General features: G+C 45.8%; 1 protein-coding gene across 1 annotated transcript; it reads left to right on the forward strand.

Annotated features, from left to right (window-relative positions):
- The first annotated feature begins 11790 nt into the window (after nucleotides 1-11790).
- On the forward strand, nucleotides 11791-46139 carry LOC137561656 (uncharacterized). The gene is made up of 8 exons (XM_068272970.1): nucleotides 11791-11953; nucleotides 14757-14996; nucleotides 15173-15469; nucleotides 31072-31389; nucleotides 34595-34714; nucleotides 37813-37899; nucleotides 39994-40031; nucleotides 45867-46139. Exons 2-8 carry the CDS (start codon nucleotides 14762-14764, stop codon nucleotides 45924-45926), a joined length of 1155 nt encoding a protein of 384 aa, XP_068129071.1. The 5' UTR covers nucleotides 11791-11953; nucleotides 14757-14761; the 3' UTR covers nucleotides 45927-46139.
- Nucleotides 46140-72089: the final 25950 nt, after the last annotated feature.

Raw genomic sequence — 72089 nt, forward strand, 5'->3', positions numbered from 1 at the left:
GGGAGGGTTAGTAGTTGGGGCCCTCCCACAGCTCTCAGCACCCCCTGCAATTGCAGGTACTGCTCCCCTCTATTCACTCATGGATTAGCTGAGACTGCCCCCAGTTTTAGCCCAAAAATATTGTATAAAACGGTTGGATTATATGTAGTGATATATAGTAGTCCTATGTAGTAGTCTACATACTTTAGCTATACTTTATAAATGGGCATTTTTGTTCTTCTCTTCTCTGTTACTTAGTCTTTTGCTTTCTTTTGACCTTGTTGTTTTTTCAAAGGCCCCATCTGGAAAGTCACAAACATTTAAAGCTGCATTGAAGTGTATCTTAGACCAGGGCCCTCAACATTACGGTAGCATGAGCACCATTATAGGTTCATACTCAAACTGAAAACTAACAAGATAATACAAGATACTACAAGATAATTACCGAATATCACCGAATATCATCATGGATAATCAGACTTTTGAAGTTCCAAATTTTGGTGTAATGTGGATGATATACCCACAGTGGGGCCTGTGACGGATGGATTCACTGGCAGAAATGCGCCATCCACGCAATCATGCAAAAATGAATGTTGGAGTGTGCCGAACTGCCGATGAATGCATATATCTACCTGTCCTCGCTCCAGCTTGCATCCATGCGTCTGCCGAGCTCCGGTCACATGACAGTGAGCTTGGAGCTCTAGTTTGCCAGTTCAGAGACATGGGGACCGGAGGTTGAGCCAGGAGAGGTAGATATGCTTCCATCGGTAAGCTAAAATGTGCTCTCTGCATGTGTGTGTGTGTGTGTGGGGGGGGGAGGGCAGGGGACCACCCCCTCGGTCACATGGGGGGGGAGGGGTCAGCTAAATTATGGGTTGCAGGTTTGGTGCTATTATTTAAATCAAAAGGGGAGGGGCAAGCTTATGCACTGGGCAGATTATGTGCTGGGATAAACAGTCAGTGTCGGACTGAGACATGTAGGGAAAGCAGCAGTAGTCAGGTGTTGCTGCTCACAGTGAAAACTTGCTACAGGTGTCTATTGGGAGCAATAACACATGGCTTCTGCTGCTTGGCCAGCAGGTGGATTCCCTCAGCTTTACAACCTCCCACTCCGACACTGTATACAGTAATTGTAACCAGGCACGTGCAGAGGGGGGTGCTCTGGGTGCCCAGGCACCCCCCCTTTTTAAAAATAGCAAAAAAGTCCCCTCTGATCGCGCAAAATAAGCCCCGCCCCCTACCGCGGTAAGCCCCGCCCACCCGCGAGAAGCTCCGCCTCCGCCGGGGGCACTTTCAGGTGAAGAGGCCTGGATAGGAATCCTAGTGTGGCATACTGACCTCACCCTCCACCTAGGACCCATACTGACCTCTACCTCCCCAAGCACCCATAGTGACTTCTCCCTCACCCACAGGGACCTCCCCATCCACCTAGCACCCACAGTGACTTCTCCCTCCCCAGCACCCACAGTGACCTCTCCATCCACCTAGCACCCACAGTGACCTCTCCCTCCACCTAGCACCCACAGTGACCTCTCCCTCCTCCCAACACCCACATTGACCTCTCCCTCCACCTAGCACCCACAGTGACCTCTCCCTCCCCCAGCACCCACAGTGACCTCTCCCTCCCCCAGCACCCACAGTGACCTCTCCCTCCACCTAGCACCCACAGTGACCTCTCCCTCCACCTAGCACCCACAGTGACCTCTCCCTCCCCCAGCACCCACAGTGACCTCTCCCTCCCACAGTGACCTCTCTCCACCTAGCACCCACAGTGACCTCTCCCTCCACCTAGCACCCACAGTGACCTCTCCCTCCCCCAGCACCCACAGTGACCTCTCCCTCCCACAGTGACCTCTCCCTCCAACTAGCACCCAAAGTGACCTCTCCCTCCACCTAGCACCCACAGTGACCTCTCCCTCCACCAGCACCCACAGTGACCTCTCCCTCCACCCAGCACCCACAGTGACCTCTCCCTCCACCTAGCACCCACAGTGACCTCTCCCTCCACCTAGCACCCACAGTGACCTCTCCCTCCCCCAGCACCCACAGTGACCTCTCCCTCCACCTAGCACCCACAATGACCTCTCCCTCCACCTAGCATCCACAGTGACCTCTCCCTCCACCTAGCACCCACAGTGACCTCTCCCTTACCCAGCACCCACAGTGATCTCTCCCTCCACCTAGCACCCACAGTGACCTCTCCCTCCACCTAGCACCCACAGTCAGGCACGTGCAGAGGGGGGTGCTCTGGGTGCCCAGGCACCCCCCCTTTTTAAAAATAGCAAAAAAGTCCCCTCTGATCGTGCAAAATAAGCCCCGCCCCCTACCGCGGTAAGCCCCGCCCACCCGCGAGAAGCTCCGCCTCCGCCGGGGACACTTTCAGGTGAAGAGGCCTGGATAGGAATCCTAGTGTGGCATACTGACCTCACCCTCCACCTAGGACCCATACTGACCTCTACCTCCCCAAGCATCCATAGTGACTTCTCCCTCACCCACAGGGACCTCCCCATCCACCTAGCACCCACAGTGACTTCTCCCTCCCCAGCACCCACAGTGACCTCTCCATCCACCTAGCACCCACAGTGACCTCTCCCTCCACCTAGCACCCACAGTGACCTCTCCCTCCTCCCAACACCCACAGTGACCTCTCCCTCCACCTAGCACCCACAGTGACCTCTCCCTCCCCCAGCACCCACAGTGACCTCTCCCTCCCCCAGCACCCACAGTGACCTCTCCCTCCACCTAGCACCCACAGTGACCTCTCCCTCCACCTAGCACCCACAGTGACCTCTCCCTCCCCCAGCACCCACAGTGACCTCTCCCTCCCACAGTGACCTCTCTCCACCTAGCACCCACAGTGACCTCTCCCTCCACCTAGCACCCACAGTGACCTCTCCCTCCCCCAGCACCCACAGTGACCTCTCCCTCCCACAATGACCTCTCCCTCCAACTAGCACCCACAGTGACCTCTCCCTCCACCTAGCACCCACAGTGACCTCTCCCTCCACCAGCACCCACAGTGACCTCTCCCTCCACCCAGCACCCACAGTGACCTCTCCCTCCACCTAGCACCCACAGTGACCTCTCCCTCCACCTAGCACCCACAGTGACCTCTCCCTCCCCCAGCACCCACAGTGACCTCTCCCTCCACCTAGCACCCACAATGACCTCTCCCTCCACCTAGCACCCACAGTGACCTCTCCCTCCACCTAGCACCCACAGTGACCTCTCCCTTACCCAGCACCCACAGTGATCTCTCCCTCCACCTAGCACCCACAGTGACCTCTCCCTCCACCTAGCACCCACAGTGACCTCTCCCTCCCACAGTGACCTCTCCCTCCACCTAGCACCCACAGTGACCTCTCCCTCCATCAGCACCCACAGTGACCTCTCCCTCCACCTAGCACCCACAGTGACCTCTCCCTCCACCTAGCACCCACAGTGACCTCTCCCTCCCCCAGCACCCACAGTGACCTCTCCCTCCCCCAGCACCCACAGTGACCTCTCCCTTCACCTAGCACCCACAGTGACCTCTCCCTCCACCTAGCACCCACAGTGACCTCTCCCTCCCCCAGCACCCACAGTGACCTCTCCCTCCCACAGTGACCTCTCCCTCCACCTAGCACCCACAGTGACCTCTCCCTCCCCCAGCACCCACAGTGACCTCTCCCTCCCACAGTGACCTCTCCCTCCACCTAGCACCCACAGTGACCTCTCCCTCCACCTAGCACCCACAGTGACCTCTCCCTCCACCTAGCACCCACAGTGACCTTTCCCTCCCCCAGCACCCACAATGACCTCTCCCTCCCCAGCACCCACAGTGACCTCTCCCTCCACCCAGCACCCACAGTGACCTCTCCCTCCACCTAGCACCCACAGTGACCTCTCCCTCCCCCAGCACCCACAGTGACCTCTCCCTCCACCTAGCACCCACAATGACCTCTCCCTCCACCTAGCACCCACAGTGACCTCTCCCTCCACCTAGCACCCACAGTGACCTCTCCCTCCACCAGCACCCACAGTGACCTCTCCCTCCACCTAGCACCCACAGTGACCTCTCCCTCCACCTAGCACCCACAGTGACCTCTCCCTCCCCTAGCACCCACAGTGACCTCTCCCTCCACTTAGCACCCACAGTGACCTCTCCCTCCCCCAGCACCCACAGTGACCTCTCCCTCCCACAGTGACCTCTCCCTCCACCTACCACCCACAGTGACCTCTCCCTCCACCAGCACCCACAGTGACATCTCCCTCCACCTAGCACCCACAGTGACATCTCCTTTCCCAGCACCCACAGTGACCTCTCCCTCCACCTAGCACCCACAGTGACATCTCCTTCCCCAGCACCCACAGTGACCTCTCCCTCCCACAGTGACCTCTCCCTTCACCTACCACCCACAATCACCTCTCCTTTCCCAAATCTAGCAGTGATCCTGCCTACCCCAGCACCCACACTGACCTATCCTTCCCCCAGCACCCACAGTGATCTTTCTCTCCCCCAGCGGCTACCCTCCTGTCCCCTGCAGCACTTACAGGGACCTCCCATCCCAAAAGCAGCACCCACACTGATCTCTCCCAACACACAGCATCCACAACTACTCCCTCCTCCAATAACTACAATGACCTCTCCCAGCACCCACAGTGACCTCCTCTTCCTCCAGCACTCATACTGACCTCTTCCTTCCACAGAACCCACAGTGACCTACCCTTCCACCAGCACCCACACTGACCTCTACCTCCCCTAGCAGCAATTATGCCATTCATAGCAGTACCCACAGTGACCTCCCACTCCCTGCACCCACCGCAATCCTACCAATATTCAGCACCCACATTACACTCAACCAGTAACCCCCACTATAGCAAGCACCCAGTACTTGCACCAAGCACCCTGCACCCAATACTTATATCCAACCTCCATATGGCACTTAGTACTTGCATCATTCACCTTATAGCTGGCTCCCAGTACTCACACCCACTTGGCACAGTTCTTGCACATTATCTGAACTCACATAAACCAGTACTAACACAAAAAGTACCTGCACTCAGAATCCACATGGCACACAATGCCCACCCACAGCTAGCACCTAGTGCAGGCAATGCACCAAGTATGCGCACCAATGTACCTGCACCCAACACCCACATGTTTCATCTGCAGTACTTCCAGTTGCACTAAGCCTCCACTTGGTGCCCAGCACAAACACCAAACACTCACATATGACATCTAGTACTTGCACCCAGAACTCACAAGGGCTTGAGTACCTGCAATCAACACCTACATGATGCTTGACACCAACCCATACAGCCAGAATGCACATGACACCCTGTGCCAGCACCCAGAACCCACATGGCACCCAGCATCTGCCTTTAGCACTCACATGACAACAAATACCCCACTAGCCAGCACCCATCACCCATATGTTACCATGTACTCGCTCCCAGTACCCACTTGGCACTCAGTATTTGCACCTAAGACCCACATGACACCCTATAACCCCCATAATCAACACCCACATGGCATAGTACTCACACAGCACAAAGTTCCAAAGCCATTATATGCACCTAGTACCCATCCATGGCCAGCACCCATATAGCACCCAGTACCCATCCTTGGTCCGAACCCATATGAGACTCAGTACTCTCCCATGGCACACATCCAGATCACACATGGCACTCCCTACTCACTCATGTCCAACACTCACATGGCTCCCTGTACCAATTAGCAGTTACATGGCACCCACTATTGTTTATCGCCATCTGCTACTCATTTAGCACTCAATACTGCATAGCACCCACTGCAAATAAACACCCAAACACTGGACCTTGGTACCCACAGCAGCTTGACACGGACTGTACTTTGGCTCATCGGCACCCACTGCAACTTAGCACAAACTGGACCTTTGCGTCTTACCACCCAGTGCATCTGGGCACCCACTGCACCTTGGCACTTACTGCAGTTTTGCATCTACTAATGCTTAGCAACCACTGCATATTGGCAACCACTGCTTCTTTGCCTGAAAAGAAGCTTGGGTGCTGATCTAGAGGGACAGAGGTCCCAGTAATGAAAGGTGAATCCATGCCTACATCAGGCTCCACTGTGCCCACTCTAATAGTGCGCACCTATGACTGCTGATTTGAGGGTGGTGGCACCAAAGAAGTTGGTTGGAAGAAGACACAAAGTCTGCCTGATACTTCTATAAAGGTGTGTGTGTGTGTGTGTGTGTATGTGTGGTGGTGGTGGGGGGTTAAGACTGCCTAGTGCTTTCTGGAGAAGGGGTATTACATACACAATTTAGCACGATTTATCGATTAGGGCCCCTTTTTCAAATTTGAGCACCCCCCCTTGAGAATCCTCTGCACGGCCCTGATTGTAACTGCAGTACTAATAGTAAATTAACTAACAACAAAAATAAGCAACTCCAGGAAAGTTCCAAGGGCTGTGTTTCTTAGGCTGTTTAAGAAGGCACATGGAATACTATTCCATTCAATTATATATTTTTAAAGTGTACCTGAAAGGGAAAAAGTTCTCCATATGGAGACTTACCTCTGCAGAGGAAAGCTTCTGAATAATCCAGGGACTTCCTCTGTCCCCCTCGCCTCCACCGATTCAGCACTTGGACCTCCGAACCTCTCTGACAAGGACTTATCTGAGAGTTCAGTGCTCCCTTCCCTGAACAAGCGAGGTCGTACTGTGCAGGCTGCCTACTGAGGGCTATACTGAGGGCAAATAAAAGGCTATCTATACTGGAGACACCAATACCTGGCTACCTATACTGGGGCAACTATACTTGGCTACCTATACTGGGGGCACCTATCCTTGGTTACCTATATTGGGGGCACCTATATCTACACTGGGGGCATCTATATCTGGCTACCTGTACTGGGGATGCCTATACGTGGCTAACCTATACTAGGGGAACCTAAACCTGGCTACCTATACTGGGGGCAACTATATCTGGTTATCTATACTGGGGGCATCTACACTTGGCTACCTATACTAGGGGCACCTATACTTGCCTACCTATGCTGGGGGCACCTAACCTGGCTTGGTGCAACAGTAGTACTGATAGGTTAGCTATACCTCACCAGAGGAGCTGGTGGGCACTAACAGTACAGAGCCTATCACCAGAGACAAGGGCCCTCTGGTGAGAGTAGAGTAGTCAGACTAACCGAGTTGGCAACAGACAGACTGATACAGTACAGAATCGGAAGGCAAAGGCAGGAAGGTATAAACAAGCAGAGTTAGCAACAAGATCAGATGGGCAGAAGTACAGAATCACAGATCAGAGGAGTGGTCAGAACAAGCAGGAGTCATACACAGATAATAACAGTATATAAGTTATAATTATACCTATCAACAATCCTAGCTCTGTGTGAAATCCCGGGTTTCCTCCCGGATCAAAGCACACCGGAACTAACTAAGGTCTGAGCGCTAACACGAAGTATTCGCAATGGCAGACAAGTTGCAAGTGACACTGCGAGGCTTAAGAAGCAGAGGAGAATCCTCTGGCACGCCCGCCTCTCATCAGCCAATGAGGAGCGGTGGACGTCTCCTCTGACGTCAGCCGACCGGCCGGTCAGCTGACGCGCCTCCTCCCTGCATAAAGGATCTCTCTGTGCGCGCGCGAGCGCGACAATTCGACCTTATGTGCTGCTGACAAACCCGTCCTCGGCGTGCTAGACGCCCGAGACACGGATAGATTACTAGGCAGGGAGATGGAGGCAGCTGCGGTGGTATCGCTGTTCACCGCAGCTGTCTCTTCTACGTTTATTACAATCCTGTATAGTTTCTGTTACAGCAGAGGAGGCTCGGTCAGAGAGGATGTGGCTTTATTTCCTGAGGTTTCAGCTCATTTTCTGCATGTCATCTGTACTACCTAAGCGTGCTGCGTGTTCTTGAAGCTTACATCTGTAGTTGTGAGTTGACCACCAGTAGAGGCAAGCTGTGGAAAATGATGAGGCATCTAACTGGATTGACTATCTGCATTATGCTTGTATACATGGACGTTGCTTTTCTCTCTGGTGAGTGTGCTTATGCTGCTTGATGCATTTAAAGCGGAATATAACCCTGCATTTCAACTTTGCTCTAAAACATTATTTACAGTATATTATATGCAACCAGCATTTTTTTTTTTACTAGACCAGCATTGAAAGGGTTACACAGAGCTTTAAATTTCCTGGAGAGAACTGCAGACGCATCCGAAGCTTACATAGATACATTTTGTTTACATAAATGTATCTAAGTGTGGAATGTGACTCACTCTCTCTGACTGAGAAGGAGCTGGAGGACAGCCAAAGAGTGTGTAACATTTATCACTTGTTACATTCTATTTAGTTAAATTAAATGTATCTATTTGAACTTCTGCATATCTCTCCACGGAACTTTAAACCTCTGTGTTTAACCCTTCCAATGCTGGTCTAGTAAAAAAAAATGCTGGTTGCATATAATATGCTGTAAATAATGTTTTAGAGCAAAGTTGAAATGCAGGGTTATATTCCGCTTTAAGGGGATGTTATTTTCCATAATGATAATTAGGTTGTAATTTTAGTAAAGTGTATATATGCTGAGCTACTGTTTGAAAGATAACAAGTTAGGATAAATACGTATCGTATAGTAGCATAGAGTTTGCTCATGATATCATGCTATCTATCTATCTATCTATCTATCTATCTATCTATCTATCTATCTATCTATCTATCTACCCATTAGAGAATAAAGAATTTAACTTAAGCCTTGTGCATACCTACTAGAACTGTCACCTGGCATGGCTGAGTTTGTACAGATCTGTTGCTATTCGCTAAATGCATTAATTTTCACTATGTATTCCCTCTACTCTCTCCCCCTCAAAGCAAACTTACATAGTGGAACCATTCTCAGGGCTCACTGTGCATGTCACAGGCCAGAGGAAGCCCATCATCCCGGGCCATCCACAGGGGCAGTACAACTGCCTGCTCATCCACCCTAATGCTCTCACTCTCCCTTCAAAGCACATTGAATGTAGAGTCAGATTCTGTGCCACCTCTATTGACTGCTCACTTGGTCTGCAAGAAAGGTGCCCTAGGTCATGGCCTATGTGGCCTTGGCTTAAATCCAGCCCTGCCCAAATGTGCATTATCTAACAAGTGCCACCATTATCCTCCCTCGCTAACAAGTGCTGCCATAATGTCTCCCGACAAAAAATGACACAATTATGTCCTTCATATAACAAGAGCCACCATAAGGCCATCCCATAACAAGCTGATATCTTTATGTCACAATCATAAGTACAACTCATCCCTCTTATAATGCAAAACAGGAAAGAAAAGCGAAATCTGAAATCGATATCTGATCATCGTTTGGTATGTGCAATGTTCCTGCTGCAACATCTGTGCTCCTCTCTCGTCACACATTATGTAGTATTACATGATGCGTGATGAAGCAGGATGGGCGTAGCAGAAGAAGAATTATAGTATCCTGCGGATGATCAGGTGCCAGTACCAATTTTGCTTCCTTCTGCTACTGTATTATAAAGGGAGTGATCAGCAGTGGGTGGGCCAGTGAGCAGGCAAATAAGAAGACAATGAACTGACCTAGCTGACAGTGTTGTCTGTCCAGCCAAAACAGCAGTGCACTAACTCGCCTCTACATGTATGACCTGAAACAGCTCTAGTAGGACAAAGGCATAACTAGAATGTACAGGGTCCCTCAACTTCCATATCCCCCCCCCCCTCCCCCCCCCCCGGCCACAAGCACAGTTAGCCAATAAATCTGGCCGACAGCCAGTGGTGTAACTACAAATCATGGGGTCCCCTAGCAAATCTTGGATGGGGTGCCCAATTTTTGTCCCCGTTCCCTTGCCTAACCCTAGTGACCCTCACAGCCTGGGGGCCCATCTTGCAAGGGTCACAAAAAACATCATGTGGACATCATAATCCTCATACCCATAACAAGTGTAGTCACAAAACACCTGATCTGAAGGATGAACCCCTTTATCAGAGGGAGTGAAGTAGTTGGGGCCTCTTTACAGCTTTGGTTCCCCCCCTGTGGTCACAGGGACTGCTTCCCTATAGTTACGCCCCTGTGGTACGGGTGGAGCAGGTAGAGGAAAAGAGTGAAAGCTAGTACTATATTAGAATTTGCTAAACGGTGAAGATATGGGTTAGGAAGTTATCTTTAGATCTTCTCTGACCTCTGCTCTTTTCTCGATATTTTTGGCTCAACTCTCCAGTAAATGATGGCTTTTTAATCTCTGATCCTTTCTGCATTCTCTCATTTATATGTGCCCCCCACTCCAGTGAACAATTGCCATGTGAACTTTTCTGATCCCTTTTGTCTTCTATCAGTCATGCTTGGCTCAACTCTCTAGTGAATGTCTGTGATCTTCCTGCCTGCCCTATTTACTAATCCATACTTAGATCAGCTCTCCTGCGAATGATGCCTCTGTGGTCTTCTCTAATCCTTGCTCTCTTCTTCCATCCATACTTGGCTCATCTCACCTGCCAATAATGCGTTTGTGACCTTCCCTGACCCCTGCTCAATTCTCTCATATATTCTTGCCTCTCCCGTGAATGATGGCTCTATGCAGCCATGAGCCAAATTTTACAATGGACCCCTTCTGAACACTATATATATATATATATATATATATATATATATATATATAGATATAGATATATATATATATATATATATATATATATATAGATATAGATATAGATATATATATAATCGCACACATAGAACACCAAGACTGGCTTTCCAAGGACAGCAACCATGTGATTTATAAGTCAAGGAAAGGTATAGTTTGCTAATGATTGCCACAATTCCAAGAACATATATAGGTGTTCATTACTACTACAGCACCAATTAAGAGCTAATTCAGTGACTAGAGGAAGGCCCCACATGCAGCTCTTAAAGAGACTCCGTAACAAAAATTGCATCCTGTTTTTTATCATCCTACAAGTTCCAAAAGCTATTCTAATGTGTTCTGGCTTACTGCAGCATGTTCTACTATCACCATCTCTGTAATAAATCAGCTTATCTCTCTCTTGTCAGACTTGTCAGCCTGTGTCTGGAAGGCTGCCAAGTTCTTCAGTGTTGTGGTTCTGCTATGAACTCCCCCATCCAGGCCCCTCTCTGCACACTGCCTGTGTGATATTTAGATTAGTGCAGCTTCTCTCTGTTCTATTATCTTTTACAAGCTGCATAAATCCTCCTCTGAGCTGGCTGGGCTTTCACATACTGAGGAATTACATACAGGCACAGCTGTCTGCACTCTGCAGGAAGAAATAGCCTGACACTTCAGTGGAAGATAGCTGCAGGGGGAAAGAAACACACAAATGATCTCTTGAGATTCAAAAGGATGGCTGTATACAGCCTGCTTGTGTATGGATGTATTTTCTATGTGTGGACATACTGTACATCAATCTACTTCCTGTTTTGGTGGCCATTTTGTTTGTTTATAAACAAACTTTTTAAAACTGTTTTTAACCACTTTTAATGCGGCGAGGAACGGCGAAATTGTGACAGAGGGTAATAGGAGATGTCCCCTAACGCACTGGTATGTTTACTTTTGTGCGATTTTAACAATACAGATTCTCTTTAAAAGTAAAGCTCGATCAATTCAAAGTCGGTTGGCACACCAATTCAAGTTCCCAAGCACATTTATTGAATGCACAGCATGATTGGCCGCGACAGCTGTCAGGTTGTTAGCAGGGCCACGCCCACCGCTTCGTTCCAGCGCGATGTTACAGCTCTGCCGTGCAGAGCTGTAACCACTCCCAGCCGCGCATCTGATTGGCCATGGCGGCCTGCTTGTCAGGTTGCCATGGACACTTCCGGGTATGGTATTATCAGCCTAACGGCTGATTTGTACTATGGATTTTGAGTTGCAAACTGTCACCACGCAGTCTGCAATATTAATACCATGTATTTGCTGAGGATTGTGGACACGATGGGGCAGATGTACACTCTGATCTGAAGCTACTAATCATACAGGTCAGTTATGGGGTAAAGATTGTTGATTTTACTGTGGTATTTATGCATTGTAATTAGATTATGTATGGTAATTGAGGGGGAGGTCCTTTTCTCTTCTGATGCCTGGTGATTGATCACTGTTGGTTTATATATAAATGTGCTTGTATTTTGTATCACTCATATGTCTGCACTTATCTGATGAAGGGGACCCTCCGTGGCCCTGAAACAATTGTCAAATGCTGTGCATTCAATAAATGTGCTTGGGAACTTGAATTGGTGTGCCAACCGACTTTGAATTGATCGTACTGAACTGATGTTGCTTCTACATCAAGGTTGTGCACCCAACTACTCACGGCAAGGTGTGCCTTTCCTAAATCTGTTACCGCATTAAAAGTAAAGCTGAGACAAAAGTTTTATACATACCTAGGGTTTCCTCCAGCCCCCTCCATGCAAGTCCCTGCCTTGCCGCCATCCAAAGCCTCTTGGATGCTACGGTAGCAGCCCCATTGTCTTCGGTCACTCGGGACCAGTCGGGCGTACGAGAGGAACCACCGCCGGGAGACTTGGGCGCGGGATACAGCCAGTATGGTTTATCCTGCTCCTGCACAAGTTCCTGGCGACGTTAAATACTATTCCCCCTCCAGGCTGCCATGGATGGTGGGGAATGAAATAATTTGGCTTCCAGCAATTGCTGGAGGTCGAATTATAGTGTTTTATAAGTTACTTTAGCTCCGCTATAGCCGTAATTCCTATTACGGCCTATGGGGGCGCCTGCTCCACCCAAATCTCCTGCGCTGGAATGAAAGTTTTTGCCAGTCAGTGCAGTTAAGCCAAGTGCACTCCCCCCGTCTTGCTCTTAAGGCTGGGATCATTCTGCGCCTGCGGTGCAGAACGCTACCAGCGTTGAAAGAACAGTGGGGCATGTGCGTGCAGTTGAGGAAAACTGGGCTGCTCCAGGAGGCTCCAGGAGGCTTTAGACTCCTGTCAGGGAGTGATCTGCATGGAGGTGGCTGGAGGAAGCACCAGGTATGTATACAACTTTTGCCTCCTTTTGTCTCAGCTTTACTGTAAGTCCAGGCCCCTGATGTGGCTTCATCCTTTACTACTACACTACTGGCTCTATCATGTTCTCTAATCCCTGCTCTCTTCTCTTATTTATCCATACCTGATGCAACTGTGAATGATGGCTCTGATCTTCTCTAAGTCCTTGCGCTCTTCTTTCATCTATTACTGGCTCAGTTCTCTAGTGAATGGTGACTTTCTTACCTTTTCTTTTTTATCCCTGCTGCCCTCTCTCATCCATACCCAGCTCACCTCTCCTGTAAATGAATGCTCTTCATGATCTTCAGTTCTCTAATCTCTGCTCTCTTCTCTCATCCATACCTGGTGCAGCTGTAAATGATAACTATTATCTCTTTGTATTTATTTTAGAAATGTAACATATTTTATATATTTGTATTATTTTTTTATTTATCCCTGCTCTCTTCTCTCATCCATACTTGGCTGAGCTCTCCTGTAAATGGCTGCTCTGTTATCTTCTCAGATCCCTGCTCTCTTCTCATCCATATATGTCTCTGCTCTCTAGTAAACGGCTCCTCTGGGATCTTCTCTGATCCCTGCTCTCTTCTCTCATCCACATACTGTATGCCTCAGGTCTCTATTAAATGGCTGCTCTGTGATCTTCTCTGTCCCTGCTCTCTTCTCATCCATATATGTCTCTGCTCTCTAGTAAATGGCTGCTCTGGGATCTTCTCTGATCCCTGCTCCCTTTGCTCATCCATACTGAATATGACTCAGGTCTCTAGTAAATGGCTGCTCTGAGATCTTCTCTGATCCCTGCTCTCTTCTCTCATCCATATATGACTCAGCTCTCTAGTAAATGGCTGTTCTGTGATCTTCTCTGTCCCTGCTCCTTTATCTCATCCATATATGACTCAGCTCTCTAGTAAATGGCTGCTCTGGGATCTTCTCTGATCTCTGCTCCCTTTGCTCATCCATATATGGCTCAGCTCTCTAGTAAATGGCTGCTCTGGGATCTTCTCTGATCCCTGCTCCCTTTTTTCATCCATATATGACTCAGCTCTCTAGTAAATGGCTGCTCTGGGATATTCTCTGATTCCTGATCTCTTCTCATCCATATATGACCCAGCTCTCTAGTAAATGGCTACTCTGTGATCTTCTCTGTCCCTGCTCTCTTCTCTCATCAATATATATCTCAGCTCTCTAGTAACTGGCTGCTCTGTGATCTCTGATCCCTGTTCTCTTCTCATCCATATATGACTCAGCTCTCTAGTAACTGGCTGCTCTGTGATCTCTGATCCCTGCTCTCTTCTCTCATCCATATATGACTCAGCTCTCTAGTAAATGGCTGCTCTGGGATCTTCTCTGATCCCTGCTCTATTCTCTCATACATATATGACTCAGCTCTCTAATAAATGGCTGCTCTGGGATCTTCTCTGTCCCTGCTCCTTTCTCACATCCATATATGACGCAGCTCTCTAGTAAATGGCTGCTCTGGGATCTTCTCTGATCCCTGCTATTTTTTCTCATCCATACTTGTCTCAGCCCTTCAGTAAATTATGGCTCTGTGATCTCTGCTCTCTTCTCTCATATTTTTCTGTTTCTCTGTTGAATGATGGTGTTGTGATCTTATCGGCAATCTTCTGTCATCCATACATGACTCTGCTTTTCAGTGAATAACTGGTCATTGATCTTCTCTGATCCCCATTCCCCACTCGCTTCTCTCATCCATACTTGGTGCTTAATTTCATGAAATATTCTTTGGAAATTGATATCTACTATGAAACAAACATTATTCTTCTAGGTCCCATGGAAAGGATGGAGTTACTTCTGGGCAGTGATGTTACTGTGAAATGCCCGTGTCCAAAATCTTGTGGATCAGATTGCTCTGTTATAATTCCTGCAAAAAACAGCAGTAAAGAAATATGCTATGAAGATTCTCTTTATGTGTTTATTTCAAATGTTGGTGAAAAAAACAAAGGAAACTATCGCTGTATTAAAGATGGTATGGCTACCTCTTCAACAATACTGGAAATTAAAGAATGTAAGTAGGACTGCACTACAACATATTTTGTAGTAACCCACATGTCCAGAATAGATGCTGCCCCATCCACACACTGCCATGGGCCTCCATGTGGCTAAATAGCTTGTTCCTCCAGTATTTACACCTATGTATATTATTTGGGTCATTAAAATGTTTCTGATACTGTTTTGTTCTAGCCAACATACAAGGTGAAAAGACAGTGTTCCGGACTCCAGGGGAGGACCTCCTCCTTCTCTGTAGTGATCTGAGAAATATTACCCATCTTACCTGGGAATGGACATCATCTGATACAGGAAAGAGAAAAACTATAGAGGTGAATGTAAAAAGTGAGAATGCAAGCTGTGGCCAATTCTACAGGAAACAAAACTATCATGGAGTGAAATTGACTGTGAGTTTTAATCATTCTGGCCAGTATAAGTGTAACCTACGGAACAACACGCCTGGGATTATAATAAATCTTGTAACTGTTGAAGGTACATCAGCCTCACTACTTATATACATACTGATCTGAATTAGATTATGTTTTTAATATTTGTTAAAGGACAACTGTAATGAGATGGATAAGGAGGCTGCCATATTTATTTCCTTTTAAAGTGGACCTGAACTCTTGCACAGGACAAAAGGAAAACATAGATAAATGCATCCTGTATGTATTTAGAGAGTTTAGCCTGTTTAACCCCCCCCCCTCATCTGTGACTAATCACAAGTGTAATTTGATCTCTCCCCTGTGTCACCTGACTGCCCCGGCAGATAGGGCAGATGAGCTCATTTGAAAGCACAGGGTGTTAACAATATGTCTGCTTCCATGAATTAGGAAGTAGAAACAGTGCAAATGTATTGCAGGATTTGCATCAGCTGTAACTAAGAAATGTTTTTCTTTAAAGGTTAACATGCTGTTGCGTATCTTTTAGACCAGAGAGGAAGTTATGAATTCTGGTCCGTTTTAAACAATACCAGTTGCCTGGCTAGCCTGTTGATTCTCTTCCTCTATTACTTTTAGCCATAGACCATGAACAAGCATATGCAGATCAGGTGTTTTTACATTATTGTCAGATCTGACAAGATTAGCTGCATGCTTGTTTCAGGTGTGTTATTCAGACAGAACTGCAGCCAAATAGATCAGCAGGGCTGCATGCCAGGCAACTGGTATTGTTTAAAAGGAAATACATATAGCAGCCTCCATATTCTTCTCACTTCAGTTGTTCTTTAACCTGTAAGCTTTTAGTAAATAAGGCAAGGTGCAATTTCCGTGTAATATATGAACACCCACAATTAATATTGCATTTTGGATAAGTGTATAGATGTGTTATCTGATGTGGATTAGCTGTGGCCGGACCTCAACATTTTCTAGGATCCAGGCATTGGTAAACATAGCTGGGCTGACTGGCCTAGCTTGCTGCTGTGCTGTGCTGGTTGGCTGGCCTGATGCTATGCTGGCTGGTGGTCACCTCAACCCCACCCAGTATTTCCTGCTAATTCACAGTAAATTCAATTCAAAATCCAAAAAGCTTTATTGACAGGACCAAATACATTTAGCATTGCCAAAGCAAAACAAAGTATTAACATGGGTGGAGGGCGGGGAGATTGTGGGAATAAGGGAAGGGTATAGGGGGTTGGGTTATATAGTCCACAGGGTGTGGAGGATGTAAGTATTTCCTGGTAGTCTAGTGGTCCCCCTTAGTATTCCCTGGTACTATACTCCTCCCCCATTCCCGCACAGCATTTACCCAGTTGTGTAGTGCTCACCCTCCAATAGTATTCCCTAGTAGTCGCGTGGTACCACCATAGCCCCCAGAGTATGCCCTGATCATCTAGTGGTCTTCCCATCCCCCCACCTGGTAGTCTAGTGGCTACCCCACCCCCCAGAGTATTCCCTGGTAGCCTTGAGGTCCCTCCTTCCCCACACAGTATTCCCTGGTAGTCTACTGCTCCCCTCCATCCCCCCACAGCATTACCTGATACTCTAGTGCCCCCTCCCATGCTATTCCCTGGTAGTCTAAATAGTTGTCATTATATATAAATAGGCAGCGTGTACCCCTAAAAAAATATCTAGGCAGAGTTCCCTCAACTAGCTTTTGTGCTCTACTCCCACACTAGTAGTCCCTGATAGTCTAGTTGTCTCTCCCCATCTCCCCACAGTATTCCCTTGTAGTCTAGTGCCCCCTCCAGCATTCCCTGATAGTCTGGTGGCCCAACTCCCTCTTACATATAGTTCTCTTGTAGTCTAGTTCCACTGCTCCCTCCAGAAAAGGATTAAGATGAAATGGGGCCCTAGGCAAATAGCAGTTTTGCCCATCACTGATGGTCACCTATCTTTTTTTTAGTAGAATCTGGTATGGGGTAACTTTCACTAGGCCCCTAGATATTCTCCAGGCCCTAGGCAACTTGTGGATGATCTGGCTCTGCCTCCCTCCCGCATACAGCATTACCTAGTAGTCTAATGGCCACCATTACTCTCCCATACAGTTCACTAACAGTTTAGTGCCTCCCTCCCACCATACAGTTCGCTGGTAGTTTGGTGATCCCCTTCCTCTCCTATACAGTTCCCTGGTAGTTTAGTGCCTCCATACAGTGTTCCCTGTTGCTCTCCCTCCTACATACAAAGTTCCTTGGTAGTCTAGTGCCGCCCCCTTATTCATAAAGCATTGGCTTGGTAGTCTAAGTCTAGTGGCCCCACTCCCTCTCTCATACAGTTCCCTGGTAGTTTAGTGCCCCTCCTCCTCCTCTATACTGTGTTCCCTCCCTTACAATTCCCTGGAAATCTAGTGCCTTCCTCCCTTACAGTTCCGCAACAGTCTAGTGGACCCACTCTGGTACATCCTTCACATCCATCACCTACTTTCACGCCCCTCTGATTCCTATGCATGGCGACATGCAGGTGAACCAGAGAGCAGAGAGAAGGGCAACAGCTAAGGAGGATGTGAGGGGCATTAACCACTTAAGGACCACGGGCTTAAATCCCCCTAGTGTCAAGGCCATTTTTTACAAAATAGGCCACTACAGCTTTAAGGCCTCGCTGTAGGGCCGTACAAGTCAGCACACAAGTGACCCCCCTTTTCTTTCTGCTCACCAACAGAGCTCTCTGTTGGTGGGCTGTGATGGCTCCCAGGATGTTTTTTTTTTTTTTGCAAATATTTTTATTACAAGTAAAAATGGTCCACAGCGCTTATAAAGAATTATGATCTTTATTAGTATAAAAAATGATGCCTTGACCCTAGGCTAATAAAATAGCACCTTCCCCTTTAAACACAAATGACATGCAACTCTCCACTCACACAGTGCACACAGTTTCACTGCAGTGAGCATTCATGCAAAAAATGTAAAAATTGGGATCCCAGTAAAAGGTCAAAAAACAGGTTAATACCTCCAGTTCATGCATAGAGCCTCACAATGTGAGTATAGTCCATATCTTTCATGCAAATTTTTCCTCTATATTTGATTAGTTGCACAATAATAAAGGATGCTTCCTTGTCACTGCTGTTAATATTAGTTCAAGCACATATATGTAGTGATTCAGTATATGTTAGTATAGATGTAATCTGTATACTGCACCAGTCACTCCTTCCGTGAGCGGATCCCCTCGTTGCTGCCTTCCTTCTGCTTCCAAACTCACTGGCCTTGTGGTATATAGCGGAGGAGTCAGCTGGTAGTGTTTCAATATGGATAACAAGTCCGTATGTGCACCGCTGCCGTCCTCTGCAGACGAACGGTCTTACAAGCGGTGATCTCGTTCCACGCTGGTCTAGGCAATCCCACAGTGACGTCACTGAATGCGTAGTTACGTTAGGACACTGAAGAAGGGAGGCGTTACCTCCCGAAACGTCAGAGCTGTCCATCAAATGCCTCCTCCAGCTTATGAACGATCCTCCTACCCTTAGGATCCGCCCACTCCTCCTTTATAGCGGCTTACTCTACGAAGCTCATATAGATCCTTTCAAAGATTAAGCATAGTGAGCCTCTTCCACTTTTAATCAATCACAGTGTACAGAGCATCCCACTTTTGCATTCAAGTGGGACAGAAACACGAATCTTCTCCACATTAAAAGAAGGGGAAAACTTTTCCATAGATTATATTTCTTCTATTTTAAAAAAGCATAAAATTCAAAGTCACAGTTTAACCCTTTCGGAGTCATAGTATCCAATGAATAAATCCACAGGGATTCTGTACGTGATAGTCTTTTTATATAGTCCCCACCTCTCCAATCTCTCTCCACTTTCTGTAATCCACAAAAAGTCGTGTCTTGTATCGAGCAGTTATGAAATTTCTGATAGTGTGCAGATAAGGGGTGTTTCTCATTCCCCTTCTCTATATTATAAAGATGTTCTCCTAATCTTTTTTTCAGGGCTCTTTTAGTCCTCCCTACGTATTGTTTTTGGCAGGGGCAACATATCATATATACAACTCCTTTTGTGGAGCAGGAAAAATTTCCCTTAATAGGGAATGTGTCGCCACTGGAGGATGAAGATATTTCCTGTACTACTCTCACACCACAAGTGGCCACACACATACCACACTCTCCACATCTTCTGAATCTATTTCCTCCATTGCTTGATTGTGGATTTGTAACAGTAGGAGCTATTATTTGACCAATATTAGAACTTTTCCTGAAAATAACCTTTGGATGCTGTTCAAGATATCCATTCAAATACTCATCTTCTCTCAAAACATCCCAATATTTGTTCACTATTGTCTTGATTTTATACGCCTGTTCACAATAGTCAAATAGAAATGCTGGGGAATCTACAGACCAGTTCTCTCTACATTTACTCCCTGTTATCAATTCTCCTCTATTCACACTCATTGTCTCATTTATAGCCTTTTGCAAGGCCTCATCATCATAGCCTTTTTCTTTAAAGCGATTACTGAGAATTTCTATTTGGTTATCTAAATTCTCAGGTTTAGAACAATTACGTTTTAAACGTAAAAATTGTCCTTTTGGCACATTGACCAGCCATCTAGCCAGATGGCAACTATTAATGTCAATGAAACTATTACAGTCTACCGGCTTAAAAAAAGTTTTTGTATGTAATACAGCACCATCCAGAAACACTGTAAGATCCAAAAAATTCACATTGTTCATACTATTTTCCATTGTAAATTTAAGGTTATACTCATTTAGATTAATACCCTGAAAAAAGCCTTCTAAAGAGGTAGAATTCCCCCGCCATATAAAAAATGCATCGTCAATGAAACGGCGCCAGAACACGAGGCCCGCGCCGGGGCACATGGACCACTGGTTGAGGACATGTTCCTCCCAGTGGGCCATGTATAAATTAGCAAACGCCGGCGCGAACCTCGTGCCCATCGCCGTTCCCGTGCACTGTAAATAGTAATTACCATCATAATAAAAATAGTTATGTTTCAATATAAAATTCATAGCTTCCAATATAAATCCTATCTGTTCTTCATTCAAATTTTCATCCTGCAGTAGAAAGTGCTTGGCCGCCTGTAGACCTTTTTCATGTTCAATTACTGTATATAATGAACTAACATCAATCGTACAAAGTATATCTCCTGATTGCCACTTAAATTGTTCCAATTCTCTCAGAAAATGTCCAGTGTCTTTTAAATATGCTGGTGTCCTGACAACCTGCTTCTGCAAAAATCCATCAACATATTTGGATAGGTTAGCACTTAAAGACCCTATCCCCGATATTATGGGGCGACCTGGGGGGTTCTCTAAGTCTTTGTGCACTTTGGGGAGGTGGTAGTACACTGGTATAATCTAAAAACTGTGGTTTAGATTTATGCCCAAAATGCCCAAATTGAATACACCTAAATCCCATAAATCTAAACCACAGTTTTTAGATTATAGAACAGCCATGATGTTGGGGGGTAGAAACCATGACCCCAGTGAAAAGAAAGTAATGGGTTCACATAGAGATAGGAATAAGACTAAAGAGAAAGAATGTCCAAATCAGTCAACTCTAATTCCTTTTTTAGGGAAGGGGAAAAGACATCGAAACACATTAGAGGAAGGAGAGGAGGAAAGCACTCCAAAAAAACCCAAAGATTGACACGACAAATTATACCTGTACTTCCAAAAGGGATTTTTAATCTACGTAAGAAAGTCTTGACAGAATCAGAAATATTGATATTAAATAGAGGTTTAAAATTTGCACCTTCATCTAGGGCTAATAAATTTAATATGTTTGTGGATCTGAAAAGATTCATGAGAAAATTGTGTTTGAAAAAGCATTTTGCTAAGAATACTTATATGGAAAAGCAGGACATAATGGAATCAAAATATTGCCACACTGATTTGAAGCCAAAATCACAATTTTTCCCAACATACGAATATAGTAAAGCAATGACTACATTTGAAATAATGGTCACTCAAGAAATTAAAAGAACTAACTTCGATAGTAAATATAGAGATAATTTAACATGTGGGGAACGAAAAGCCATGAGGGCCCTAAAAGATGACAACACAATAACCATTAGACCAGCTGATAAGGGGGTAGGGGTAGTACTACAAGATTCGGAAGATTACATAAAGGAAGCATACAGACAATTAACAGATGTCAAAACCTACAGAAGATTGAGGGGGGATCCAACCGTTATGTATACAAAGAAACTAAAAGATTTCCTGGATGAAGGAAAAAGTATGGGGATAATTACCAGGAAGGAGTATGAATTTTTATTGGTAGTTAAACCTAGACTACCAGTGTACTACCACCTCCCCAAAGTGCACAAAGACTTAGAGAACCCCCCAGGTCGCCCCATAATATCGGGGATAGGGTCTTTAAGTGCTAACCTATCCAAATATGTTGATGGATTTTTGCAGAAGCAGGTTGTCAAGACACCAGCATATTTAAAAGACACTGGACATTTTCTGAGAGAATTGGAACAATTTAAGTGGCAATCAGGAGATATACTTTGTACGATTGATGTTAGTTCATTATATACAGTAATTGAACATGAAAAAGGTCTACAGGCAGCCAAGCACTTTCTACTGCAGGATGAAAATTTGAATGAAGAACAGATAGGATTTATATTGGAAGCTATGAATTTTATATTGAAACATAACTATTTTTATTATGATGGTAATTACTATTTACAGTGCACGGGAACGGCGATGGGCACGAGGTTCGCGCCGGCGTTTGCTAATTTATACATGGCCCACTGAGAGGAACATGTCCTCAACCAGTGGTCCATGTGCCCCGGCGCGGGCCTCGTGTTCTGGCGCCGTTTCATTGACGATGCATTTTTTATATGGTGGGGGAATTCTACCTCTTTAGAAGGCTTTTTTCAGGGTATTAATCTAAATGAGTATAACCTTACATTTACAATGGAAAATAGTATGAACAATGTGAATTTTTTGGATCTTACAGTGTTTCTGGATGGTGCTGTATTACATACAAAAACTTTTTTTAAGCCGGTAGACTGTAATAGTTTCATTGACATTAACCACTTGCCGACCGCCTACTTCATATTGGCGGCGGCAAAGTGGCAGCCCCAGGACCACGTAACGCAGATTGGCGTCAGGTCCTGGGGCACTCTCTGGCCGGGGATCGCGCGCTGGGATGCGCGCGCATCCACCGGCAATAGGCTCCGCCCACCCGCGACGTCAACCCGCCGGCCAATCGGAAGCGCCGGCGGGTTGTTAACCCCGCGATCGCCGCTACAAAGTGTATAATACACTTTGTAATGTATACAAAGTGTATTATACAGGCTGCCTCCTGCCCTGGTGGTCCCAGTGTCCGAGGGACCACCAGGGCAGGCTGCAGCCACCCTAGTCTGCACCCAAACACACTGATCTGCCCCCCCCTGCCCCCTGATCGCCCACAGTACCCCTCAGACCCCCCCCTGCCCACCCCCCAGACCACCATTTGCACACAATCACCCCCCTAATCACCCATCAATCACTCCCTGTCACTATCTGTCAACGCTATTTTTTTTTTTAGTCCCTAAACTGCCCCCTGCTCCCTCCTGATCACCCCCCCCACCCCTCAGATTCTCCCCAGACCCCCCAGACCCTCCCCCCCCCCTGCGTACTGTATGCATCTATCCCCCCTGATCAACTGTCAATCACCTGTCAATCACCTGTCAATCACCTGTCAATCACCCGTCAATCACCCCCTGTCACTGCCACCCATCAATCAGCCCCTAACCTGCCCCTTGCGGGCAATCTGATCACCCACCCACACCAATAGATCGCCCGCAGATCCGACATCAGATCACCTCCCAAATCCATCGTTTACATCTATTCTCTCCTCTAAACACCCACTAATTACCCATCAATCACCCATCAATCACCCCCTATCACCACCTGTCACTGTTACCCATCAGATTAGACCCTTGCGGGCACCCAATCGCCCGTCCACACACTCAGATTGCCCTCAACCCCCCCCCCTTATCGATTCGCCAGTGCATTATTTACATCCGTTCTTCCCTGTAATAACCCACTGATCACCTGTCAATCACCCCCTGTCACTGCCACCCATCAATCACCCCCTGTCACTTCCACCCATCAATCAGCCCCTAACCTGCCCCTTGCGGGCAATCTGATCACCCACCCACTCCAATAGATCGCCCGCAGATCCGACATCAGATCACCTCCCAAATCCATCGTTTACATCTATTCTCTCCTCTAAACACCCACTAATTACCCATCAATCACCCCCTATCACCACCTGTCACTGTTACCCATCAGATTAGACCCTAATCTGCCCCTTGCGGGCACCCAATCACCCGCCCACACGCTCAGATTGCCCTCAGACCCCCCCCTTATCAATTCGCCAGTGCAATATTTACATCTGTTATTCCCTGTAATAACCCACTGATCACCTGTCAATCACCCATCAATCACCCCCTGTCACTGCCACCCATCAATCACCCCCTGTCACTGCCACCCATCAATCAGCCCCTAACCTGCCCCTTGCGGGCAATCTAATCACCCACCCACACCAATAGATCGCCCGCAGATCCGACATCAGATCACCTCCCAAGTGCAGTGTTTACATCTCTTCTCTCCTCTAAACACCCACTAATTACCCATCAATCACCCCCTATCACCACCTGTCACTGTTACCCATCAGATTAGACCCTAATCTGCCCCTTGCGGGCACCCAATCACCCGCCCACACCTCAGAACGCCCTCAGACCCCAGCCCTGATCACCTCGCTAGTGCATTGCTTGCATCTATTTCCCCCCTCTAATCACACCTTGAGACACCCATAAATCACCTCCTGTCACCCCCTAGCACACCTACCCATCAGATCAGGCCCTAATTTGCCCCGTGTGGGCTCCTGATCACTCGGCCAAACCCTCAGATCCCCCTCAGACCCCCTTCCGATCACCTCCCCAGTGCATTGATTGCATCTATTTTCCCCTCTAACCGCCCCCTGAGACACCCATCAATCACCTCCTGTCACCCCCCTAGCACTCCTATCCATCAGATCAGGCCCAATACATCCTGTCATCTAAGAGGCCACCCTGCTTATGACCGTTTCCACAAAATTTGCCCTCTCATAGACCACCTGTCATCAAAATTTGCAGATGCTTATACCCCTGAACAGTCATTTTGAGAAATTTGGTTTCCAGACTACTCACAGTTTTGGGCCCGTAAAATGCCAGGGCAGTATAGGAACCCCACAAGTGACCCCATTTTAGAAAGAAGACACCCCAAGGTATTCTGTTAGGTGTATGATGAGTTCATAGAAGATTTTATTTTTTGTCAAAAGTTAGCGGAAATTGGATTTTTATTGTTTTTTTTCACAAAGTGTCATTTTTCACTAACTTGTGACAAAAAATAAAATCTTCTATGAACTCACCATACCCCTAACGGAATACCTTGGGGTGTCGTCTTTCTAAAATGGGGTCACTTGTAGGGTTCCTATACTGCCCTGGCATTTTAGGGGCCCTAAACCGTGGGGAGTAGTCTAGAAAACAAATGCCTCAAAATGACCTGTGAATAGGACGTTGGGCCCCTTAGCGCACCTAGGCTGCAAAAAAGTGTCACACATGTAGTATCGCCATACTCAGGAGAAGTAGTATAATGTGTTTTGTGGTGTATTTTTACACATACCCATGCTGGGTGGGAGAAATCTCTCTGTAAATGGACAATTGTGTGTAAAAAAAAATCAAAAATGTGTCATTTACAGAGATATTTCTCCCACCCAGCATGGTTATATGTAAAAATACACCACAAAACACATTATACTACTTTTTCTGAGTACGGCGATACCACATGTGTGACACTTTTTTGCAGCCTAACTGTGCTAAGGGGCCCAAAGTCCAATGAGTACCTTTAGGATTTCACAGGTCATTTTGAGACATTTGGGTTCAAGACGACTACTCACGGTTTAGGGCCCCTAAAATGCCAGGGCAGTATTGGAACCCCACAAATGACCCCATTCTACAAAGAAGACACCCCAAGGTATTCCGTTAGGAGTATGGTGAGTTCATAGAAGATTTTATTTTTTGTCACAAGTTAGCGGAAATTGATATGTATTGTTTTTTTTTTCACAAAGTGTCATTTTCCGCTAACTTGTGACAAAAAAAAAAATCTTCTATGAACTCACCATACCCCTAACGGAATACCTTGGGGTGTCTTCATTCTAAAATGGGGTCACTTGTGGGGTTCCTATACTGCCCTGGCATTTTAGGGGCCCTAAACCGTGAGGAGTAGTCTAGAATCCAAATGCCTCAAAATGACCTGTGAATAGGACGTTAGGCCCCTTAGCGCACCTAGGTTGCAAAAAAGTGTCACACATGTGGTATCGCCGTACTCAGAAGAAGTAGTATAATGTGTTTTGAGGTGTATTTTTATACATACCCATGCTGGGTGGGAGAAATCTCTCTGTAAACGGACAATTGTGTGTAAAAAAAATCAAATAATTGTCATTTACAGAGATATTTCTCCCACCTAGCATCTGTATGTGTAAAAATACACCCCAAAACACATTATACTACTTCTCCTGAGTACGGCGGTACCACATGTGTGGCACTTTCTTGCACCCTAAGTGCGCTAAGGGGCCCAAAGTCCAATGAGTACCTTTAGGATTTCACAGGTCATTTTGCGACATTTGGTTTCAAGACTACTCCTCACGGTTTAGGGCCCCTAAAATGCCAGGGCAGTATAGGAACCCCACAAATGACCCCATTTTAGAAAGAAGACACCCCAAGGTATTCCGTTAGGAGTATGGTGAGTTCATAGAAGATTTTATTTTTGTCACAAGTTAGCAGAAAATGACACTTTGTGAAAAAAAACAATTAAAATCAATTTCCGCTAACTTGTGACAAAAAAAAAAAATCTTCTATGAACTCACCATCCTCCTAATGGAATACCTTGGGGTGTCTTCCTTCTAAAATGGGGTAATTTGTGGGATTCCTATACTGTCCTGGCATTTTAGGGGCCCTAAACCGTGAGGAGCAGTCTTGAAACGAAATTTCTCAAAATGACCTGTGAAATCCTAAAGGTACTCATTGGACTTTGGGCCCCTTAGCGCAGTTAGGGTGCAAAAAAGTGCCACACATGTGGTATCGCCGTACTCAGGAGAAGTAGTATAATGTGTTTTGGGGTGTATTTTTCCACATACCCATGCTGAGTGGGAGAAATATCTCTATAAATTGACAATTGTGTGTTAAAAAAAGAAAACAATTGTCATTTACGGAGATATTTCTCCCACCCAGCATGGGTATGTGTAAAAATACACCCCAAAACACATTATACTACTTCTCCTGAGTACGGCAATACCACATGTGTGGCACTTTTTTGCAGCCTAACTGCGCTAAGGGGCCCAAAGTCCAATGAGCATCTTTAGGCTTTACAGGGGTGCTTACAATTAGGCACCCCCCAAAATGCCAGGACAGTGAACACACCCCACAAATGACCCCATTTTGGAAAGTAGACACTTCAAGGTATTCAGAGAGGAACATAGTAAATCCGTGGCAGATTTCATTTTTTTTTGTCGCAAGTTAGAAGAAATGGAAACTTTTTTTTTTTTTTTTTTGTTACAAAGTGTCATTTTCCGCTAACTTGTGACAAAAAATAAAATCTTCTATGAACTCACCATGCCTCTCACTGAATACTTTGGGATGTCTTCTTTCCAAAATGGGGTCATTTGGGGGGTATTTGTACTATCCTGGAATTTTAGCCCCTCATGAAACCTGACAGGTGCGCAGAAAAGTCAGAGATGCTTGAAAATGGGAAAATTCACTTTTTGCACCATAGTTTGTAAACGCTATAACTTTTACCCAATCCAATAAATATACACTGAATGGGGTTTTTTTTATCAAAGACATGTAGCAGAATAACTTTCGCGCTCAAATGTATAGGAAATTTTACTTTATTTGAAAACTGTCAGCACAGAAAGTTAAAAAAGTCATTTTTTTGACAAAATTCATGTCTTTTTTGATGAATATAATAAAAACTAAAACTCGCAGCAGCAATCAAATAGCACCGAAAGAAAGCTGTATTAGTGACAAGAAAAGGAGGTAGAATTCATTTAGGTGGTAGGTTGTATGACTGAGCAATAAACCGTGAAAGCTGCAGTGGTCCGAATGGAAAAAAAGGCTCTGGTCCTTAAGGGGTTTTATGACTGCAGTCCTTAAGTGGTTAATAGTTGCCATCTGGCTAGATGGCTGGTCAATGTGCCAAAAGGACAATTTTTACGTTTAAAACGTAATTGTTCTAAACCTGAGGATTTAGATAACCAAATAGAAATTCTCAGTAATCGCTTTAAAGAAAAAGGCTATGATGATGAGGCCTTGGAAAAGGCTATAAATGAGACAATGAGTGTGAATAGAGGAGAATTGATAACAGGGAGTAAATGTAGAGAGAACTGGTCTGTAGATTCCCCAGCATTTCTATTTGACTATTGTGAACAGGCGTATAAAATCAAGACAATAGTGAACAAATATTGGGATGTTTTGAGAGAAGATGAGTATTTGAATGGATATCTTGAACAGCATCCAAAGGTTATTTTCAGGAAAAGTTCTAATATTGGTCAAATAATAGCTCCTACTGTTACAAATCCACAATCAAGCAATGGAGGAAATAGATTTAGAAGATGTGGAGAGTGTGGTATGTGTGTGGCCACTTGTGGTGTGAGAGTAGTACAGGAAATATCTTCATCCTCCAGTGGCGACACATTCCCTATTAAGGGAAATTTTTCCTGCTCCACAAAAGGAGTTGTATATATATGATATGTTGCCCCTGCCAAAAACAATACGTAGGGAGGACTAAAAGAGCCCTGAAAAAAAGATTAGGAGAACATCTTTATAATATAGAGAAGGGGAATGAGAAACACCCCTTATCTGCACACTATCAGAAATTTCATAACTGCTCGATACAAGGCACGACTTTTTGTGGATTACAGAAAGTGGAGAGAGATTGGAGAGGTGGGGACTATATAAAAAGACTATAACGTACAGAATCCCTGTGGATTTATTCATTGGATACTATGACTCCGAAAGGGTTAAACTGTGACTTTGAATTTTATGCTTTTTTAAAATAGAAGAAATATAATCTATGGAAAAGTTTTCCCCTTCTTTTATTGTGGAGAAGATTCGTGTTTCTGTCCCACTTGAATGCAAAAGTGGGATGCTCTGTACACTGTGATTGATTAAAAGTGGAAGAGGCTCACTATGCTTAATCTTTGAAAGGATCTATATGAGCTTCGTAGAGTAAGCCGCTATAAAGGAGGAGTGGGCGGATCCTAAGGGTAAGAGGATCGTTCATAAGCTGGAGGAGGCATTTGATGGACAGCTCTGAAGAAGGGAGGCGTTACCTCCCGAATCGTCAGTGTCCTAACGTAACTACGCATTCAGTGACGTCACTGTGGGATTGCCTAGACCAGCGTGGAACGAGATCACCGCTTGTAAGACCGTTCGTCTGCAGAGGACGGCAGCGGTGCACATACGGACTTGTTATCCATATTGAAACACTACCAGCTGACTCCTCCGCTATATACCACAAGGCCAGTGAGTTTGGAAGCAGAAGGAAGGCAGCAACGAGGGGATCCGCTCACGGAAGGAGTGACTGGTGCAGTATACAGATTACATCTATACTAACATATACTGAATCACTACATATATGTGCTTGAACTAATATTAACAGCAGTGACAAGGAAGCATCCTTTACTATTGTGCAACTAATCGAATATAGAGGAAAAATTTGCATGAAAGATATGGACTATACTCACATTGTGAGGCTCTATGCATGAACTGGAGGTATTAACCTGTTTTTTGACCTTTTACTGGGATCCCAATTTTTACATTTTTTGCATGAATGCTCACTGCAGTGAAACTGTGTGCACTGTGTGAGTGGAGAGTTGCATGTCATTTGTGTTTAAAGGGGAAGGTGCTATTTTATTAGCCTAGGGTCAAGGCATCATTTTTTATACTAATAAAGATCATAATTCTTTATAAGCGCTGTGGACCATTTTTACTTGCAGTTTTATACGAAGGTCTGGAGGATTACCAAGTCCACATAGCTGCTGACATCTCCATAGGCGCGGATATCTCTTTTTTCTGTACAAATATTTTTATTATTTATTTTATAATACATTTCACCTTTTCTTTTACAACCCTTTTCCTTTTCTTTCTACAACCCTTCCTTCCTCCCTACCCCGCCAGCCAATCAGTGCGATCGGCTGTCATAGGCTTTAGCCTATGACAACGGATCACTTTGGTGTTTCCCAGGGGGACAGCCGTGGCACATCTAGAGCGATCTACGGCAGCGCTGTATAGACTATAGACGCGGTTTAGCCACCTAACAGTCTCCAAGCGGCCGCTGGTGGACTGATCGTCGCGCTTCAGATGTCCTGCAAATCCCGCCCCAGGACTTTATTCCAATTGGCATTAGGCGGTCCTTGGGCTGCCGCCACATTCATTTCACGCCTGTTGGTATGACGTGGTTGGCAAGAGGTTAAGAGACTGGAAGAAATAAGCCTGCGTATCTTAATTTAACCACTTCCCTGCCACAGTTTATTTACCCTCAAAAACCAAAGCAATTTTCACATTTCACACTCCTCCCATTCACTCGCTAATAACTTTATCACTACTCATCACACCAAAATGATCTATAGTGTATATAGTTTTTTTGCGGAAAAAAATAGGTTTTCTTTGGGTGGTATCATTTTGCTAATAATTATTTTATTTCCTATGTATTTTAAAGAAAATAAGAAAAAAAAAGTAATTATTTCTGTTTTCAGCCATTATAGTTTAAAAATAAACAATTCTTCAGTAGATAAATTCCATACATTGTATTTGCCATTTGTCTTGGTTTTTACAACATTCAAATCATGTTCCTAATACAATGTATGACAACAATATATTATTTGGTAATAAAGGTGTTTTTTTTTTTTATTATTTCTCACCTATCAATAATTACAAGCCCTTATTAGCAAAAATAATAGTAATATACCCTCATGACTAGGGGTGCTCATTTGTATTCTTTTTGAAATTTGAAATTTCCGCATTTCTGATCGGAAATCCGCAATCCTGAAATAAAATTTAGAAAACGGAAATCGTAAAATGGAAATTGGAATTCCGTAGAAATCCAATTTAGCATAACTTGGTAGTTTTAGCCCAATCGCAGAACTCGGAAGCAGTGGATCAATCTGAGAATGCAGAATTTTTCAGCAAAATTCGCAGTTTTTCCCGATTTCTGTTAATCTGATTTCCGTTTTTCTGATTTCCACTTTTCCGATTTTTTTTTTTTGTATTGTCTGATGCAAAAAGGACTAATAAAATACTCAGCGAAAATTGGAAATTGGAGAAAATAAAAATTGGAAAAACAGAAATTGGAATTTCCGCTGAATCGTAAATGGGCATTTACGACCATCCTTACTCATAACATATATCTTAAAAAAGCTTAGTCCCTAAGGTAATTATTTATGAATTGTATTTTTTAAATGCTGTCACTTTTTGTCTGGTGAGCACAGGAGGAGCTGTATGGGGCACACAGGCACCTGAGAATCATCGCAACATACTAGCCCCAAGTCTATCCCCCCTTAGCGATGTGCCTGTCTTCCAGTTTTAGCACAATACACTCCTCCCTGTGTCTGACTGTAACTGTCTGCTGTAATTTCTTAATGGTTATTTATCCTGTCGTTTATCTTACAGTGAAAGCCTCTCCATCACCCTCAGCATCTTATCAGAGCAATGCTTCCATTACATGTACACTGTCCCATGTGTACCCAGGTATTGGCCATGTATCACTGGTGTGGGCCCAGGAGGAAGAATCTACATTTATCCCAGTGAAGAAACACAATGTAACATCTCATTCTAAGCAAATCTCCCACACTGTAACTGGCATGAATGAATCTTCAGTAAACTGGACATGTTTGGTATTCAGGGACAATTCACTGGTAGCTGCAGCTCCGCTCACACTGAAATATATCAGCACTCAGGAAATTCACCCAACAACCTCAGCAGTGCAAGGTATTTAATTCATATAATACAATGATACATTTTATTTAAAAAGAAGCCAAGCTGAAGCAGAGGTTTAGAAACATATACTTACCTAAGTTAAGGGGAAGCCTCTGGATCCTAATGATTTCTCTCCTGTCCCCTATTGCCACTCGCAGATTCTCCAGCTGATTGGGGCTGAGCTTCTCCTCTGGCATGAGCACAGCCGTGGCTCTAATCAGGTTACCCACAAGCCTTTGTCGGTAATCTTGGCAGGGGTAGGATTCAGAGACTTCCCCCACCTTAGGTAAGTACATTATGTGATTTTATACTTCAGCTTGGGTACACTTTAACCTCCCTGGCGGTAAGCTCCCTTGCAGAGAAATCTCTTGTCTCTTTCTGAGCCACACAAGAACTTTATGTCCTTTAATTAGTCGTCAGTAAGAATTATGCTATAGTCCAACTGCAAAAAAAACAAAACGTCATTTAGAGCCCCAGATTCTTAAAGTGAACCTTAAGCCTAAAAAAAAGAGTTTTACTCACCTGGGGTTTCCCTCAGCCTCCTGCAGCTAATCGTTGCTCACATAGAGTCGCTCCGATCCTCCTGTCCCCGCCGGCGGCTACTTCCGGTTTCGCCGCCAGCCGCCGACAGGCTGGGAACGCGAGTGTTTCTTCGCATTCCCAGCATCAATATCTCACCCATGCTGCTATTGCGGTCTTCCTTGCCGCAATGGGAAGTACGGCAATTGTCTATGCTGTAAAGATACGAGATGTGCACCACCTGAAACTACGGATACTGGAAGCCTGTGCTAGCATTTCTCCCGTGGTGTTGCTATCAGTGTGTGAAGAGTGGGAGAAGAGGGTTGCATTGACAATCCAACACAATGGGAAGCACATTGAACACATATTATAAGTGGTCAGAAACTTGTAAATAACTCATGAAAGAATAAAGTTATGTTAAAACCAAGCACACCATTGTTTTTCTTGTGAAATTCCTAATAAGTTTGATGTGTCACATGACCCTCTTCCTATTGAAAAAACAAAAGTTAGATTCAAAATGGCTGACTTCAAAATGGCCGCCATGGTCACCATCCATCTTGAAAAGTCCCCCCCCCCCACATATACTAATGTGCCACAAACAGGAAGTTAATATCACCAACCATTCCCATTTTTATTAAGGTGTATCCAAATAAATGGACCTGTCAGGATCACGCAGAAATCTTACCACAAGTCGGTGGTTTAATGGCCTCGTCATCCTCCGGTGATCCGCAGTCCAGATGGGACTTACCGAAGCAGGACGCACGGTACTCCGTGCCCCATCGGGAGTCAGCACTTCCGGGTGGTCCGTGTGAAGGAACGCGTACTGACGCGTCATCATGGTGGTTGCCGGGGACAGGAAGGGCGGAAGTGCAAGCCGCGACTGTGGGCAAACAAAGTACGCATGCGCCATTCCTGGCGGACAAAAGTACGCATGCGTCAAGATGACAGTACGCATGCACTGGTCTTGGCGGCCGTTAGTACGCATGCGTGGCGCGCAATTCAATTGGAAGACCAGCCCTCCTCCAGTATAAAAGGCGATGACTCACAGCACTCCACGCTGATTCCTCTGTCAGCTAGTGTGTGAGTTAGCCTGAAGCTCTGCTTGTTTTCCTGATTGATCTTTGATACCGACCCGGCCTGTTTCTAGACTACTCCTGATCTGATCTACCCGGCTTTGACCCTTGGCTCGTCTCTGACTCCCCCGGATTGCTGCCTGCCCTGACCTCAGCTTGTTACCGGACCTGAACCTTTGCTGCCTGCCCTGACCTCAGCTTGTTACCGGACCTGAACCTTTGCCGCCTGCCCTGACCTCAGCTTGTTACCAGATCTGAACCTTTGCCGCCTGTCCTGATCTCAGCTACTATCCGGACCTGGATTCCTCTGTCACAGTTACCCCGGATCTCTAATCCTTCAGTACTACTGGATCCTCATTCAATCATCCATCCTCCACATCGAGGTGTCATTTGTTCTCCTGACCACTGTTGGAGTCCTTCCTGGGTGCAACCTGGTGGGCACTAGGCATCTAAGTAGTCTGTAGCCCACTAGGGGTTGCGGCCCATCACCCCCTCCTGGGGTACTCTGGTGAAGACCCGTGGTCACTTAGACTCTGCACTCGGGAGACTCTCACTGCAGTGGAACGGTCAACGGTACACTATCATAACAGGACCACCCTGTACACTGAGTGGCCAAAAAATTAGAGCCATCCTCTAATAACGAGTTGGTTCACATTTAGCTCTGATCACAGCTGATATTCTCATTGACTCAACAAGATGCTGATACCATTGCTGAGGAATGTTGGCCCATGCTGACATAATTGCAGCTCTAAGTTGGGTCAGATTGGATGGTGGTGTTTCCAAGCTTTGAAGTGATCTTTTGACTACTTCCCACAAATGCTTAATAGGCTTGAGGTCAAGGGACTGAGCTGGCGATGGAAGCAGGTTAAACTCTGATTGATGTTCCTCAAACCAATTTGAGACAGATTGAACATGGTGACAAGGTGGATTGTCATCATTCCTGGGCCCACAACTGGCTTTGTTTCCTATTTTCTGTGATACCAAAGGCACTCTTGATGGTCTCCTGCTGCTAAAGTCCATGTTGTTGTGCATTGGGAAATGCTTTGTAATGTACCTGCATTGAAATCCGCTGTATGTTGTCATGTTGTTGCCATTCTGTTGCTGCAGACTATGCAATCTACTTGTCTTTCACCTCTCTCATTCACCAGCCTTTTTCGACCATAATAGTCCTTATCGCTTGAAGTTTTTTCTTAACTGCCACTCACTAAACACCCGAGATACTGCTGGGCATGAAAATTCTAAAAGTCATTGTTTTAGGTAAACTAGCAATAGCTCTTCTTGCAGCAATGATCATCCCTCGTTCAAAATAACTTCAATCTTTTGTCTTACCCATTTTGACATTTATTTCCGTGACAACTACATCGTCCAAAACAACTCTGCGTAGTTACTGTACATTACTCTTCGTCACCATTGGACTGGTTTACCTTCAAATAAGGGATATCTCTAATTTTTAGGGTATACATGTATTATGAGGGCCTACCTGAAATATCCACTCAGGGTAAATTCACTTAATTTTCCCTTCTACTCCATAGATTTGGTAAGATTTTACAAAACAGATTATATCATTAGTGGGCAGCCTTGATTGTACAATCTTTTTTTCTAATGAATTTACTTTTTTTTTCCAGCATATGCTAAGCCAAGTGGACGTCAAGACCCTAATAAAGCCATCATAGTTATACTCTGTGTCATCTTTTTCCTATTTCTGGGTCTGGCAATAATAGGATTCTTTCACCGACTGACATCAGGTATGACTTTTTAAAAAAAAACCTATTTATAAGGAAGAAAAAATGTGGTTTATTTTCTAACGCCGATTACAATAATGATACACTTGCTCACCTACCTTAAGGTGTGCACAAACCTAACAACTGATGTCACCCATTGGGGATTGGGACCACATCCCCCTGGGCCACATTGCTGGGCCAGCCTGTACAGACGTGTGTGTGTGTGTGTGTAGGGGAGGTGGGAGGCGGATGGACAACGGAGCAGCGCATGCCTGACATCATGTGGAGAAGTGGTGTCTTCACTGAAGTTAGCCCCTGCTCGGCCAAGTTGTTCGGCCAGGTGGTTTGCTTGCCGAGCAGCCGTCACTGGTCAGGGGTCTCTGTACACATACACCTACATACAGACGAACAAGCTCCTGGGCTCATATGTCAACAAGGAATACACATCTTTATTATATCAAAGGTGACAGATTTCTTAGTGAAAAATACAACTGTATTTGTGATTGCACTTAAAACTAATGGATATAAAAAACACAAATTAGACAGATTGCTTCATATGCCAGTCCGCCTGAACAAATAATATTGCTCACCAGTATTAGTTAAATGCAGATATAGGTAATGGTTCTCTGGCCAGATACATTGTACATTCCCACCACATTCATCCCTGCATTCACCCATTAAGGGACAGCATGCTGTGCGTATTATAGTTGGGGGGCTCACTTACATTTGAACGTAATCCCAACCATTCTCTATGTGTAAAAATGTATACTAAAGGTGCGTACACACGCCGGACTGGAGGCAACGACGGGTCCGTCGTTACCTCCCGCTGGGTGGGCGTGCCAACGACAGTCCGGCGTGTGTACGCACTGTCGGCGGACTGATACGGCTGCTTCTGATCAGAAGCAGCCGTATCAGTCCGCCGACAGTGCGTACACACGCCGGACTGTCGTTGGCACGCCCACCCAGCGGGAGGTAACGACGGACCCGTCGTTGCCTCCACTCCGGCGTGTGTACGCACCTTAACACTGCAGAGAGCAGCACAAGATAGCTTATCTCTGTCTCATCGGCAAAGGCGGAAGACGCTATCTGCCTCTGTTTTGATCCCTCCTCACTCCTTCTGCTAAATAGCCGTGGGAAGCAACTGAGTCATTTTAGCAGAAGGGGGGGGGGGATTGCAGACTCACAGGCCTCAGAGAGCTTTAGCCAGCAATAATTACAATCACCATTAGCCTGAGATACAGTAAGCTATCTTGTGTGGGATTGCTTTTATATGTTTTTTTTATGTAACTAAGAATAGAGTAGCTACTGAAATTTTAATTTTTGGAGTATAAGCCCAACCTTTTTTGGCGACTTTTGTTTACGATGACGGTAGTCCGATAAGGAGATATCTGTCATTTGTCAGATGTGTCAAACAACTTTTATCAACTTTTATCTAGCATGTGTGCAGGGCTTAAGCCTCATACACACGCTCAACAAAAGTCTTTTAAATGCATAATTATCAAACAACTTTTGTTGTTGAAACAAACCAAAAAATGTGTTTGCTATTGTTCAAACAACTGATAAGATGCAGCTCAAGTCAAACCAACTGTTGGATTGAACTGAGCTGCGTCTTATCAGTTGTTTGAACAACAGCGAACAACTTTTATGGTTTGCTTCAACAAAAGTTGTGTGATAGTTGTGCATTTAAGACTCTTGTTGAGCGTGTGTATGGGTCTTTAAGCTTTGTAAATTTGCATAGAATTAGCATAAACTTGTCCGAGAAGCATATATTGCCATTTGTACCTTGGCATTAGAGGGCCTTGTCCCAGCTGTGCTGGCGGGTTCCCGTGTACATGAATATACAAACACAATCTAACTGACTTCTGACATTCTGCCATAGCACTATTTCCCTTGCTGAAAAAGCTTGTGTCAGTATAAAGAGGAGGGAAGAGAAAGCCAGAAGACTCCAGAAAGTACTATATAGGTTAAGGCTAAATCCTTCAGTAGATAACTCTCACTTGGGCCTAGTTCACATTATAAATCGCTATTGCAATCGCTAAGCGCTTTTGTGAGCGCTTTTCAAAGTGTTTTTCCAGGCGATTTTTGAGCAATTGGCGATTTTCTCAACCTCTCCTGTAAGCGCTTTTGTTTAACGATTAGCATTTTTTTCCTTCAGTCAATCCGGAAAATAACTCTTTCACTTGGAACCGAACCTCTTTAATGTTATTTTTTGCAAAAGTGCTCACAAAATCATTTTTCCAAGCGCTTAGTGATTTTCCTATAACTTGCATTTAAGCGCAAATGCTCAGGAAATGGTGCAGGACCCCCGTTTGCGATTGGAAAGAAAGTTCAGCGCTCATGTGAGAACATTCACATTGAGATTCATTGCACAAACGCTTTTAAAGCGATTTTAAAAATCACCAGTGCTTTAGAAAAATCGAAAGTGGTCATAGTGTTAACAAGCCCTGAAGCTGGAAAATTAACGATACAATCTTTTTCATCCAATCTTACCATTTCTATGTAATATACTGTAACTGCCTAAATTATCCATTGAATGTATTCACTCTGTATTCACTGTTTACCCTTATACTACATAGATTTGGTAACATTGGGTGAAAAAGATTGTATCGTTAGTGGCCACCTTACGAGTGATCTACTAATAGTCAAGGTAATTATATATCTTAGAGCAGCAGAGGGAGCCATACTATTCCAGGAAAAAAAACACATATTTAAGTAGAAAAATACTTGTTCTACTTAACATAAAATATGTATTGTACTGTCCACATTTTGATTTCAGTGAATTTTATATAGTATATAAAGAGAAAACAGTTTCAGGCATTTTCCATCTTTATTGCCTCTGACTGAAGCCAATCCTGATGTAATTTCCTCCCTTACTCTTTTTTTTTCTCCTAGAAACTGCACTATCATATCTACCTTGCCTCTCCTCGGCAATGTACCAAATAGAGCCAGGCTGACTGAGATAAGATTTATTACTAGAGAAACATTTATGATTATATTGGAATGTTTGAATTGCAGGCTCAGGTTGTAGACTGCATAATAAACACAGAGCAGTGGGTAAATGGAATTTTATGGCTGACAATCCCACTTTAAATGTTACACATCTTTATTTTTATCTATTATAGTTGCAAGAGCTTCAAATATGCAGGGCTTAAGTTCAAACTTGGAAGAAATCCAGTATGCCTCTGTATCATTTCATTTGCAAAAAAACGGTAAGCTGGTTTTGTATTTTAAGGATTTTAGGATTTGGGCAGTAGTTGTAAGATGTGAAAGGTCAATTAGAATGCATTATTGATGCTATTATAGTCACCTGAAAATTGGTGAAATTGATAAGGGACTACACTTTGCTCATAGGGTCTGAAGTCTCAACTTACTAAACCCATATTATAAACCCATATAAACATTTAACTAAATAAGGGCCGGTTTCCACTAGTCGTGGACTAATCCTGCAAGATGCACACTAAAACTTGAAATGATGATATTTGAAGTGATGATATGTTTCCCTCTGAAATTGTGGTGAAATCCCTCCCACAGTGTGGTGTCAGGACCATGGTGCTGACATCACACTGTGGGAGCCTTGCTGCATTGTGGAATATAACGGCTGTTTCTAACTGCCAAGCAACCAGAACCTCCCTCTGTGCATATGTATAGCTATATAAAAAAAGCATTTTAGCCTATAACATTGTTAGGGGGTGTGGTTATAGACAATGGCCTCAATTCACTAAGCTTATCTCCTGTCTTTAATAACTCTTCTGAGCTGTTTCTACAGTTATCACCATGGTGATAACTGTAGAAACAGCTCAGAAGAGTTTTAAAGACAGGAGATAAGCTTAGTGAATTGAGGCCAATGGCAGTCTGTGCTGTCTGTTTTTTTCATGTCTGCCAGCAGTAAAGATGATGACCTGCAAGCTGAATGTGGATTAAAAAATATGGACAAATTACATGACGAATAGCAATCATTTCTTGATCTCTCTTCTATTTTTTTTACTTCTCACTTTGCAATGTATTGATTTATTTTCCCCCCTCTTTGCTTAAGTTCCTCTTTTTAATGTTTGTCTTGAGTTGTCTATTAAAGCATGTTTCTATGGAGATGCTGTTTTGAAATCCAAGGTACGAAACTCTTTTGATCGTGTTCATGACTTGCATTGTTGGGAAAACTGTTCGAACTACAATTTGCTGTAGATCAGGTTCACTTACAGCTGAATCATCACAAATACCTTCTGTTTTAAGAAGGCAAAATTACATTTTGCATTGCTTTTCAATAGAGACTGCTGAGAGGATAGGAGGCACCCTTGGAAATAGTGAATAAGTGTGTATGTTCATCAAATAAATAAATAAAATAAAATAACATTTCTTGCCTACCTTAAACAAGGGTACGTTCGCTTAATAAAAAGATTTCAGTATTTATTAGCAATCAGCACTTCAGACAATGCGTTTCGCGTCTTAAGCTTCCTCCTGCCCCATGCGCACGGATCGCTCCCACGCCGCCGTCTTCCGCTGCCTGTATCCGCCGGTACCGGGTCTCGTCATTACCGCCAGTCGGCCAGTCGGCCGGCGGACGCGGCCAAGTGTCCGCATCACAGGGGCTCCCTCCATATACGTACGCGTGCCACTGCATACTGCACAGCCGCATGCGTAAGGGACAATTGGCCGCGTCCGCCGGAAGTGACGGGACCTGGGACCGGCGATAGAGGAAGCAGAGGATGGCGGCGTGGGAGCGATCCAGGCTTATGGGGCTGGAGTAAGCCCCAGGTATGTATAAAAGCTTTTTCTATTTTTAATCATAGTTCCTCTCTGGTATGTTTAATAACATAATTAAAGTTCAGTTAAGAGAAAAAACTTTTGCAGACTTTATATAGCCACATTCCCCTTCCCCCATAAGGTTAAATATATAATGGGATCTAACTTGCAGGTTAGGGGTATGCCAATGTGTATTTTATGGACCTATCAATTTTATTTAGCAGGAGAAATGTATAAGATAGGCGAAAAATCACAGGGAAATGAATAATGACAATTACCTGGTGTGGGGCACCTAATAGGAAAACAGAATATATCTAGAGAAAACGTATATACATATAAGAAGAGTGAGGCGTGCAATTCATAGATGCATCAAAGACAATTCAGACCGCATGATATGGCTTACCTAATATAGGATCAAAAGAATCCTGGGCGCCAAACAGTATAGGGCCTCCAGGCTATTTATCAGCATCTCCAGACACGCTATACTGTACAAATGTTTATTATTAATAATAATACTTAATTAATTATTATTATTAATAATTATTATTATTATTATTCCACTACAGGTGATGAAAGAAACCTGATCTGCAGTGACAATTCTTCTGTAAGTATGTTTTTAATATAAATATAAATCTACACAATGCACCATAGTTCCCCTGACACACACGCACGCACGCACGCACGCACGCACGCACGCACGCACGCACGCACACACACACACACACACACACACACACACACACACACACACACACCTCCTCATGAGATTGCACTCTCCCCATTAAAAACCTAATTACATAAAAATATAGAAGCTCAAAGCTCAATAATTTAAGTTTTTATGTAGCTTTTTGTCCCCAGATAAAGTTCCAGTAATAAAGCATCCAGATGCTAAGTAGCCATTTTCCCCTAGATAAAAGACATAAGTAGCAACGTGAACACAGTCACAAAGAAGACATCTGATTGATGATGTGACCAATTTCAGGCAGAGCATGTTAAATGGACATGTGCACTGGCGTACCAATAGGGGATGCGACCCCTGCCGTCGCGGGGGGGCCCGGGGGCCCCCCTAGGGCCCGCTCAGGGACTTTTGGGGGCAGGAGGGGTCGCAGCATAAGAGGAGAGTGTGGCAGATCGGTGGGGAGGGGGGAAATTCCCGCCCCTCCCTCTCCTCAGGCTCTCCTCTCAGCGCTCCCCCTCCTGAAATCATTGGTGGCAGCGGGCAGGCAGCAGCAGCAGCAGCGGTGGCGGCAGGATGATACATTACCTCCTTCTCGCTATAGGACTTCCGTTCTCTAAGAGCTTCTGTGTAAACAGGAAGTTGCTCTTAGAACTGAAGTCCTCCAGTGAGAAGGAGGTAATGTATCATCCTGCCGCCACCGCTGCCTGCTCGCTGCCACCAATGATTGCAGGAGGGGGAGCGTTGAGAGGAGAGCCCGAGGTGAGGGAGGGGCGGGAATTTCCCCCCTCCCCACCGATCTGCCACACTCTCCTCTTATGCTGCGACCCCTCCTGCCCCCAAAAGTCCCTGAGCGGGCCCTGGGAGGGGGTGGATTTTTTTTTTGCAGGGGGGCCCGGGGATTTCTAGGTACGCCCCTGGACATGTGGCAAGACATCAGGCCGTCATGGCCGATTGAGTGTGCGGCGGTAATGGCGAGTGATATTGGGATGAGTGACAAACGCAACAAACCCCCCAGCGCTGTTCCCGCAGTGTATAAATGTGCATGTATGTGTGCATTTATGCATTACCTGTCCTTCGTCACTGTGCCCATCTGACTTCCAAATCCTCCGCTCTTTCATTAGCCCTATGCATGCCGTCGGCACATAGCACGGCGGCACCTGTGTGACAACACACACACCTCCACACTGGCAGCATTTATACAACTAACAGAAGAGCAATGGATTCAGAAGTAAAACGGGCACAGCGACACAGGACAAGTAATTTTATAAATGCACACAGACATGCACATTAACCATTTAGTGGCATCCTAACGTATTAATACGTCATGCTTTACCCTATTAACGGCAACATGACGTATTAATAAGTCGCGCGTTCCCGCCGCTGCTACCGCCGTGTGCGTGCCGCTACGGCCGCCGTTTCCGTCGGGATCCCGTGCTGAGGGATTGGAGAAGAGGACCAAACGGTCCTCTACCCAATCGCAGTGCCTGGAGTGAATGGACGTGACCGCGAACAGCGGCTACGTCCATTCACAAAAACAGGAAATGTAACAATTAAATAAAGTGTAAAAAAAAAAAAAAAAAAAAAAAAAAAAGTGAACACTTACTATAACGAGTGTTTACTAGCGCCATCTTGTGGCCAAAAAGTATATGACACATACAAAATACGTACATTTACAAGTACATACACATGAGTAATAAAATTACACTTCCAACACTCCTCCTCCAAAAGAAAACACTTGTAAAAAAAAATCAGCTTAAAATAAATAAATAAATACTTGCCTTAGGGACTCAGCTTTTTTTAATCTATATTTTATGGGGGAAAATTAATTTTAATTTATTACATAGGGGCTTGTAATTATGGCCAGAACAAAAAAAAACAGAACAGAAAAATAACACCTTTATTTCAAAATAATATACTGTCGCCATACATTATGATAGGGACATAATTTAAATGGTTTAATAATCGGGACAACTGGGCAAATACAATGTGTTTGTTTTATCCACTGGAGAATGTTTAATTTTAAAACTATAATGGCTGAAAACTGAGAAATAATGATTTTTTTTCTATTTTTTTGTTTTTTTCTCATTAAAACGCATTTAGAATAAAAAAAATCTTAGCAAAATGTACTACCCACAGAAAGCCTAATTGGTGGTGAAAAAAACGAGGTATAGATCATTTTCTTGTGATAAGTAGTAATAAAGTTATTAGGGAATAAAAGGGAGGAGCACTGACAAGTGAAAATTGCTCTGGTCCGTTAGAGTAAAAACCCTTGGGGGTGAACTGGTTAATACACTGCGGGTACAGCGGCGAGGCGGTGGATGCGGCGGACTTGGCCGATTTTCAGAGAGATTTCAGCATGAAATTGATCGTAAATCAGCCTGCAGGCAACAGATCTCACTCCGATCAGATTCAGAGTGACCGTGTAGCAGCGGCCAATGTAAGAAACAAATTCATTGCAGCCGCTCCAGCTCCTCCCTCTCGCCCCCTCCTCTCACCACTGGCCGTGTTACAGCGGCCAATGTTAGAAATCAAATTGATCCAGCTCCTCTACCGGCCTCCCTCTTCTCACTAGTCTGTCCATAGAGTCCTGTGGCTCCGGCTCCTCCCCCGCCAACATCTCTCACCACTTGCAGCTGGTATCCCTACTCACCCTGTATCTTCCCCCCTCGCCCACTTCCCCACTTCTGTTTGTCACTGTAGGGAAGTACCACAAGTGCTTGCCTGCAGCGACCAATGACTGTGGGATAGCGGCTGCTAGAGGTTATAGGAGCAGGCAGGGGGGAGGAGCCGGAGCCATCGAGGGGAAAAAGGAGCCGGATTGCCTCTGGCTGCATGACAGACTGGTAAGAAGAGGAGGGAGGCAGGGGGAGGAGCTGGAATCAATTTAATTTCTAACATTGGCCTCTACAACACGGCCACTTCGCATTCTGGCGGGCCAGAACCCAGAACTTCAGGTTCTGGCCATAACATATATACAAATTGGATGAAGCTACAACATGTAAGCAATTGGAACACATACGAGGGTCTTCCCACCACTGCAGGTGCAAATGAGGGTGAAAGGAGGTGAAAGATGATCCTTGTGTGGAGTTTTTCCGTGTGACCACTTTGTAAGGAGCCTCAGTAAGTGGTCTTACCTTCAAAGATCCACAATAGCTGTAAAAATGGATTGAGATCGCCACAATGTGTTTCGGGGGCTAACATTTCCACTTCATCTGGTATAAAATGAGCCAAATGGCTGGAAAAACAAAGACTAAATGCATCCATTCATCCATGTGCTAGTATTGTGAACAGTTAGCATAAGGCCTTGTGTACATGCTAGAGCATACATGACAAACTCTGGCCATGCGCCAAATATGGCCCGCAGAACCATCAAATTTTGCCCACATCTGGTTTCCCCACTTTGCTTTATATGTGGTCCATTCTAGACCACCAAGAAAACTTTATTGGAGGTGAAGTCCTAGATCACCAGGGCAGCCATATGGGGGTGCGAGGGAGAAAGGACTAGACACCAGATAACTTTATAAGGGAGGGAAAGGGGCCACTAGACACCAGGGAACTGTATAGGGGAGGGGGCCACTAGACACTAGGGAACTGTATAGCAGAGGGAGGGGTAAACTAGACATCAGGGAACTATATAGGGGAGGAAGAGAGTTAGGCCGCTAGACACCAGGGAACTGAATGGTGGAGTAAGATGGCCACTAGACACTAGGGAACTGTATAGGGGAGGTGGGCACTAAACACTAGGGAACTGTATAGTGAAAGGAGAGGACTACTAAACACCAGGGAACGTTATAGGAGAGGGAGGAAAGACCACTAAACCCCAGAGAACTTTAAGGGGAGGGAGGACCACTAAAAACCAGGGAACTGTAAAGGGAAGGGAAGAGGAATTTGACACCAGAAAACTGTATAGGGTCAGAATCAGAATCAGAATCAGAATCAGAATCTTTATTTCGCCAAGTGCGACCAAGGTCATACCCGGAATTGGTTGTGGTTCACATGGCAGTAGCAACAGAGCAAGACAGAAGATTGGCACAGACAATAACTATAATACAGCAAGACAGGCATAAGACAATAACAATGATAAAAGCAAGATAAGCAAGACAGGCAAGTAACACAGTACAATATGCAGTTCGCTCATGATCAGAAGTCCTCTGGGTTTGGATATTGTGCTGTTCAAGGGATAAAAAGCTTCATTTAGCCCTTAGAGTAGAGTTCTACCCAGGAGTGCACCAGGGTGACAGCTGGGTTATTTACTGGCCCGGGCTCAGTGTGCCTCGGCCGGGCTAATCTGACCTGAATGCAGCTAGCCTACCGATGAGAGGCAGGAGTTCAGCAGGAGGGCTGCTTGGGGAAAAAAGGTGTCTCTGCGCCTGTTAGTCCTTGGGCGGATGGTCCTGTAGCGTCGGCCCGAGGGAAGGAGCTTAAAGTAGCGGCAGCCTGGGTGGGACGGGTCCCGAGAGATCCTGTTAGCCCTTGTTTTCATTCTAGTGGTGTAGAGGAGGTCAAGAGGTGGCAGAGGAGAGCCAATGGTCCTTTCCGCTGAGCTAATTATTCTCTGAAGCTTATACTTATCACTGGCGGTTGCTCTTGCATACCACACAATAATGGCAGAGCAGAGGGTAGCTTCAATAGTGGCCGTGTAGAAGCTGGATAGCAGCTCCTGAGGCATACCAAATTTTTTCAATTGGCGTAGGAAAAATGGTCTCTGCTGAGCCTTCTTCTGGATTTTGGTGGTATTCTGCGCCCATCTTAGGTCGCTCGTTAGAGTTGTTCCCAGGAACCTGACGCTAGAAACCCTGGACACTTCAATCTCATTGATAAGAATTGGTTGTTGTGTGGGGGGGTGTCTCCTGAAGTCTAAGATGAGTTCCACTGTTTTGGCTGCGTTTAGGACGAGCTTGTTGACCTCGCACCATCTGCAGATTCTGTAATACTGGGAATACACCATGAGTTTTTTGGCAGATGGATGGCGCCATAGATAATTTCTGACAGGTCTGAACTGATTTTGATAGTTTTTCTGATTGATTTTGTCATAGAAGTGAATGGAAATCAATCAGAAAAACGTTATGACAATTGATCAGAAAGTAAATCTGCCAAAATAACTCATTGTGTATTCCCAGCATTAGACACCAGGGAACCGTATAGGGAAGGGAGGAGGGCCACTAGACACCAGGGAACTGTATAGAGGAGGGAGGGGGACCACTAGACACCAGGGAACTGTACAGGGAAAGAAGGGGGGACAGTAGACACCAGGGAATTTTATAAGGGAGGGAGGTGGTTACTAGATATTGGTATTGGCCTGCAACTTGGTCCCAGAGTTCAGTTTTGGCCCACTTTGTATTTGAGTATGACACCCCTGCGCTAGAGAGTTCTTGGCCAAGGCAAGCAATAATCTAGTGTGTGCACAGCAACCCCCGATGTGTCAGTGAGAGATCCGGACTGCTGTATCAGAGATCATTGTTCACCTCCTTACTCCTCTCCTATGTAGCAACGCGTCCGTAGATAACATAAACCAGAACTGTCACGCAAGGAATCAAGTCGCTATCCCTGCATGCAACCGTAATCCAATGTGTATGCTCACCTTAACAGAGTCCTGTGTAGTGTTTATAGCTGATTAGAAACACAAACCTATTGCCCCCACATTTATGTTTCCAGTGATCTGAATTTCAATATTTATCTACTGTAAAGTCAGTTATTATTTTTACATGTACAGAGTCCACAGCAGAGTTCTAACTTAAACCTGCAATTTTATTCATTTAGAGACCTGAACAACAGGAAGTACTTTACATCCAAGTGAAACAGACTGGATGGACGGCATGAGAAACTGGAATTTATTTGAGCGGCTGGACATTCTAGTACTGCAACCTCATCTCTCTGCACTTTAGACTGTACCATTTTTGCCGCACACATACCAATGATAAAGGAATACAGTTGTAGATGCATGTGAAATTACTGTTTACTACGTATATTCAGAAGTTTATTTGATTCCAACACCTATTACTGATATAATAAATGAATGTATTTTGTAGTGTGTTCCAGGTTATATTTTGCTATTCTCGTTATACAATTAAGTATGGGAAGTCAGATATCTTATAAAATACACTGGGCAGTGGCATAACTACAATTCATGCCCCCACCCCAGCAAAACTTTGATGCCCCCCCCCCCCCCCAATGTTCACACCTCTTCCCTTGCCTCCCCTTGGTACCCATCAACAGGGCTGGGCCGAGGCATAGGCTGGAGAGGCTCCAGCCTCAGGGCGCAGTGTAGGAGGGGGCGCACAATTTATTCAGCTGTCATTCCTAATTATGTGTGAAGCAGAAAGAAATAAGAAAAGGGGATACATGGCAGTGACTGCAAGCCAGATAACTAGATATTAAGGTGTTGGGGAGGTTGTGGGCCCGGTGGCGCTTTTTAGTCTAATAGCAATCAGTGTGTGATGGCTGGGGTGGGGGGGATAGAGGGGCGCACTTTGGTGTCTCAGCCTTGAGTGCTGGAGGACCTTGTCCCAGCTCTGATTATATTGGATAAATGCCTAAGGGCCAGAATACATAGCTTTGACCCAGGACAAGAAGTGGGGACCAAAACCCCACAGATCAAGAAGATGAAAGAGATATTTCCAGGACACTGAATCAAAGGCTTTCTGTATGTCAAGCGACAACAACATTATTGGAAGCTTTTGATTATGGGCAGCATTGATTATATGTAGCAGGCGTTGCATGTTGTCTCCAGCTTGTCTACCCGGCATGAAGCCAGCTTGATCTCCATCTATCAGGCCTTCCTTTACAGAGGATAACCGGGTGGCTAACACCTTAGCTAACAACTTTAGGTCGATGTTTAGGAGGGAGATGGGTCTATGATTTGTCCACTGTGTTAAGTCAGTCCCTGGTTTAGGAATCATGCATATACTGGCTGTATTGCTTTCATTTTTAAAATGAGCTCCATGCAATATACTATTAAATGCATCACATAAGGGTGATTCCAACAGGCCCACATAAGTTTTAAAAATTAAAGCAGTAAAGCCATCCGGTCCAGGACGTTTATTAAGAGCCAGGGTTTTGATAGCGTTTTTGACCTCCTCACCTGTGATATCCCCCTCCAACCTGTCTCTATCAGCGAGATCTAGCTTAGGAAGGTGAATCCCTCTAAAGATATAATTAAGTAAGTTAGTGTTTACTTCATCAGGTCTGTTATATAGGCGCATAAGATTATCTCGAAAGCAGGCCCATAGCGAGCGGCGCAGCAGGTTGAGTGGTGGGCCACATGATAGGGCTAGATTGTCAGGCAAAGGGTTAATAGTAGCAGAGGGGAGGGGGCGGGGTTAGCCCCTTTCGTATTGCCGCGCGTAGAGCCGTAATAGTGGGGAAGGAGCGGCGGAAGGTTAGGAGGAAGTGACGTCAGCGGAGGCAGACGCGCCGGGGACACCGAGGCAGTAGGACGCGTTTTCTCCGCTCCTCTGCTCGGAAGAAGAAGTGCGTCATGGCGGACATAGAGGAGCTTCTGAGCAGGGTGAGGAGTGAGGCAGAATCCCGGGGCCCGCAGTGGGTGGCTATACAAATGTCAGCCATGGGAGCGGGACCGGCACCACGTACTAGTGCGCGGGCCACCCGCCCGCCGGACAGGCTGAGCCCCGCTGCGTCCCCGCGGCAGAGCAGGCGCGCGGGCAGCCCCATATCCACGCCGCCAGCTCCATCCTCAAAACGGGTGGCCAAGCAGAGTAAGGGCCGGCCCAGCGAAGTGGCAACAGGAGGCGCAGGGGACTCTGAACAGCCAGGCACGTCCGGAGAGCAAGGGGGCAGTGAACAACACGGCGCGGGGCTGGGGGATCCGCAACAGCCCGCGCCAGCAGGCCCCAAATAAGCAGCCCAGCCCAAGAAAAAAGATACGCAGCAGGGGCCTCATCGCTCTTCCAGGCGGGGGGCCGACCTTGGGGTCGCGGCTGGGTCATCACAGGCTCAGGCCAAACGCCACGTCCAGCAAGCCAAGGCAAAGAACAGCAGAGGAAAACCGCCCCAGAAGCGCAACGCGGGCCAGCAGCCGGGCCGCAGTTCAAGCAGCGCAGGAAGCAACAGCTCGCGCAACTCGGGAGCGCGGAGCCAACAGTCCCCAGCCAGCAGCAGGTCGTCCAGCGGTCACAGGGGGTCGGTCACCGCCAACCCCGCCAGTGGGCCCGGTGGAGCATCGCCAGTCGAAGAGGAGTCTTCACAATCGGAGGAGGAGAAGTCTACGGATCAACCCAGGGAATCGGCTGATCGGGACGGGCGTCCGGTGCAGCCAGGTGAGAGCAATTTATTTCCAGCTTTTCCTATTGTGCATAATGCGGGGAGTACATGGGGCCTGGTACCAACCGACCAAGTCGGGGTGGTAGCGGCGCCTCTGGCAAGGGACAGTGCCATGTCCCCGGCCCTGTCCTTTGTAAATACATTATTGTTAGGGATTCGGGAGGCTTTGCAGGCGGGTGGCGGCCACAGCGTTGCCCCTCCCGCGTCCGCGTGGATTGCTCTGGCCCCGCTAGCGGGACCCCCGGGTCCGTATTCCGCGCCAGTCCTGGCCTCGGTTCCGGCGGCAGTGGTGGCAGCTTCGGTGGCGTCAGCCACGACGCCACGTGGTGAGTCCGCTGCTGCGGCCGGCACGGAGGTAGATTCGGTGAGGTTGTCGGACTCAGCGAAGAGCGAGCTTTATCTGTGTCTTGAGGCCCCTTTAGGCACGCATCTCAAAAAATAAGTGAAAGAAAAAATTTGGAGAGGGGAATACATCGAAATTTTTTCTTTGCTGCAGCTTTCCAAATTTAACTTAGATAAAGGAAAGCCGGACGAAAGCAAGAAGGAGGAGGAGGAGCGCAGGCGTTACAGGCTCATCCCACGAACTCACCAGAACTGGTCACAAGCTTTTGCCATATTGGCCAGTGTGATCGGGGATAAACAACCCGATTGTTGCGCAGCGCTGTTTGGTTACCAGGATAGCATTGGGGAAGCGTTTAGGTCATACGGAGGCAACGCATGGCTTCGTTATGACGAAGAGTTTCGGCAACGTAAGGCGGTTCGCCCCGAGATTCGCTGGGATCATAAGGATGTCATCCTTTGGATGAAGCTGATGATCCCCGCGAGTAAAGGATCACAGTCCTTTCAAGGGGGGGCCAGCGGCTCCAGCAGTTCAGGGCAGCTGGCCAGCAAACGTCCAGGAGTGTGTTGGAAGTACAACGACAACACATGCAAATTCGGGAGTTCATGCCGTTTTAAACATGAATGTGGAAATTGCGGGGGCGGGCATCCAGGTTCCCGGTGCTACAAACAGAGCAAAAATAGGGGCGGCGAGTCTTCCGGTAAGAGGGAGGACCCCAGTGATTCTCAGAAAGATGGAACGGCACCTAAATAGATACCCGGACACCGACGCGGCTGAATTCTTACGCCAAGGGTTTTCGGAAGGTTTTCGTATTCCCAGTTCAGGAGCGCCTAGCTCTTTTCCCCCTTTCCGAAATCTAAAGTCAGTGGCTGGCTTTACGGAATTAGTAACAGCTAAATTACAATTACAAATTACGGGCTGGGCAGGATGGCGGGGCCTTTTGCGTCCCCTCCTTTGGACAATTTAATTGTTTCCCCGTTAGGCATTGTCCCCAAAAAGGAGCCCGGCGCCTTTCGCCTTATCCACCATCTGTCACATCCCAGGGGGAGATCAGTAAATGATGGGATCGATCCGGGGGAGGTGACAGTAGCCTACACATCTTTCGATGTGGCGGTGCGGTGGGTCAGGCGTTTGGGACACGGCACCTTACTGGCAAAAACCGACGTTGAATCGGCTTTTCGGTTGCTCCCGGTTCACAGGCAAAGTTTCCATCTTTTGGGCTGCTTCTGGGAAGGCAGCTATTACATCGATTGCTGCCCACCAATGGGTTGCTCTATATCTTGCTCGTATTTCGAGAAATTTAGCTCCTTTCTGGAGTGGGTGGTTAAGGAGGAGTCCGGGGTAGGTTCGGTTATACACTACCTGGACGACTTCTTATTCATGGGCAAGATCGACTCTCCCACGTGTGCTTACCTTTTGGCGACCATGCGTCAGACTTGTGCCAGCTTTGGGATCCCCCTAGCCGAGGACAAAACAGAAGGGCCACAGACGGTGATCAAATTTCTGGGTATTACCATAGATTCAATGGCAATGGAATGCCGCTTACCAGAGGATAAGGTTGTGGACTTGCAGAAGGTTATAGGTGAGGCGTTGATGCAAAGGAAGGTCACCCTGCGCACGCTCCAGTCACTATTAGGCAAATTAAATTTCGCGTGCAGGATTATCCCCATGGGGAGAATCCTCTGTAGAAAATTGGCACGGGCAACCGCAGGGATCTCATCGCCTAACCATCACGTGCGTTTGAACAGTGAACACAAAGCGGATTTGAGAATGTGGCAGGTTTTTCTCTCTGAATTCAATGGGCGCTCGGTGTGGTTGGAGGAGGGCGTCCAGAACATTGATCTGGAACTTTTCACCGACGCCTCGGGCGCCTATGGCTATGGGGCATTTTTTGCAGGAGAGTGGAGCGCAGCGGAATGGCCGGAGGACTGGAGACGGGCGGGCTTCACAAAAAATTTGTTGCTCCTAGAGCTGTTTCCTATAGTGGTGTCAGTACAAATTTGGGGTGCCCGGTTGTCTAACAAAAAGATTAAATTCAACTGTGACAATTTGGGGGTCGTAACGGCAATTAAAAAAGCCTCCGCATCTTCCCCTCCGGTCATCCGGCTATTGCGACACTTGGTGCTGACCTGCCTGCGACTTAACATGTTCTTATATGCGGTGCATCTGCCTGGAACCGAGAATGACGTAGCAGATGCGCTTTCTCGCTTTCAGTGGCAAAGATTCAGAGGCCTCGTCCCTGGTGCAGCATTATCCGGAATTCCTTGCCCCCAGGACTTGTGGGAAGTCCCGTTCGGGAAATAGAAGGATGGATGGCTCATTCTTTGTCTGACGGAACTTGGTCATCATACTCGTCCGTCTGGGACCAATGGGATACGCTGTCTGCCGAAATGGGAAGCTCAACGTCGGATAGGCTGGGTCAGTTTTTTCATTTTATTGTGCAAAATGGCGCGGCGGGGGTGTCACCCTCGGCTATGTCCAAAAAGGTGTCGGCTTTGGCCTTTCTATTCAAGCTACGAGGCGAAGTAGACATTACAAAGGATTTTCGGGTAAAATTAGCGTTACGTGGTTTTAAAGCTAAACCAGTAAAGAGGGATGGGCGACGCCCGATTACGTTTGAGCTTCTGTCATCCCTCGTATCGGTATTACCGGAAATTTGCAGTTCAAGTTTTGAAGTGTTGCTGTTCACGGCGGCTTTTGTCTTAGCTTTTTTTGGGGCGTTTCGGGTGAGTGAGCTAGTGAGCCCCAACAAGCGGACAGCGTCGGGTATTAGGGAAGGAGAGGTTGTGTTGTCAGGAGGATCGGTGGAGATTTTTCTGCGCAGATCCAAAACGGACCAGTCCGGTAAGGGTCGGGTTATTGCGCTACAGCGCATACAGGGTTCCCCTCTGTGTCCGGTGGAGGTCCTGGGCAGGTTTTCCCAGGCGCGCCCCGTGGGCGGAGGGTCGTTTCTTTGCCACTTGAACGGGGCCCCGTTGACCAAATTTCAATTCGTGGCAATTCTTCGGAAGGGCCTCGGGCGGGTGGGAGCCCCACCATTGGAATACGCTTCCCATTCTTTCCGAATTGGGGCCGCTACAGAAGCGGCGCGTTGGGGCTTAGATGACAGAACCATAAAGAGGATTGGGCGGTGGGAATCGGCAAGATTCCTCTCATATGTACGACCGCACCTGGTTTGAGTGTGGGTCAATCCTTAACTATGATAATTATTATGGTGGTGCTTGGGTATGGGTGTTTTTCGCTTTTTGTTTTGTTTTTCAGATGAAACTCCGCGTCTGGTGTGGATCTTGGGTCACTCATACGTGGCCCGAGGTGCCAGGAGGGCACGGGTCAGAGCGGATGGTCGACAGCTGGGATTTCCTCGGTCACAGGCTGACATAAGATGGATTGGTGTGCCTGGAATGATGTGGTCTGGAGTGCTGCCGGAGTTCCGTCGGTTCGTGGATTGGGATCGTGCCCCTGATGTCCTAGTCCTCCATGTGGGGGGAAATGATTTGGCCGCTCGGACCACGAGGCAGATCATAAAGGACATTAAAGCGGACTTTATGGCGATCCGAGCTGAATTTCCGGCTACGATTATTGTATGGTCAGAGGTGATTGCCAGGAATACCTGGAGGTTGGCCAGATCGGTAGACCGGGTGAATAGGGCCAGAAGGAAATTGAACAGAGAGGTTTCCCGCTTTGTTACTAGGAACGGGGGGGTGGCGGTACGACACTTAGACCTGGAGACCGACACAGAGTCCTTTTTGGTTAAGGATGGGGTTCACCTCACGGATATAGGGATGGACTTATGGGCGTTAGCGTTGTCAGATGGCATACAGAGGGCGTTGTATTTGGGGGCCTCACAGGCGTAAGATTTCATGCCTGTGTGGGTTGGCGGGGTGTAGGGCTCCGGAAATTGGGCACAATTAATGATGGGGGTAAGTAAAATCTCCCACTTCGGGTTTGTAGGTTTGCAAAGGGTGTCTACTATGAGAAATTTAAGGATTGTGCATGCAGCTGTCCCTGAGCCGGTCCATGCGGCGGGGGCCGGCAGATTGCAGGCTGCATTGCAGAGAAGGTTGTGGTTTAGGTTTGAAAAATACCCCGTAACTCTTACCCTAGCAGGTTTACAGTTTATGGTTACTTGTTATATTATTACACAGATTTATTGTATTAGGAATTGATGGGCTGCTTTGGCCTTAATAAAATCCATTCTCTAAGAAGCAGTCCTGTCTTTATTCTAGTACTAGGGGTGGGGGGGTTTTAGTTGGGTGGGGGAGCAAGGCTAATCTGTGCACTTATCAAGACTTCCACAATTTTGGCGGGGTTAGAGGTGCAAGAAGTTTGGCCGTTTTTGAGACAAATCAGAGGCTTTTTCACTTCAGGGAATTTTAACCTACGAGCTAAGAAGGTATCAGGCTTGTTGGCCTTAAAAGCAAACTTAAATTTCTGCCAACGTAATTGTTTTTCAGCTTGTAGAGAAAAGGAGAGATTGTAAGCTTCTCTGGCTCTGTCCATTGCAAATTTATCAACATCTGTCCCAGATTGTTTGTACAGTTCAGATTTGTCCAGTAAGTCTTTTTCTAAGGCCAGTTGTTGTTTTGCCATCTCTCGTTCTTTCCTAGCTGCAACCTGTATAAAATGACCTCTCAACACAGCCTTATGGGCTTCCCAAACAGTCAAGTGTGTAAAGGTAGCTATACACTGGTCGATTTGCCATTAGATCGACCAGCTGACAGATCCCTATCTGATCAAATCTGATCAGAGAGGGATCGTATGGCTGCCTTTACTGCAAACAGATTGTGAATCGATTTCAGCCTGAAACCGATCACAATCTGTTGAGCTACTCCTGCCGCCTGTCCCCCCCCCCCCCCCCGTATACATTACCTGATGCTGGCTCCCGGGCATCTTCTCCGCGCTGCACGGCTCTGTTCCGGCTCCATCCCGGCGCTTCCTGTGTCACTCCGTGACCAGGAAGTTCAAATAGAGCGCCCTCTATTTGAACTTCCTGGTCACGGAGTGACACAGGAAGCGCCGGGATGGAGCCGGAACAGAGCCGTGCAGTGCGGAGAAGATGCCCGGGAGCCAGCTTCAGGTAATGTATACCTGATCGGATCGGCCGCCGCTAGCGACGCGCTCCCTACCCGCGGGTGATCGAGGGTAATTTCCCGCACGGCGCGATCGACGGACCGATCCGATTTTGGGAGGAAATCGGATCGGCGGGTGCGTTTACCGCGAACGATTGGCAGCAGATTCGATCCCAGGATCGAATCTGCTGTCGAAACGGCCGCGAATCGGGCCAGTGTATGGCCACCTTAAGATTCTCATTAGCTTTGTTAACCACTTGCCGACCGCCCACAGCCCATGGGCGGCGGCAAAGTGGACGCCTAAAGGACGCCTTCAGGCGGCGCGTCCTTTAGGCATGCCGGGGGAGCGATCGCGTCATTGATGACGCGCGCTTCCCCCGGCAACTGGCTCCGCCCACCCGCCGTAACATCCCGCCGGCCATACGGAAGCGCCGGCGGGATGTTAACCCCGCGATCGCCGCTACAAAGTGTATAATACACTTTGTAATGTATACAAAGTGTATTATACAGGCTGCCTCCTGCCCTGGTGATCCCAGTGTCCGAGGGACCACCAGGGCAGGCTGCAGCCACCCTAGTCTGCACCCAAACACACTGATCTGCCCCCCCCGCCCACTGATCGCCCACAGCACCCCTCAGACCCCCCCTGCCCACCCCCCAGACCCCTGTTTGCACCCAATCACCCCCCTAATAACCCATCAATCACTCCCTGTCACTATCTGTCAACGCTATTTTTTTTTTATCCCCCCCCTGCCCCCTGCCCCCTCCTGATCACCCCCCCACCCCTCAGATTCTCCCCAGACCCCACCCCAGACCCCCCCCCCCCCTGTGTACTGTATGCATCTATCTTCCCTGATAACCTGTCAATCACCCGTCAATCACCCGTCAATCACCCATCAATCACCCATCAATCACCCATCAATCACCCCCTGTCACTGCCACCCAACAATCAGCCCCTAACCTGCCCCTTGCGGGCAATCTGATCACCCACCCACACCAATAGATCGCCCGCAGATCCGACATCAGATCACCTCCCAAATCCATTGTTTACATCTATTCTCTCCTCTAAACACCCACTAATTACCCATCAATCACCCATCAATCACCCCCTATCACCACCTGTCACTTTTACCTATCAGATCAGACCCTAATCTGCCCCTTGCGGGCACCCAATCACCCGCCAACACGCTCAGATTGCCCTCTGACCCCCCCTTATCAATTCGCCAGTGCATTAATTACATCTGTTCTTCCCTGTAATAACCCACTGATCACCTGTCAATCACCTGCCAATCACCTATCACCCATCAATCACCCCCTGTCACCCCCTGTCACTGCCACCCATCAATCAGCCCCTAACCTGCCCCTTGCGGGCAATCTGATCACCCACCCACACCATTAGATCGCCCGCAAACCCGCCGTCAGATTACCTCCCAAATGTATTGTTTACATCTGTTATCTTCTCTAAACACCCACTAATTACCCATCAATTACCCATCAATCACCCCCTATCACCACCTGTCACTGTTACCTATCAGATCAGACCCTAAGCTGCCCCTTGCGGGCACCCAATCACCCGCCCACACGCTCAGATTGCCCTCAGACCCCCCCCCCCCCTTATCAATTCACCAGTGCATTAATTACATCTGTCCTTCCCTGTAATAACCCACTGATCACCTGTCAATCACCTGCCAATCACCTATCACCCATCAATCACCCCCTGTCACTGCCACCCAACAATCAGCCCCTAACCCGCCCTTGCGGGCAAACTGATCACCCACCCACACCAATAGATCGCCCGCAGATCCGACATCAGATCACCACCCAAGCGCAGTGTTTCCATCTATTCTCTCCTCTAAACACCCACTAATTACCCATCAATCACCCCCTATCACCACCTGTCACTGTTACCCATCAGATCAGACCCTAATCTGCCCCTTGCGGGCACCCAATCACCCGCCTACACGCTCAGATTGCCCTCAGACCCCCCCTTATCAATTCGCCAGGGCATTATTTACATCTGTCCTTCCCTGTAATAACCCACTGATCACCTGTCAATCACCTATCAATCACCCATCAATCACCCCCTGTCACTGCCACCCATCAATCACCCGCTGTCACTGCCACCCATCAATCAGCCCCTAACCTGCCCCTTGCGGGCAATCTGATCACCCACCCACACCAATAGATCGCCCGCAGATCCGACGTCCGATCACCTCCCAAGTGCAGTGTTCACATCTGTTCTCTACCCTAAACACCCACTAATTACCCATCAATCACCCCCTGTCACTGCTACCTATCAGATTAGACCCCTATCTGCCCCTAGGGCACTCAATCACCCGCCCACACCCTCAGAATGCCCTCAGACCCCAGCCCTGATCACCTCGCCAGTGCATTGCTTGCATCTATTCCCCCCTCTAATCACACCTTGAGACACCCATCAATCACCTCCTGTCACCCCCTAGCACACCTACCCATCAGATCAGGCCCTAATTTGCCCCGTGTGGGCTCCTGATCACTCGGCCAAACCCTCAGATCCCCCTCAGACCCCCTTCCGATCACCTCCCCAGTGCATTGATTGCATCTATTTTCCCCTCTAACCACCCCCTGAGACACCCATCAATCACCTCCTGTCACCCCCCTAGCACTCCTATCCATCAGATCAGGCCCAATACAACCTGTCATCTAAAAGGCCACCCTGCTTATGACCGGTTCCACAAAATTCGCCCCCTCATAGACCACCTGTCATCAAAATTTGCAGATGCTTATACCCCTGAACAGTCATTTTGAGACATTTGGTTTCCAGACTACTCACGGTTTTGGGCCCGTAAAATGCCAGGGCGGTATAGGAACCCCACAAGTGACACCATTTTAGAAAAAAAGACACCCCAAGGTATTCTGTTAGGTGTATGACGAGTTCATAGAAGATTTTATTTTTTGTCAAAAGTTAGCGGAAATTGATTTTTATTGGTTTTTTTTCACAAAGTGTCATTTTTCACTAACTTGTGACAAAAAATAAAATCTTCTATGAACTCGCCATACACCTAACGGAATACCTTGGGGTGTCTTCTTTCTAAAATGGGGTCACTTGTGGGGTTCCTATACTGCCCTGGCATTTTAGGGGCCCTAAACCGCGAGGAGTAGTCTAGAAAACAAATGCCTCAAAATGACCCGTGAATAGGACGTTGGGCCCCTTAGCGCACCTAGGCTGCAAAAAAGTGTCACACATGTGGTACCGCCGTACTCAGGAAAAGTAGTATAATGTGTTTTGGGGTGTATTTTTACACATACCCATGCTGGGTGGGAGAAATTTCTATGTAAATGGTCAATTGTGTGTAAAACAAATCAAACAATTGTCATTTACAGAGATATTTCTCCCACTTAGCATGGGTATGTGTAAAAATACACCCCAAAACACATTATACTACTTCTCCTGAGTACGGCGGTACCACATGTGTGGCACTTTTTTACACCCTAAGTACGCTAAGGGGCCCAAAGTCCAATGAGTACCTTTAGGATTTCACAGGTCATTTTGCGACATTTGGTTTCAAGACTACTCCTCACGGTTTAGGGCCCCTAAAATGCCAGGGCAGTATAGTAACCCCACAAATGACCCCATTCTAGAAAGAAGACACCCAAAGGTATTCCGTTAGGAGTATGGTGAGTTCATAGAAGATTTTATTTTTTGTCAAAAGTTAGCGGAAAATTGATTTTTATTGTTTTTTTCACAAAGTGTCATTTTCCACTAACTTTTGACAAAAAATAAAATCTTCTATGAACTCACCATACTCCTAACGGAATACCTTGGGGTGTCTTCTTTCTAAAATGGGGTCATTTGTGGGGTTCCTATACTGAACTGGCATTTTAGGGGCCCTAAACCGTGAGGAGTAGTCTGGAAATCAAATTCCGCAAAATGACCTGTGAAATCCTAAAGGTACTCATTGGACTTTGGGCCCTTTAGCGCAGTTAGGGTGCAAAAAAGTGCCACACATGTGGTATTGCCATACTCGGGAGAAGTAGTACAATGTGTTTTGGGGTGTATTTTTACACATACCCATGCTGGGTGGGAGAAATACCTCTGTAAATGACAATCTTTTGATTTTTTTACACACAATTGTCCATTTACAGAGTTATTTCTCCCACCCAGCATGGGTATGTGTAAAAATACACCCCAAAACACATTGTACTACTTCTCCCGAGTACGGCAATACCACATGTGTGGCACTTTTTTGCACCCTAACTGCGCTAAAGGGCCCAAAGTCCAATGAGTACCTTTAGGATTTCACAGGTCATTTTGCGGAATTTGATTTCCAGACTACTCCTCACGGTTTAGGGCCCCTAAAATGCCAGGGCAGTATAGGAACCCCACAAATGACCCCATTTTAGAAAGAAGACACCCCAAGGTATTCCATTAGTAGTATGGTGAGTTTATAGAAGATTTTATTTTTTGTCACAAGTTAGTGGAAAATGACACTTTGTTAAAAAAACAATAAAAATCAATTTTCCGCTAACTTTTGACAAAAAATAAAATCTTCTATGAACTCACCATACTCCTAACGGAATACCTTGGGGTGTCTTCTTTCTAAAATGGGGTCATTTGTGGGGTTCCTATACTGCCCTGGCATTTTAGGGGCCCTAAACCGTGAGGAGTAGTCTGGAAATCAAATTCCGCAAAATGACTTGTGAAATCCTAAAGGTACTCATTGGACTTTGGGCCCTTTAGCGCAGTTAGGGTGCAAAAAAGTGCCACACATGTGGTATCGCCGTACTCGGGAGAAGTAGTACAATGTGTTTTGGGGTGTATTTTTACACATACCCATGCTGGGTGGGAGAAATAACTCTGTAAATGACAATTTTTTAATTTTTTTTACACACAATTGTCCATTTACAGAGATATTTCTCCCACCCAGCATGGGTATGTGTAAAAATACACCCCAAAACACATTCTACTACTTCTCTTGAGTACGGCAATACCACATGTGTGGCACTTTTTTGCAGCCTAACTGCGCTAAGGGGCCCAAAGTCCAATGAGCACCTTTAGGCTTTACAGGGGTGCTTACAAATTAGCACCCCCCAAAATGCGAGGACAGTAAACACACCCCACAAATGACCCCATTTTGGAAAGTAGACACTTCAAGGTATTCAGAGAGGGGCATGGTGAGTCCGTGGCAGATTTCATTTTTTTTTGTCGCAAGTTAGAAGAAATGGATTCTTTTTTTTTTTCTTTTTTTTTGTCACAAAGTGTCATTTTCCGCTTACTTGTGACAAAAAATAATATCTTCTATGAACTCACTATGCCTCTCAGTGAATACTTTGGGATGTCTTCTTTCCAAAATGGGGTCATTTGGGGGGTATTTATGCTATCCTGGAATTCTAGCCCCTCATGAAACATGACAGGGGGTCAGAAAAGTCATAGATGCTTGAAAGTGGCAAAATTCACTTTTTGCACCATAGTTTGTAAACGCTATAACTTTTACCCAAACCAATAAATATACACTGAATGGTTTTTTTTTAATCAAAAACATGTTTGTCCACATTTTTCGCGCTGCATGTATACAGAAATTTTACTTTATTTGAAAATTGTCAGCACAGAAAGTTAAAAAAATCATTTTTTTGCCAAAATTCATGTCTTTTTTGATGAATATAATAAAAAGTAAAAATCGCAGGAGCAATCAAATAGCACCAAAAGAAAGCTTTATTAGTGACAAGAAAAGGAGCCAAAATTCATTTAGGTGGTAGGTTGTATGAGCGAGCAATAAACCGTGAAAGCTGCAGTGGTCTGAATGGAAAAAAAGTGGCCGGTCCTTAAGGGGTAGAAAGACTGTGGTCCTCAAGTGGTTAATCTCAAATTATTCGGAGATTGCCTCCTTGATTTTTAGCTTGATAGCTGGGTCAGAGAGCAAAGCTTGGTTCAACGACCAAGAGCGTTCTGGGGGTCTGGCTGTAACAGAGTCCAGGACTAACAAAATTGCGTCATGGTCGGACCATGGGACCTGTAGCACCTTGGAGAGCCGCAACTGTGGCAATAAAGCAATTGAGATAAAGCCATGATCAATAAAAATAAAGCCATGAGCAATAAAGCAATTGAGATAAAGCCATGATCTATCCTGGAAAAGGACTTATGAGGGGCGGAGTAGTGAGTAAAGCCTTCTTTAGTAGCATGTAACTCTTGCCAGCAGTCCGCAAACGTATGCGTTTTCAGAAGGTTCCTCAATAATTTGGCATTTCTACATTCCGAAACATCCAAATTATTCAAATCCTTTGGATATCTACCAATGAGAGGGTTAAGGCACATGTTAGAGTCCCCACAAAGCACCACAGGTCCCTTCGCATGTATATCTATCATGTGCAGTAGGTTGTTGAAAAAGGGAGTCTGATTCTTATTTGGAGCATAATATGTTACAAATGTGATATCATTGTCCAGTATTGCCCCCCTAAGGATTATGAAGCGGCCACTTGGGTCCTTAATTTCCTTGCTACAGATAAAGTTAACGGCTCTTCGGAATGCTATAAGAACACCTCGTTGTTTCACATTGTCACTGGCTACATACACTTGCGAGAAGGTTCTGTGGAAGGATTTAGGAGCACATTTTCGTAAAAGATGAGTTTCCTGCAGACAGAGCACATCTACGTGCGCTGACTGGAAGAAATTAAATGTTTTAGTCCTTTTCACAAGATTATTAATACCTTGAACATTAAAGGAAGCAACCATCAACCCCATGACCTAAACTGTGTAGAGCGCAGCATTTGATTCATATAATGTGAGATTTTAGAGCCAAAGTTTCAATGAGAGGAGGTTAGCAAGAGCCCAAACCCCTTGCAAGTCCTGAAGAATGAAAGTAGAAAAAAGACAGAAGAAGAAAGGAAAACAAGAAAAAGAAACACAACAAATGGAGTAATGAGGCTGTCTGCATCCCCCCTGCCCTTGCGGGGAGCAGAGAGCCCCATAAAGACCCTAAGTATATGGTCTGAACTGATGTTGTTAGATATGAAAAAAGTCCTCTAACGTATCCCATACTCTGGGAGACTGTTTAGGATCCTGAGAGGCATGTTATCTTGGGGAGCAAGAACACAATAAGGCTCTTTTTTGTTTTTTATTAACAAGGGGAGGTCCCAGGGCTCCGGCCCCACCGAATAAAAATCTGAGAAGGGACCGAAACATCAGGACCCCCAAACATCAACCTGAACCTATAACAACATATGTGCATCCCGAAACCCAGTTGCACTCACTGTGAGTTTGGCTTGTTAATTAGTTAATCAATTACATGTACACTCACTGTCTGTCTGGGGAAGCAAAAGGGGATGGGGGAGGGGAAACAGAAGGGGAGGGAGGGGAAAGAGGGGGAGGGGGGTGGAGAGGTGGGGGGGAGAGGGAGGAAGGGAGCGGGAGGGGGGAGCAGGATGGGGGGGGGGCGGATGGGGGGGGGAGGTGGGAAAGAGGGGGAACCCCTGCCTGCTTAACCACGAGCGACTGAAAAAATGATATATTCACACAACAGTTGTCATATCATAAATTAATAAGCACTAATTACGCCTAATATTTTCCATAGTCAACAATGTTATGAAGATTAAACCTGAGATTCAGCCTACCTTGGCCTGCCTACATATTATTAGATTGAATGGGGATAGCAAAACGGGGAGTACCAACACATACTCCTATATTACAGTAAGATCCTTGATGAACTCCCTAAACAACTTGCTAAACATTAGGTTGCAATTAACAGACAAACTATATTTAAGCCGGCTATAAAGAGTTCCATAACCCCGCGAGATAGTTAAACTTAACAGGCATTTTCCTATGTGCCCCATCGTACATACTAGCAATTGGCAGTTTGACTAGGGAATGAACCTTTCCATAAGAAACTGGTTCAATAAGGCACTGTCAAAAATGCGATGCGGTAGTCATTGTTTTCAGACTTCAAATAGTGCAAACATAGCACGAGCGACCCGGTGCCAGCACTGCTATTATCGCCTTCTTCTTGTAGGAGCCAGTCGAGTTTTCTTGTTTTTAATCATGTGTTTTACCCCATAATTTCCGGGGTACCTCTTTCCATTAATATGAGGAGCTACATACTGGGTATAATTATAATACATTTTTCAAGTGTATTTATATTGTGTAGGTGTGACAAGATTGAATAAAGCTTGTACAATCAGGTTGTATGTGTATAGCTGCTAGTCAGTATAATGATATATACCATTTTTTCGGACCATAAGACACACCTTTTCTCCCCCAAAAGTGGGGAGAAAAAGTAATTCCGTCTTATGGACCAAACGCAGGGAGTCCCCATGTTGGGATCTCCCTGCACTGTGCTTCTCCAGCCTGGTGCAGAGTAACCCGCAGCAGAAGCAGCAGCTCACCTTCTCCAGGAATCTTTACGTAATGAGTGGCGTCTTATCTGCCACATGGCACTCATTACATGGAGGCGCTCAGAGCAGGTGAGCTGCCGCATCTGTTGCAGGTTACTTTGCACTCTGCTGGGGAGAACAGGAGGGTTAGGGCGACACATTGGGGACAGGAACAGGAGGACACATGGGGAACATAAAAGGTACAAAGGAGACACACAGTATACACAGTAGCCAGAGCACGAATTACAATAAAACCACTGTAATTCAGGTGCGGTCAATAACTGAACCCCAAATTACATGGATGAAGGAAGAAATTAGGTAATTGGCAGGGGAATATACATTTTATATTGCCCATGATTACCTAGAACAGGGAGAGCCATCTTCTGGCTTCGAAGCTCCCCATGAGGGCTCCTGTCACATGACAGTAAGTCTCCCGTGATCTTGCAGGGAGTTTGAAGCTGCAGGTAAGTCATGAGGACTGTTGCCCAAGCCAAGAGAGGTGTCTATAGTTATTATAAGTCACTTGTTTGTAGTGGAACCGCACTCAAACGGCCAAATCCCCAAAACAAGGGACTAGATGTGCTGGACCTTCCCTCTGGGTACCGCCAGAGTATATACAGCAAGGCAAACGATTGAGGTCCGCACAGTCTTCAAGTCTGAAGACTGTGCGGACCTCAATCGTTTGCCTTGCTATAGTTATTTTAAGTACACTTCTAACTCCTACTTTGCTGTCCAATGCATGCTCTGCGTGGGAGTTGGGGGACCCAAACATTAGCCAAATCTCCAATTTCACCCACAGATAATCCAATTACCCAACTTATAGCTCACAATTTTTGGTATAAAAGGTTGGCTTATCTGCGACTCGAGTATTATACTGTAAGATAATCATCATGACAGCCTAGCAACTGCAATTTTTAAACTGATTATAGATTGTAGACTCCATTCTGCTCTCAGTTCACGTTTCCTTTAAATATCACTGAGTATAAAAATATATGTAGTAACGGGATGTCTGGAAACGGACAGATTTTTCAAACCATTATACTATGAGATGCGGAGCTGAGAGAGGGCTGTTGCACACCAAAAACTGCTAGCAGATCCACAAACGCTAGCGGGTTTTGAAGCAGATTTTCAGAGCGATTCTAGGCGTGTTTAGAGAGAGTTTCTAAACATGTCTAGCGTTTTTTGGAGCGTTTCTGTGTAGCAGATTTTATATTTTGTTACAGTAAAGCTTCTGTAACAAAAACGCTTAGAAAACCGCTCTGATCTAGCGTTTTCCAGAGTAGTTTTCCACTTTCCTATACTTTACATTGAGGCAGGAATGCCCCAGAAATCTAAAAAATGCTGCAGGATCCAAGTTTGCGTTTGGGGGAAAAACGAACCGATCTGGTGTGCACCTTCCCATTCACATTCATTAGCCAAGCGGTTTTCCACCAGCAAGCGTTTTACGCTCAGAACCGCTCTTGGTGTGCACCAGCCCGGGCTGTCCACATCTCCAAACTCCTCCATTGCTGAGATGTACATCTTCACCTTTAGGGTTATGAATACACATCTTACCTGCCTGGGAAGTCAGAACCTCTCAGCTAGCTCAGGTTGTCAACCATATTGCCTGAAATATTATGAATGTGTCTTTTAACCCATGTTCCTGTACAGTAGAGGCATAGCGCTGAGGGGCAGGTCTCATTAGAACATTTTCTGCCAAGGTCTGCCACTGTATCATTCCATGGTAACATGTAGCGAAAATATTTCCATATTTTTAAAAAGACATTCCTCATGTAGTCATTGCACAGCTGATGGTCCTCAGCACTGTCATTGGCAACAAATACTCCTAATCCAAGTAGGCCTGGATTTACATCACAGGAGCCTATAGGCACAGATGTCCTGGCACCCTATACTTCCCCCTCCATGATCCTACAAACACCCACCACACCGCAAGTGTGCTGGCTGGCCCAGCTGTCACTTTTCCCTTACTTCCCTTGCCCATCATAGGTAGCTACAGGTGCTCCTTAGTATTAGCTAGCCAGAGGTGCCCTCACTGGAGATAGCTGCTAGTAGAATGTCGGTAAAATTACCGATATTTTGCTGTTTGGCAATGGGTAGTATAATAGTAGAAAATCAGTAATTTTTAATAGTATTTTACTATCGCAAACCCTAATCCTACTCTCCCTTGAACCCTCCCTCTATTGATGCCTAACCCTAACCAAACTAACCCACCACTATTTCCCCTAAAATCTGTGCTGCCTTCACCACTAAAACCATCCTCCACAGATATCCACTCTGCCCAAATACAAAAGGTATTGGGTCCCGCAGGTGCCCAATTTACCTCCTAGGTGCCACTAAAGCTGCAGTTAACATTGTGGTCTGTCCTGCGCTCATTTTACCGAAGCGCCGCTGGTGCCCAAATGACCTGCTTGGAGAGAGCCGTGTCACTGAAACATGATTCTGATATCAGCTTGTAACTCATGGTACCCTTGGATTCAGGGCCAGATTTACCAAAAGATACTGTAGGCTCATGCCTATAGGCGTCTAATGATGGAAAGATGGCTCACTCTCCTCAAGTGCTTCCCTCCTTCCCTATGCAGAGCCCCAAGTGGAGCATAAATGAGATATTACTCACCCAGCTCTCGGCATTCCACTGACGAGATCTCCCTTCAGTCAGGGGCACCACTAGCTACCAAATACCTGGGGCACCTCGAGCTACTTCTGCCAGAGGTACACTGAGTGTTAAGGGACACACCTAAACCAAGCAGGGGAAGTAAGGGAGAAGTGACAGCACGGCCAGCCAGCACTTTTAGCTGTGACTTTTATATATGTTCCATTTGAGCAAGCACTGTTTGTAGGCAGTGCTGATATATTTGATTGTACACACCGAACTCTCAGCATTCCACTGATGTGATCTACCTTCAACTGGGGGCGCCTCTAGCTACCTAATACTTTGGGTTGCCTTTAGCTACTTAATACTGAGGGCACCTTTGCCTACCTAATACTGAGGAGCACCTGTAGCTGCCTATGATGGGCAAGGGAAGTAAGGGAGAAGTGACAGCTGGGCTAACCAGCAGACTTGCGGTGCAGTTTAGTGGGGGGTTGTTGATTCATGGATGGTGAAATCTAGGGTGCCAGTCAGCACATTTGTGCCTATAGGTTCCTGTTAGGTAAATCTGGGCCTGACTACCACCATAGCTCCCAACTGTCCCTCTTTGGGAGCCCTGTCCCTCTTTCCTCCTCATTTGTCCCTCTTTCAGCACTTTGTCCCACTTTCTATGTAAATATATATATTTAGCTAGTAAAAAATGAGTGTGATTGACTCTAAACTGTATTCCAATCCTTTAAATTGATATATTACTAATTTTAAAATGTTAATATGAAGGTAAATGAACCAGGATAGAAAGGACCAGTGTGTGGTCTTAATTATAAAACAACATATTTTTGTTATGACATCTTTATGGTATGCGTGACTAGGGGTGTGACAAGGGCGTGATCAGGGGTGTGGCAGGGGCGTGGCTTAAGTGTCCCTCTTTTTCATCTCAAAACGTTGGGAGGTATGCTACCACTACTCCTGTGCACAGCTGCGGACCTATATACAGTGGAGGAAATAATTATTTGACCCCTCACTGATTTTGTAAGTTTGTCCAATGACAAAGAAATGAAAAGTCTCAGAACAGTATCATTTCAATGGTAGGTTTATTTTAACAGTGGCAGATAGCACATCAAAAGGAAAATCGAAAAAATAACCTTAAATAAAAGATAGCAACTGATTTGCATTTCATTGAGTGAAATAAGTTTTTGAAACCTCTAACAATAAAAGACTTAAAACTTAGTGGAAAAACCCTTGTTTGCAAGCACAGAGGTCAAATGTTTCTTGTAATTGATGACCAAGTTTGCACACATTTTAGGAGGAATGTTACATAGTTACATAGTTATTTTGGTTGAAAAAAGACATACGTCCATCGAGTTCAACCAGTATAAAGTACAACACCAGCCTGCTCCCTCACATATCCCTGTTGATCCAGAGGAAGGCGAAAAAACCCTTACAAGGCATGGTCCAATTAGCCCCTAAAGGGAAAAATTCCTTCCCGACTCCAGATGGCAATCAGATAAAATCCCTGGATCAACATCATTAGGCATTACCTAGTAATTGTAGCCATGGATGTCTTTCAACGCAAGGAAAGCATCTAAGCCCCCTTTAAATGCAGGTATAGAGTTTGCCATAACGACTTCCTGTGGCAATGCATTCCACATCTTAATCACTCTAACTGTAAAGAACCCTTTCCTAAATAAATGGCTAAAACGTTTTTCCTCCATGCGCAAATCATGTCCTCTAGTCCTTTGAGAAGGCCTAGGGACAAAAAGCTCATCCGCCAAGGTATTATATTGCCCTCTGATGTATTTATACATGTTAATTAGATCCCCTCTAAGGCGTCTTTTCTCTAGACTAAATAAACCCAGTTTATCTAACCTTTCTCGATAAGTGAGACCTTCCATCCCACGCATCAATTTTGTTGCTCGTCTCTGCACCTGCTCTACAACTGCAATATCTTTTTTGTAATGTGGTGCCCAGAACTGAATTCCATATTCCAGATGTGGCCTTACTAGAGAGTTAAACAGGGGCAATATTATGCTAGCATCTCGAGTTTTTATTTCCCTTTTAATGCATCCCAAAATTTTGTTAGCTTTAGCTGCAGCTGCTTGGCATTGAGTACGATTATTTAACTTGTTGTCAATGAGTACTCCTAAGTCCTTCTCCAAGTTTGATGTCCCCAACTGTATCCCATTTATTTTGTATGGTGCTAGACCATTAGTACGTCCAAAATGCATGACCTTACATTTGTCAACATTGAATTTCATCTGCCATGTATGTGCCCATATAGCCATCCTATCCAGATCCTGTTGCAATATGACACCATCTTCCTAAGAGTTGATGATTCTGCACAATTTTGTATCATCTGCAAAAATAGCAACATTGCTCACTACTGCATCTACTAGGTCATTAATAAATAAATTGAAGAGCACTGGACCCAGAACAGACCCCTGTTGGACCCCACTGCTAACAGTCTCCCATTTTGAGTACGATCCATTGACCACAACTCTTTGTTTTCTGTCCATTAGCCAGTGCCCTATCCATGAACACAGACTCTTCCCCAGTCCTTGCATCCTCAACTTTTGCACCAGACTTTTGTGGGGAACAGTGTCGAAGGCCTTTGCAAAGTCCAAGTATATCACATCTACAGCATTCCCAATATCCATATTAGCATTCACTACCTCATAAAAGCTGAGCATGTTAGTCAAACAGGACCTGTCTTTAGTAAACCCATGTTGATGCTGAGAAATAAGATTATTTTCTACTATGAAGTCATGTATAGTATCTCTTAGTAACCCCTCAAATAGTTTGCATACAACTGATGTTAAACTTACAGGTGTATAATTTCCTGGATCAGATTTTTTGCCCTTCTTAAATAATGGGAAAACGTGGGCTGTACGCCAATCCACTGGGACTCTGCCAGTTGCAAGAGAGTCACAAAAGATAAGATAAAGGGGTTTATCTATAACTGAACTTAATTCCCTTAGGACCCGAGGATGCATGCCATCCGGGCCAGGTGCCTTGTCTATTTTTAATTTATTTAGTCTTGCCTTCACTTCTTCCTTCGTTAAGTATTTAATATTACAGTTAGAAGATTGAGACTCTTCCGCCTCTGTAGTTTGCAACAGTGCTGTTTCTTTTGTGAAGACAGAAGCAAAGAAAGCATTTAATAACTCTGCCTTACCTTGGTCATCCACCATTGAGTTCCCATCCTCATCCTTTAGGAGTCCTATACAGTCAACCTTTCTTTTTTTAGAGTTAATGTACTTGTAAAACTTTTTTGGGTTAGATTTGATATCCTTAGCGATTTGTTTTTCAGCTTCAATCTTTGCCTGCCTAATTTCTTTTTTACAATTTTTATTGCACTCCTTATAATTGCTTAGTGCAGCCTCGGTCCCCTCCTGTTTTAAGACCTTATAGGCATTCTTTTTCCTCTTCATTTTATCTTTAACCTTTCTATTCATCCATAGAGGCCTTTTTTTATTCCTAGACATTTTGTTTCCATATGGGATATACATACTACAGTATTGATTGAGTATAAGTTTAAAAGCTTGCCATTTCCCTTCAGTGTCTTCCCCTTGTAGTACATTATCCCAGTTCACCAAACTTAGTGCCTGCCTAATTTGAGTGAACTTTGCTTTTCTAAAATTCATAGTTTTAGTGGTCCCGCTGCCCCGTGGCCTATCAGTCACCAGCTCAAACGTTATCATGTTGTGATCACTATTTCCCAAATGTTCTTGAACCTGCACATTTGATACATTATCTGGTCTATTAGAAATGATCAGATCCAGTAACGCATTCCCCCTAGTTGGTTCAGTTACCATTTGAGTCAAGTAATTGTCCTGTAGTGCTGCCAGAAATCTGCTGCTTTTACCAGAATGGGTAGCCTCAATACTCCAGTCAATGTCTGGAAAGTTGAAGTCGCCCATAATTATGACCTCATTTTTACCTGCAGCTTTTTCAATCTGCTGTAGTAATCGCAGTTCTGCAGCTTCATTAATAAGAGGTGGCCTGTAGCATACCCCAATAAGCAATTGGCAACTTTTATTTCCACCATGAATATTTACCCAAACGGACTCCACATCTTCGCAATCTTCCTCCATCTCATCGTTGAGGACAGCTGTAAGAGAATTCTTAACAAAGAGACAAACCCCTCCACCTTTTTTCCCTGTTCTATCCCTCCTAAACACATTGTATCCTTTTAAATTAGCTATCCAGTCATGGCTTTCATCCATCCATGTCTCGGTTATTCCCACAATGTCATAGCCTTTGTCATTCAGAAGGAACTCTAGTTCGTCTATTTTATTTGCAAGGCTCCGAGCATTGGTTACCATGCACTTTATATTTTTACCACCACATTTACCAATTCTGTTTACATGAAATGGGCTACTTGAATTTTTACCAACCTCCTTAATCTTTACACTGTCCCCACCCCCCTCTCCACCCTCCATAATGATAGGTTCCCACTGTCTTTTCACCTCATCTTGTCTATGTATTGAGACTTTATCCTCCCGCCTCCCCCCAGATCCTATCCTAGTGTTGGTCCACTCCTCTTTGCAGATCATCTCTAAATCCCTAATGTTTCGAGGCTGTCTCTGTGCAACTCTGAGCTTGAGCTCCCTCCATAGGTTTTCTATTGGATTAAGGTCCGGAGACTGACTAGGCCACTCCATGACCTTAATGTGCTTCTTCTTGAGCCACTCCTTTGTTGCCTTTGCTGTATGTTTTGTGTCATTGTCGTGCTGGAACACCCATCCACGACCCATTTTCAGTTTCCTGGCAGAGGGAAGGAGGTTGTCGTTCAGGATTTCACGATACATGGCTCCGTCCATTTTCCCGTTAATGCGATTAAGTTGTCCTGTGCCCTTAGCAGAAAAACACCCCCAAAGCAAAATGTTTCCACCCCCATGCTTGACGGTGGGGACGGTGTTTTGGGGGTCAGCATTTTTCTTCCTCCAAACACAGCGAGTTGAGTTAATGCCAAAGAGCTCTATTTTGGTCTCATCAGACCACAGCACCTTCTCCCAGTCACTCACAGAATCATTCAGGTGTTCATTGGCAAACTTCAGACGGGCCTGCACATGTGCCTTCTTGAGCAGGGGGACCTTGCGAGCCCTGCAGGATTTTAATCCATTGCGGTGTAATGTGTTTCCAATGGTTTTCTTGGTGACTGTGGTCCCTGCTAATTTGAGGTCATTCACTAACTCCTCCCGTGTAGTTCTAGGATGCTTTTTCACCTTTCTCAGAACCATTGACACCCCACGAGGTGAGATCTTGCGTGGAGCCCCCGAGCGAGGTCGATTGATGGTCATTTTGTGCTCCTTCCATTTTCGAACAATCGCACCAACTGTTGTCACCTTCTCTCCCAGCTTCTTGCTAATGGTTTTGTAGCCCATTCCAGCCTTGTGCAGGTCTACAATTTTGTCTCCTTTGTCCATCCTTGGACAGCTCTTTGGTCTTTCCCATGTTGGAGAGTTTTGGTGTCTGCTTGATTGATTGATTCTGTGGACAGGTGTCTTTTATACAGGTGACTAGTTAAGACAGGTGTCCTTAATGAGGGTGACTAATTGAGTAGAAGTATCTAACCACTCTGTGGGAGCCAGAACTCTTAATGGTTGGTAGGGGTTCAAAAACTTATTTCACTCAACGAAATGCAAATCAGTTGCTATCTTTTATTTAAGGTTATTTTTTCGATTTTCCTTTTGATGTGCTATCTGCCACTGTTAAAATATACCTACCATTGAAATGATACTGTTCTGAGACTTTTCATTTCTTTGTCATTGGACAAACTTACAAAATCAGTGAGGGGGTTAAATAATTATTTCCTCCACTGTAAGAACAAGAGTGGCCAGCCTGAAATTATGGAAACTGGTGGCACAGGTCAGTGGGGTGAGTTGGGAAGAGGGACGGGTGTGGTAGCCTACATACATCTTGCAGCATATAACACGGACTGCAGGGTCAGCTATGCGATGCCTCTGCTAGGAGCAGGGAGACAGGGGGCTTCCATTACAGGAGTTTGAGGAGGAGGACACTAGGGATTTTATTAGAGGGGGCGAGATATGTGACTATAAGCAATGGAATCCAGGATAGTCCTGGACAAGTCAGGATGGTTGGGTGCTATGTAGATGGGATCTGTTTGGTACTGTGCTTGTGGTATATTAGTTAACTTCTTAACATTTCAGGACATGAATTTCACATCCAAATTGGCCCTCCTGTGTATTCCAAGGAGTGAAATCCACGTCCCCAAGTTAAAATCACAGCCATGTGCTCCCATGCGTGCACGCGCGCTCCCGTTGTTTCCAAAGATGTAAGGCTCATGAACGCTTGTGCATTCATCTAAAAGTGGATGACTGCTGCTAATAGCAGCACTCATTCATTTGAACAGAAGAAATATAAACAGTTAAAAAAAAGTATTACAATGACAGTGTCGCCCTCAAATAAAAAAGTGCACCTCCGACCTCCTATGTAATTAACCCTTTGTGTCACCTATACTTAGCCTTAAAGGGTTTATTTCCTTTTAGGCTACTTGCACACCAAGACGTTGCGTTAGGTGCTACGTTAAGGTCGCATAACGTGCACCTAACGCAGGGCCTGGTGCTCTTCGATGTGGACGTCAGAGTGAGCCGCGTTGTGCAGCTCACTCTGGCGTCCGTGATGCCGTGATGCGTACTCTTGGACGCATGCGGCATCACGTGGTCCCGCCGGCCAATCGCCGCACAGAGCGGCCGCACCAGGAAGTAAACACTGCACGTCACAACGTGCAGTGAATATTAATTAGCCATGTGCCTGGCCGCTCTCCGCTCCTCCCCAACATGACTGAGCATGTGCAAACAGTCTAACGCGGCTTAAGCCGCTGTAACGCTATAGTATGCTGCACTTTCGGAAGAACGTGCAGCGTTACATGTAACGCAACGTGGGCAGTGTGAACAGCCCACTTGTGTTACATTGCTGTGCGTTGGGGGAGCGTTACAGGCTGCACTAGCCTGTAAAGTCCCTGTGTGTAAGCAGCCTTAAGCAATACCAGTTGTCTGGCTATCCTGATGATCTCTTTGGCTGCAGTAGTGCCTGAACCACACACCAGAAACCAGTATGCAGCTAATCCAGTCTGCCTTCAGTCGGAGCACCTGGTCCGCATGCATATTTCGGGTCTATGGCTTATAAGATCAGCACGACAGCCAGGCAATATGCATTGTTTAAAAGGAAATAGATATGGCGGCCTCCATATCCCTCTCACTTTAGGTTCCCTTTAAGATTAGTCTGTAATGGCTTCCACCTGTAGCGATCTGATGCGATCGCTAGAGCAACAGTTCTGGGACCCAACCTTGTACAGATGCATCACTGTGCTGTTGCCTAGCAATGTATGTACAACACTGGGGTCC

The sequence above is a fragment of the Hyperolius riggenbachi genome, chromosome 3 (genome assembly GCF_040937935.1).
Source record: "Hyperolius riggenbachi isolate aHypRig1 chromosome 3, aHypRig1.pri, whole genome shotgun sequence".
Taxonomy (NCBI): domain Eukaryota; kingdom Metazoa; phylum Chordata; class Amphibia; order Anura; family Hyperoliidae; genus Hyperolius; species Hyperolius riggenbachi.

Excerpts from the sequence above, each read along its gene's own strand:
- LOC137561656 (XM_068272970.1), top strand. The coding sequence starts at position 14,762 with ATGGAAAGGATGGAGTTACTTCTGGGCAGTGATGTTACTGTGAAATGC. Across the intron at positions 15,470-31,071 it reads AAATCTTGTAACTGTTGAAG|TGAAAGCCTCTCCATCACCC; the intron begins GTACATCAGCCT and ends TTTATCTTACAG. Across the intron at positions 40,032-45,866 it reads TCTGCAGTGACAATTCTTCT|AGACCTGAACAACAGGAAGT; the intron begins GTAAGTATGTTT and ends TTATTCATTTAG.